General features: G+C 37.1%; 1 protein-coding gene and 2 pseudogenes across 3 annotated transcripts in view; 1 reads left to right on the top strand and 2 right to left on the bottom strand.

Moving 5' to 3' along the window:
- The first annotated feature begins 20,877 nt into the window (after positions 1-20,877).
- On the top strand, positions 20,878-21,819 carry LOC309957781 (olfactory receptor 10R2-like; annotated as a pseudogene). Its single transcript has one exon. The product of its transcript is annotated as an olfactory receptor 10R2-like (transcript).
- Positions 21,820-33,377: 11,558 nt separating this feature from the next.
- Positions 33,378-38,007, bottom strand: LOC309958083 (olfactory receptor 10K2-like; the record flags this gene model as incomplete). Its single annotated transcript, XM_082833720.1, is given in 3 exon segments — positions 33,378-33,904; positions 33,907-34,311; positions 37,980-38,007. Coding segments are annotated over 3 exon segments (960 nt in total).
- A 20,500-nt stretch (positions 38,008-58,507) lies between these two features.
- Positions 58,508-59,147, bottom strand: part of LOC309958082 (olfactory receptor 10T2-like) — a 970-nt pseudogene continuing 330 nt past the window's right edge. The window contains exon 1 of the transcript in view: positions 58,508-59,147. This exon is cut by the window's right edge and continues 330 nt beyond it. The product of the transcript in view is annotated as an olfactory receptor 10T2-like (transcript).

The following is a 59,147-nucleotide window of genomic DNA, read 5'->3' as shown; positions in this document are numbered from 1 at the left end:
TTGAGGAGACTATAGTTGAAAATTTACATAATATGGGAAAGGAAATAGTCAATTAAGCACAGGAAATGCAGAGAGTCCCATACAGGATAAATCCAAGGAGAAACACGCTGAGACACATATTAATCAAACTATCAAAAATTAAATACAAAGAAAAAATATTAAAAGCAGCAAGGGAAAAGCAACAAATAACATAGAAGGGAATACCTATAAGGTATTCTGCAACCCAGAAGAGACTGGCAGGACATATTTAAAGGGATGAAAGGAAAAAACCTACAACCAAGATTACTCTACCCAGCAAGGATTTCAGTCAGACTCGACAGAGAAATCAAAACCTTTACAGACAAGCAAAAGCTAAGAGAATTGGGCTTCCCTGGTGGCACAGCGGTTGGGAGTCCTCCTGCTGATGCGGGGACACGGGTTCATGCCCTGGTCTGGGAAGATCCCACATGCTGTGGTGCGGCTAGGCCTGTAAGCCATGGCCACTGAGCCTGTGCATCCAGAGCCTGTGCTCTGCAACGGGAGAGGCAACAACAGTGAGAGGCCCACGTACAGCAAAAAAAAAAAAAAAAAGCTAAGAGAATTCAGCACTACAAAATCAGCTTTACAACAAACGCTAAAGGAACTTCTCTAGGCAGGAAACACAAGAGAAGTAAAAAACCTACAATAACAAACCCCAAACAATTAAGAAAATGGCCAAAGGAACATACATATCAATAATTACCTTAAATGTAAATGGATTAAATGCTTCAACCAAAAGGCATAGACTGGCTGAATGGATAAAAAGCAAGATCCATATATATGCTGTCTACAAGAGACTCACTTCTGACCTAGGGACTCATACTGACTGAAAGTGAGGGGATGGAAAAATATATTCCATGCAAATGGAAATCAAAAGAAAACTGAAGTAGCAATTCTCATACCAGACAAAATAGACTTTAAAATAAAGACTATTAGAAGAGACAAAGAAGGAAACTACATAATAATGAAGGGATCAATCCAAGAAGAAGATATAACAATTGTATATATTTATGCACCCAACATAGGAGCACCTCAATACATAAGGCAAAAGCTAACAGCCATAAAAGGGAAAGTGACAGTGACACAATCATAGTAGGGTACTTTAACACCCTACTGCCACCAATGGACATATCTTCCAAAATGAAAATACATATGGAAACACAAGCTTTAAATGATACATTAAACAAGATAGATTAATTGATAATTATAGAACATTCCATCCAAAAAACAATGAAATAAACTTTCTTCTCAAGTGCTCATGTAACATTCTCCAGGATAGATCACATCTTGGTCACAAATCAAGCCTTGGTAAATTTAAGAAAATTGAAATCGTATGAAGTAACTGTTCTGACCATAATGCTATGAGACTAGATATCAATTGAAGGAAAAAAACTGTAAAAAATATAAACACATGGTGGGTAAACAGTACACTACTAAATAACCAAGAGATCACTGAAGAAATCAAAGAGGAATTCAAAAATTCCCTAGAAACAATTGACAATGAAAACACGATGACCCAAAACCTACAGGATGCAGCAATGGCAGTTCTAGGTGGGAAGTTTATAACAATACAATCTTACCTAAAGAAACAAGAAACATCTCAAATAAACAACCTAACCTTACACCTAAAGCAATTAGAGAAAGAAGAGCAAAAAACCCCAAACTTACCAGAAGGAAAGAAATCATAAATATCAGATCAGAAATAAAAGAAAAAGAAATGAAGGAAATGGTAGCAAAGATCAATAAAACTAAAAGCTGTTTCTTTGAGAGGATAAATAAATTGATAACCAGACTCATCAAGATAAAAAGGGAGAAGACTCAAATCAATAGAATTAGAAATGAAAAAGGAGAAGTAACAACTGACACTGCAGAAATACAATGGATTATGAAAGATTACCACAAACAACTATATAGGAATAAAATGGACAACCTGGAAGAAATGGCCAACTTCTTAGAAAGCACAGCCTTTTGAGACTGAACCAGGAAGATATAGAGAATATAAACAGACTAATCACAGCACTGAAATTGAGACTGAGATAAAAAAATCTTCCAAAAAACAAAAGCCCAGGACCACATGCTTCATAGGCAAATTTTATCAAAGATTTAGAGAAGAGGTAACACCTATCCTTCTCAAAATCTTCCAAAATATAGCAGACGGAGGAACACTCCCAAACTCAGTCTACAAGGTCCCCATCACCCTGATACCAAAACCAGACAGATATCACAAGAAAAGAAAACTACAGGCCAATATTACTGATGAACAAAGATGCAAAAATTCTCAACAAAATACTAGCAAACAAACTCCAAGAGCACATAAAAAGGATCATACACCATGATCAAGTGGGGTTTATTCCAGGAATGCAAGGATTCTTCAATATACACAAATCAATCAATGTGATACACCATATTAACAAACTGAAGGATAAAAACCATTTGATCATCTCAATAGATGCAAAAAAGCTTTTGACAAAATTCAACACACATTTATGATAAAAACCCTCCAGAATGTAGTTATAGAGGGAACCTACCTCAACATAATAAAGGCCATATATGGCAAACATGCAGCCAACATCATTCTCAATGGTGAAAAACTGAAACAATTTCCTCTGAGTTCAGGAACATGACATGGTTGCCCATTCTCACCACTATTATTCAACATAGTTTTGGATGTTTTAGCCACAGCAATCAGAGAAGATAAATAAATAAAATGAATCCAATTGTAAAAGAATAAGTAACTCTGTCACTGTTGGCAGATGGCATGACACTATATATAGAGAATCCTAAAGATGCTACCAGAAAACTACTAGAGTTAATCAATGAATTTGGTAACGTAGCAGGTTACAAAAGTAATGCACAGAAATCTCTTCCATTCCTATACACTGATGATGAAAAATTTGAAAGACAAACTAAGGAAACACTCCCATTTACCATTACAACAAAAAGAATAACATACCTAGGAGTAAACCTACCTAAGGAGACAAAACCTGTATGCAGAAAAGTATAAGATACTGATGAAAAAATTAAAGATAATACAAACAGATGGAGAGATATACCGTGTTCTTGGATTGAAAGAATCAGCATTGTGAAAATGATTATACGACCAAAAGCAATCCACAGATTCAGTGCAATCCCTAAGAAACTGCCAATGACATCTTTCACAGAACTAGAACAAAAAATTTCACAACTTGTATGGAAACACAGAAGACCCTGAATAGCCAAAGCAATATTGCCAAAGAAAAACAGAGCTGGAGGAATCAGGCTCCCTGTCTTCAGACTATACTACAAAGCTACAGTAATCAAGACAGTATGGTACTGGCACAAAAGCAGAAATAGAGATCAATGGAACAGGATAGAAAGCCCACAGAAAAAACCCATGCACATATGGGCACCTTACCTTTGATAGAGGAGGCAAGAATATACAATGGAGAAAAGACAACCTCTTCAATAAGTGGTGCTGGGAAAACTGGACAGCTCCATGTAAGAGAATGAAAATAGAACACTCCCTAACACCATACACAAAAATAAACTCAAAATGGATTAAAGACCGAAATGTAAGGCCAGACACTATCAAACTCTTAGAGGAAAACATAGGCAGAACACTCTATGACATAAATCACAGCAAGATCCCTTTTGACCCACCTCCTAGAGAAATAGAAATAAAAACCAAAATAAACAAATGGGACCTAATGGAAGGTAAAAGCTTCTGCACAGCAAAGGAAACCATAAACAAGACAAAAAGACAATCCACAGAATGGGAGAAAATATTTGCAAATGAAGCAACTGACAAAGGATTAATTTCCAAATTTTACAAGCAGCTCATGCAGCTCAATATCAAAAAAACCAACAACCCAATCCAACAATGGACAGAAGATTTAAATAGACATTTCTCCAAAGAAGATATACAGATTTCCAACAAACACAAGAAAGAATGCTCAATGTCATTAATCATTAGAGAAATGCAAATTAAAACTACAATGCAATATCATCTCACACCAGTAAGAATGGCCATCATGAAAAAATCTGCAAACAATAAATGCTGGAGAGAGTGTGGATAAAAGGAAACCCTCATACACTGTTGGTGGGAATGTAAATTGATACAGCCACTATGGAGGTTCCTTATAAAACTGAAAATAGAACTAACATACGACCCAGGAATCCCACTACTGGGCATATACACTGAGAAAATGATAATTCAAAAAAAGTCATGTACCACAATGTTCATTCCAGCTCTATTTATAATAACCAGGACGTTGAAGCAACCTAAGTGTCTATCAACAGATGAATACATAAAGAATATGTGGCACATATATACAATGGAATATTACTCAACCATAGAAAGAAACGAAATTGAGTTATTTGTAGTGAGGTGGATGGACCTAGAGTCTGTCATACAGAGTGAAGTAAGTCAGAAGGAGAAAACCAAATACTGTATGCTAACACATATATATGGAATCTAAAAAAAAAAAAGGTTCTGAAGAACCTAGGGGCAGGACAGGAACAAAGACACAGATGTATAGAATGGACTTGAGGACACAGGGAGGGGGAAGGGTAAGCTGTGACGAAGTGAGAGAGTGGCATGGACATTTATACACTATCAAATGCAAAATATATAGCTTGTGAGAAGCAGCCGCATAGCACAGGAGTATCATCAGCTTTTTTGTCCAGCTAGAGTGGTGGGATAGGGTGGATGGGAGGGAGATGCAAGAGGGAGGAGATACGGGGATATATGTATACATATAGCTGATTCACTTTGTTACACAGCAGAAAATAACACAACGTTGTAAAGCAGTTATACTCCAATAAAGATATTAAAAAACAAATAAATAAGTAAATAAAAAATTTAAAGAAAAAAAGATTTTTCTTGGAGTGCAGAATCTTGAGACCAGGTACAGCATCGCAGCACGCACTGCTACGCTCAGGGGCTATCTGACAGCAGCAGCCCTAGAAGGCGCAGCAGAGAGGAGGGAGAAGGGTCTTCCTCGGGGCCCGTCAGGCCACAATGGCTGCTCTCTGCTGCCTCCTTCTGGTGAAATATTTTAAAGCGGAGACCTAACTACCTAAAATGTTCATATCCTGAGTCGTATTTTTTAGACGTCTCTCCTAATTGTATTAAATACTAAGGTCTTTTGTGTAATAACTGTAATAAATGCCGTAGTATATAAATTTTACTAATGCTTACCTACTAAGTAATTACATCACAATGATAGTATAATAGCTTAGGTAATGCCAGCTCCTCACAGGTTAAAAATGTGGTAATTTCCAGAAAAAACATGACGTTTAAAAAATTTAAAAGATATGGAAGATATAGACCTGAAAATTCTGTGGTAAAATAATCAGAATTTTATTCTTAAATATTCCCAGCTGGATCTTCATTATTTTAATCCTTATTCTTATTCATATTTTTATTCTTAGTCATTTTCTACCTCTATTTGTATTATAGAAGGAAATACAAATAAAAATTTAAAATGCTCATGCCACGGAGCAACTACACCCGTGAGCCACAACTACTGAGCCTGCAAGCCACACCTACTGAGCCCACGTGCCACAACTACTGAAGCCCACAAGCCTAGAGCCCGTGCTCTGCAACAAGAGAAGCCACTGCAATGAAAAGCCCGCTCACTGCAACGAAAAGTAGCCCCCGCTCGCCGCAACTAGAGAAAGCCTACATGCAGAAATGAAGTCCTAATGCAGCCAAAACTAAATAAATATATTTAAAAAAATAAAAGAAAAAAATAAAAATGCTACCATTTTATTGAAGGAGAAATACACAGATACACACACATATAATTCATATAAATTCCCATTAAGTTTTCTTCTAGGATTTGCCTTCCCAGTGTTTCATTGATTTTTACCAACTTCATACATTCTAGGCTTTATAATTAGTTGTGTATTTAATGCCTACATATATAGAAGGATTGTGAGGGTTTAATGTTTGAATGTATTTGTGTTATTACTTAAAAGGCTTTAAGCCAGTAAAAATTTAATGAGTTTTCCCAACCACACACAAAAGTCTCACGGGATAATAAAAATATATATCAACAGGTTCATATTCAAATTCAGTCCGAAGAACCAGGCAAGAAACTGATATGAAGCCATCTCTCCACTGTCTTCTTCCCCTTGCAAATCTCTGCCAGTGGAAATCGTCAGAAACAAGGTCTCAGAGGAATGAGCCTCCAGATAATTTGTGGTCTTGTAGGTCACTCTGAGACTATGGAAGAAACAGATTTGGAGGGCAAAGTGAGTATTCAGTTTTAGATGTTTAATTTGAAATGCCTGTTAAGATTCAGAATGGAAGCTCAAACAGTCCATTGGGTTTAGGTCTAGATCTGAGATGAATCCGTGCTAAAGACACTTATTTGAGAACAATAACAAAAAGTGTGAGAACTTCTTTCCAGTGGTGGAGATAGTCATATGAAGGGATAGTTGGAGTACAGTGCTGTGATTGCTGGTCAGAAGCAAGTGTTTTGTGTTGTGGATTAGGCTGAGGGCATAAGAGGAGTGGCCAGTTCTACCTGAGGATTACAAGAAAGACTTCAGATGTTCCACTTAAACTGAGACTTGAAAGGTGGGCATATACCAGGCCAACTCTGGGGGGCACTCCAACCTGAGAGAGTGAAAGCATGGAGATAAACAATATTTCGGTTTTGAATGTTGTAGGGATTCTATGTATTTGGAAATATCTGGAGCACAAAGCAACGCCAAAGAACAGAAGGAGACTAGGGAATATTTGCTACTTGTCCATAACAAGATAAATATAAAAACTGAAAGTAAATGTTTAGAAACTTTTATACCAGTTCAACAGAGCGATTCCATGTATGTTAATCTAATAATAAAACAAGAAAATGCCTTGTATTCCCTTTTCATTTTGTGTTTGAAATCACTCTCATTTTCATTATATTTTACAAAATCTTTGGTGTATAATAAATTTGGGGAAAAATTGGTCTTTCACCTCAGAAATATTGAGAAGGACAGACATAGATCATGAAGAAGTAGGCGTGGTCATATAAAAGACTGGAAATAAGGAGTGGGACATAAGGTCTTTGCATGTCATGCTGCATTATTTTTTTATTTTTTTAACATCTTTATTGGGGTATAATTGCTTTACAATGGTGTGTTAGTTTCTGCTTTATAACAAAGTGAATCAGTTATACATATACATATGTTCCCTTATCTCTTGCATCTCCCTCCCTCCCACCCTCCCTATCCCACCATTCCAGGCGGTCACAAAGCACCAAGCTGATCTCCCTGTGCTATGTGGCTGCTTCCCACTAGCTATCTACCTTACGTTTGGTAGTGTATATATGTCCATGCCTCTCTCGCGCTTTGTCACAGCTCACCCTTCCCCCTCCCCATAACCTCAAGTCCGTTCTCCAGTAGGTCTGTGTCTTTATTCATGTCTTATCCCTAGGTTCTTCATGACATTTTTTTCCCTTAAATTCCATATATATATATGTGTTAGCATATGGTATTTGTCTTTCTCTTTCTGACTTACTTCACTCTGTATGACAGACTCTAGGTCTATCCATCTCATTACAAATAGCTCAATTTCGTTTCTTTTTATGGCTGAGTAATATTCCATTGTATATATGTGCCACATCTTCTTTATCCATTCATCCGATGATGGGCACTTAGGTTGTTTCCATCTCCGGGCTATTGTAAATAGAGCTTCAATGAACATTTTGGTACATGACTCTTTTTGAATTATGGTTTTCTCAGGGTATATGCTCAGTAGTGGGATTGCTGGGTCATATGGTAGTTCTATTTGTAGTTTTTTAAGGAACCTCCATACTGTTCTCCATAGCGGCTGTACCAATTCACATTCCCACCAGCAGTGCAGGAGTTTTCCCTTTTCTCCACACCATGCTGCATTATTTAAATGTAATCTCATAAGAAATGAAAGGTTGTGTGTTTAAAAATATGTTAAAAATTGTTAGAAAAAATGATATCAAGCCTGTGTTAGAATTTACTACTGTACTAACAAGTAAATCAGCAAGGTGAAGGTGATGAAATCATTAAAAAGTGAAAGTTTCAGGGATGGTGCAGAAGAGGAGTGATGAATTTGTGAAACAGAACACTCATAAAATGAATGATTATAATTTCATTTCACAGTTTTATAAAAGCATCATGGCCAAGTCTTTATTTACACAAGATGTCTGTACAAGGATGACCTGAGATACCAGGTGTACAGACATTAGGTCAGAATCAAAAAGAAAAAAAAAAGCAGCAAACAATAGAGATACAACTTTGTCTAAAGCTGAAATATCATGTTTTTACTCCCCAACAACTAACATGAAAGCATAAAACTGTGTCAAACAGAGATCTGAAAGGACACAAGTTCTGATTTTCAGCATTGCCAGGGGATTTCCCCCCTGCCAAGCTGAAAACAAAGCTGATGACCCAGTTCACCCATTTCTTATACTGGGGATGTTTTATTTTATTTTGTTTCGACACTAAGGAGAGTTTTTGGTAAGGATGAAATATGATGTTTTCATTTTGGAAAGTTAACTGGGTCTGATGTAGAGAATGGATTTAAGGGGTTAATAAAGAGGTATTTTCAGTGATTACTGTGTACGTTGAGAAAGGACTGAACTAAAGCAAGGAAAGAAGATTAATCCTGGCTGCACAGTCTAACCTAAATGAGAAATTAAACAACACATCACTGGAAAACAAAAAACAAACAAACAAAAAACCACCACCAACAACAAAAACAAGCCAGTAACAAAGAAGAGTTACTTTCTATGGACTTTACCTTCACACTTCCTTGAAACTTGCCAGAAGTTTTGTCAATAGTAGCAACATAGTCCCAGCAGTCTCTGTGATGGAATTCAGAGGAGGCTCAGAGCCTGTACTTGGGTCCACAGTAAAGTGTGCCTCAGGACTATCTTTATGGGATGAGCACTATTTTTTTTTTAACATCTTTATTGGAGTATAATTGCTTTACAATGGTATGTTAGTTTCAGCTTCACAACAAAATGAATCAGTTATATATATACATATATTCCCATATCTCTTCCCGCTTGCGTCTCCCTCCCTCCCACCCTCCCTATCCCACCCCTCCAGGTGGTCACAAAGCACCGAGCTGATCTCCCTGTGCTATGCGGCTGCTTCCCACTAGCTATCTACCTTACGTTTGGTAGTGTATATATGTCCATGCCTCTTTATCGCTTTGTCACCGTTTACCCTTCCCCCTCCCCATAGCCTCAAGTCCATTCTCTAGTAAGTCTGTGTCTTTATTCCTGTTTCACCCCTAGGTTTTTCATGACATTTTTTTTTAATTCCATATATATGTGTTAGCATACGGTATTTGTCTCTCTCTTTCTGACTTACTTAACTCTGTATGACAGACTCTAGGTCTATCCACCTCATTACAAATAGCTCAATTTCGTCTCTTTTTATGGCTGAGTAATATTCCATTGTATATATGTGCCACATCTTCTTTATCCATTCATCCGATGATGGACACTTAGGTTGTTTCCATCTCTGGGCTATTGTAAATAGAGCTGCAATGAACATTTTGGTACATGACTCTTTTTGAATTATGGTTTTCTCAGGGTATATGCCCAGTAGTGGGATTGCTGGGTCATATGGTAGTTCTATTTGTAGCTTTTTAAAGAACCTCCATACTGTTCTCCACAGTGGCTGTATCAATTTACATTCCCACCAACAGTGTAAGAGGGTTCCCTTTTCTCCACACCCTCTCCAGCATTTATTGATTCTAGATTTTTTGATGATGGCCATTCTGACTGGTGTGAGATGATATCTCATTGTAGTTTTGATTTGCATTTCTCTCATGATTAGTGATGTTGAGCATTCTTTCATGTGTTTGTTGGCAGTCTGTATATCTTCTTTGGAGAAATGTCTATTTAGGTCTTCTGCCCATTTTTGGATTGGGTTGTTTGTTTTTTTGTTATTAAGCTGCATGAGCTGCTTATAAATTTTGGAGATCAATCCTTTGTCAGTTGCTTCATTTGCAAATATTTTCTCCCATTCTGAGGGTTGTCTTTTGGTCTTCTTTATGGTTTCCTTTGCTGCACAAAAGCTTTTAAGTTTCATTAGGTCCCATTTGTTTACTCTTGTTTTTATTTCCATTTCTCTAGGAGGTGGGTCAAAAAGGATCTTGCTGTGATTTATGTCATAGAGTGTTCTGCCTATGTTTTCCTCTAAGAGTTTGATAGTTTCTGGCCTTACATTTAGGTCTTTAATCCATTTTGAACTTATTTTTGTGTATGGTGTTAGGGAGTGATCTAATTTCATACTTTGACATGTAGCTGTCCAGTTTTCCCAGCACCACTTATTGAAGAGGCTGTCCTTTCTCCACTGTACATTTCTGCCTCCTTTGTCAAAGATAAGGTGACCATATGTGCGTGGGTTTATCTCTGGGCTTTCTATCCTGTTCCATTGATCTATCTTTCTGTTTTTGTGTCAGTACCATACCGTCTTGATAACTGTAGCTTTGTAGTATAGTCTGAAGTCTGGGAGCCTGATTCCTCCAGTTCCTTCTTTCGTTCTCAAGATTACTTTGGCTATTCGGGGTCTTTTGTGTTTCCATACAAATTGCAAAATTTTTTGTTCTAGTTCTGTGAAAAATGCCAGTGGTAGTTTGATAGGGATTGCATTGAATCTATAGATTGCTTTTGGTAGTAGAGTCATTTTCACAATGTTGATTCTTCCAATCCAAGAACATGGTATATCTCTCCATCTATTTGTATCATCTTTAATTTCTTTCATCAGTGTCTTATAATTTTCTGCATACAGATCTTTTGTCTCCTTAGGTAGGTTTATTCCTAGATATTTTATTCTTTTTGTTGCAATGGTAAATGGGAGTGTTTTCTTGATTTCACTTTCAGATTTTTCATCATTAGTATATAGGAATGCCAGAGATTTCTGTGCATTAATTTTGTATCCTGCCACTTTACCAAATTCATTGATTAGCTCTAGTAGTTTTCTGGTAGCATCTTTAGGGTTCTCTATGTATAGGATCATGTCATCTGCAAACAGTGACAGCTTTACTTCTTCTTTTCCGATTTGGATTCCTTTTATTTCCTTTTCTTCTCTGATTGCTGTGGCTAAAACTTCCAAAACTATGTTGAATAAGAGTGGTGAGAGTGGGCAACCTTGTCTTGTTCCTGATCTTAGTGGAAATGCTTTCAGTTTTTCACCATTGAGGATGATGTTTGCTGTGGGCTTGTCATATATGGCCTTTATTATGTTGAGGAAAGTTCCCTCTATGCCTACTTTCTGCAGGGTTTTTATCATAAATGGGTGTTGAATTTTGTCAAAAGCTTTCTCTGCATCTATTGAGATGATCATATGGTTTTTCTCCTTCAGTTTGTTAATATGGTTTATCACATTGATAGATTTGCGTATATTGAAGAATCCTTGCATTCCTGGAATAAACCCCACTTGATCATGGTGTATGATCCTTTTAATGTGCTGTTGGATTCTGTTTGCTAGTATTTTGTTGAGGATTTTTGCATCTATGTTCATCAGTGATATTGGCCTGTAGTTTTCTTTCTTTGTGACATCCTTGTCTGGTTTTGGTATCAAGGTGATGGTGGCCTCGTAGAAGGAGTTTGGGAGTGTTCCTCCCTCTGCTATATTTTGGAAGAGTTTGAGAAGGATAGGTGTTAGCTCTTCTCTAAATGTTTGATAGAATTCGCCTGTGAAGCCATCTGGTCCTGGGCTTTTCTTTGTTGGAAGATTTTTAATCACAGTTTCAATTTCAGTGCTTGTGATTGGTCTGTTCATATTTTCTATTTCTTCCTGATTCAGTCTTGGCAGGTTGTGCATTTCTAAGAATTTGTCCATTTCTTCCAGATTGTCCATTTTATTGGCATAGAGTTGCTTGTAGTAATCTCTCATGATCTCTTTTATTTCTGCAGTGTCAGTTGTTACCTCTCCTTTTTCATTTCTAATTTTATTGATTTGAGTCTTCTCCCTTTTTTTCTTGATGAGTCTGGCTAGTGGTTTATCTATTTTGTTTATCTTCTCAAAGAACCAGCTTTTAGTTTTATTGATCTTTGCTATTGTTTCCTTCATTTCTTTTTCATTTATTTCTGATCTGATTTTTATGATTTCTTTCCTTCTGCTAGCTTTGGGGTTTTTTTGTTCTTCTTTCTCCAATTGCTTGAGGTGCAAGGTTAGGTTGTTTATTCGAGATGTTTCCTGCTTCTTAAGGTGGGCTTGTATTGCTATAAACTTCCCCCTTAGAACTGCTTTTGCTGCGTCCCACAGGTTTTGGGTCGTTGTGTCTCCATTGTCATTTGTTTCTAGGTATTTTTTGATTTCCTCTTTGATTTCTTCAGTGATCACTTCGTTATTAAGTAGTGTATTGTTTAGCCTCCATGTGTTTGTATTTTTTACAGATCTTTTCCTGTAATTGATATCTAGTCTCATGGCGTTGTGGTCAGAAAAGATACTTGATACAATTTCAATTTTCTTAAATTTACCAAGGCTTGATTTGTGACCCAAGATATGATCTATCCTGGAGAATGTTCCATGAGCACTTGAGAAAAATGTGTATTCTGTTGTTTTTGGATGGAATGTCCTATAAATATCAATTAATTCCATCTCGTTTAATGTATCATTTAAAGCTTGTGTTTCCTTATTTATTTTCATTTTGGATGATCAGTCCATTGGTGAAAGTGGGGTGTTAAAGTCCCCTACTATGAATGTGTTACTGTCGATTTCCCCTTTTATGGTTGTCAGTATTTGCCTTATGTACTGAGGTGCACCTATGTTGGGTGCATAAATATTTACAATTGTTATATCTTCCTCTTGGATTGATCCCTTGATCATTATGTAGTGTCCTTCTTTGTCTCTTCTAATAGTCTTTGTTTTAAAGTCTATTTTGTCTGATATGAGAATTGCTACTCCAGCTTTCTTTTGGTTTCCACTTGCATGAAATACCTTTTTCCATCCCCTTACTTTCAGTCTGTATGTGTCTCTAGGTCTGAAGTGGGTCTCTTGTAGACAGCAAATATATGGGTCTTGTTTTTGTATCCATTCAGCCAATGTGTGTCTTTTGGTGGGAGCATTTAGTCCATTTACATTTAAGGTAATTATCGATATGTGTGTTCCCATTCCCATTTTCTTAATTGTTTTGGGTTCGTTATTGTAGGTCCTTTCCTTCTTTTGTGTTTCTTGCCTAGAGAAGTTCCTTTAGCAGTTGTTGTAGAGCTGGTTTGGTGGTGCTGAACTCTCTCAGCTTTTGCTTGTCTGTAAAGGTTTTAATTTCTCCATCAAATCTGAATGAGATCCTTGCTGGGTAGAGTAATCTTGGTTGCAGGTTTTTCTCCTTCAACACTTTCAATATGTCCTGCCACTCCCTTCTGGCTTGCAGAGTTTCTGCTGAAAGATCAGCTGTTAACCTTATGGGGATTCCCTTGTGTGTTATTTGTTGTTTTTCCCTTGCTGCTTTTAATATGTTTTCTTTGTATTTAATTTTTGACAGTTTGATTAATATGTGTCTTGGCGTATTTCTCCTTGGATTTATCCTCTATGGGACTCTCTGTGCTTCCTGGACTTGATTAACTATTTCCTTTCCCATATTAGGGAAGTTTTCAACTATAATCTCTTCAAATATTTTCTCAGTCCCTTTCTTTTTCTCTTCTTCTTCTGGAACCCCTATAATTCGAATGTTGGTGTGTTTAATGTTGTCCCAGAGGTCTCTGAGACTGTCCTCAGTTCTTTTGATTCTTTTTTCTTTATTCTGCTCTGCAGTAGTTATTTCCACTATTTTATCTTCCAGGTCACTTATCCGTTCTTCTGCCTCAGTTATTCTGCTATTGATCCCATCTAGAGTACTTTTAATTTCATTTATTGTGTTGTTCATCGTTGCTTGTTTCATCTTTAGTTCTTCTAGGTCCTTGTTAACTGATTCTTGCAATTTGTCCATTCTATTGTCCATTCTATCTCCAAGATTTCGGATCAACCTTACTATCATTATTCTGAATTCTTTTTCAGGTAGACTGCCTATTTCCTCTGCATTTGTTAGGTCTGGTGGGTTTTTATCTTGCTCCTTCATCTGCTGTGTGTTTTTCTGTCTTTTCATTTTGCTTATCTTACTGTGTTTGGGGTCTCCTTTTTTTTTTTTGCAGGCTGAAGGTTCGTAGTTCCTGTTGTTTTTTGTGTCTGTCCCCAGTGGCTAAGGTTGGTTCAGTGGATTGTGTAGGCTTCCTGGTGGAGGGTACTAGTGCCTGTGTTCTGGTGTATGAGGCTGGATCTTGTCTTTCTGGTGGGCAGGTCCACGTCTGGTGGTGTGTTTTGGGGTGTCTGTAGACTTATTATGATTTTGGGCAGCCTCTCTGCTAATGGGTGGGGTTGTGTTCCTGTCTTGCTAGTTGTTTGGCATAGGATGTCCAGCACTGTAGCTTGCTGGTCGTTGAGTGAAGCTGGGTGCTGGCGTGGAGATGGAGATCTCTCGGAGATTTTTGCCGTTTGATATTATGTGCAGCTGGGAGGCCTCTTGTGGACCAGTGTCCTGAAGTTGGCTCTCCCACCTCAGAGGCACAGCACTGACTCCTGGCTGCAGCACCAAGAGCCTTTCATCCACAGGGCTCCTTAATTTGGGATGATTCCTTGTCTATTCAGGTATTCCACAGATGCAGGGTATATCAAGTTGATTGTGGAGCTTTAATCCGCTGCTTCTGAGGCTGCTGGGAGAGATTTCCCTTTCTCTTCTTTGTTCTCACAGTTCCCAGGGGCTCAGCTTTGGATTTGGCCCCGCCTGTGCGTGTAGGTCGCTGGAGGGCGTCTGTTCTTTGCTCAGACAGGACGGGGTTAAAGGAGCCGCTGATTCGGAGGCTCTGGCTCACCCAGGCCGGGGGGTAGGGAGGGTCACGGAGTGCACGGCGGGCCTGCAGCGGCAGAGGCCGGCGTGACGCTGCAGCCTGAGGCGCGCCGTGCGCTCTCCCGGGGGAGCCGTCCCCGGATCCCGGGACCCCAGCAGCAGCGGGCTGCACAGGCTCCCCGGAAGGGCGTGTGGCTAGTGACCTGCGCTCACACACAGGCCTCCTGGCGGCGGCAGCAGCGGCCTTAGCGTCCCATGTCCGTCTCTGGGCTCCGCACTCTTAGCCGCGGCTCGCGCCCGTCCCCGGAGCTCTCCCAAGCAGCGTTCCCAATCCCCCCTCCTCGTGTACCAGGAAACAAAGAGGGACGTAAAAGTCTCTTGCCTCTTCGGCAGGTCCAGACCCCTCCCCAGACTCTCTCCCGGCCAGCCGCGGCGCACCAACGCCCTGCAGGCTGTGTTCACGCCGCCAACCTCAGTCCTCTCTCGGCGCTCCGACAAAAGCCGGAACCTCAGCTCCCCGTCCCGCCCGCCCCGGCGGGCGAGCAGACAAGCCTCTCGGCTGGTGAGTGCCGGTCGGCCCGATCCTCTGCGCTGGAATCTGTCCGCTTTGCCCTCCACACCCCTGTTGCTGTGCTCTCCTCCGCGGCTCCCAAGCTCCCCCACTCCGCCTCCCGAAGTCTCCACCCGCGAAGGGGCTTCCTAGTGTGTGGACACTTTTCCTCCTTCACAGCTCTCTCCCGCTGGTACAGGACCCGTCCCTATCCTTTTGTCTCTGTTTAGTTTTTTCTTTTGCCCTAACCAGGTACGTGGGGGGTTCCTTGCCTTTTGGGAGGTCTGAGGTCTTCTGCCAGCGTTCAGTAGGTGCTCCGTAGGAGTTGTTCCACGCGTAGATGTATTTCTGGTGTATCTGTGGAGAGGAAGGTGATCTCCGCGTCTTACTCTTCCGCCATCTTCCCGGAAGTCCCTGGGATGAGCACTATTGAAAAAAATTGTCTTAAGGGCCCCTGCAAGAACAGGCTTCAAAGTATCAATAGAAGCAAGAGAAAGTTAAAGATAACTTGCAGTTTTGTTCTCGTTAAAGAAAGAGGCTAATTGATGTTTAGGAATGTGGTAAAAGTAATTTTTCAATTACTTCAATTTAAGCATTGCCTATGATAAACATTATGGCCCCTATTCTTAAGGAAAGCAAGAACAGTGTCACTCAAAAGTGATAACATGGGCTTCCCTGGTGGCGCAGTGGTTGAGAGTCCACCTGCCGATGCAGGGGACACGGGTTCGTGCCCCGGTCCAGGAAGATCCCACATGCCGCAGAGCGGCTAGGCCCATAAGCCATGGCCGCTGAGTCAGCACGTCCGGAGCCTGTGCTCCGCAACGAGAGAGGCCACGACAGTGAGAGGCCCACATAACGCAAAAAAAAAAAAAAAAAAAAAAAAAGTGAGAACATTTAATAAATAACCTGTTGGTACTGTGTCTGCGGAAAATGGAAAAAAATTAAAGATATTTTAAGTATTAATATTTCAGCTAGAAATTAAGGAAATATAAAACATTAAAAGAGAATTGGTTACAGTAACTGATATCATTGTAAATGTCTACATTTGTCAAACATATGACAAAATTTTAGTTTTTCTCCAAGAAAAAATCTGTATCCACAATTTAAAAATGATCAGCCCCCCCCAGTAAGTGGGTCCCAGGGAAAGGACTTTTAGTGTCTGAATTAACCTTTCAATTACAAGGAGCATTCTTCCAAATTAATTTCAGTTCATGAGAAGTTTCTTATCAACTTCAAGCTGAATACATAATTGCTACCTCTCTTAATTAATCTGCCTGAAATTACCAAGTGTCTTAAGTGACTTATGCCAGAAATGTGGACCTAGATATAGGATGTGTCTACTTTGAAAACATTATGGGGTGATGTTTAATGTGGAATTTTGGAGGTGAAATTTTCCACCTTCCATTTAAAGGTGAACATCTGCAATAAAAGAAAAAAATTTGTCCTCACCTTGCTTTTGTTTTAGAAAATATAACTCTCTGACACTCTTCACTTACTTATTTAAAAAATAAAGCCACCTCATACACTACGTTTATATTACCACAACAAACAAACAAAAATCAAAAGCCCTTCACTTTTCTGAGAGTAGATACCTAGGACCTATAAGCATGTGGTACTTTTGTGGTCATGAAGAAGCCATATACTTACCTGTAGTGACAAGATATTGGGTTAAGCTCAGATAATTCAGCTGTTACTTGTGTGGCTGGGTGCCAAATGTTTTCACAAGATGCAAAGGGATTACAGGGAGGAGATAAGAAGAGACTCATGAGGTCTGAGAGACTTGACCACATTATCAACCAACTTGACCTTGTTAACGTGAACATTCCGTCTAACAATAGCAGAAAACATATTCTTTTCAAGAGCACAAGGAGCATTCACCAAGAAAAACCAAATTCTGGACCATTAAGCAAATTTTCATATATTTAAAATGATTGAAAATCATATGAATAATGTTCTGTGATCACAATGCAATTAAACAAGAAAAAAATAATGAAACATTTCTGGAAACTCTCCATATATTTGGCAATAAGCAATACTTCTGAATAATCCATGGTTCAAAGAAAATTTAAAATAAAGATTGGACAATATTTTGAATTAAACAAAATGAAAAGGCTACATATGCAAATTTGTAGGATGCAGCCTAATAGTGTATAAAGGAAAATTTATAGCTTTAAATACTTAAATTAGAAAGGAACAGCATCTAAATTCAATGATTTAAATTGCCACCTTAAGAAACTAGAAAAAAAAGAAGACTATATTAAATACAATGAAGTTGAAGGAAGGAAATTTTAGAGAAAAGAATGAAAATGAATGGATGCAAATGTGAAGAATTATAGAAATCAATTAAATCAAAAGATAGTTCAAAAGATAAATGAAGCAGATAAACCTCCAGCCAGACTGACAAAAGAGAGAATATGAAAATTACTAATATCTGGAATGAAAGAGCAGGTATTTCTATTATTCATGGAGATTTTATAAAGAGGATAAGGGAATAATATGAATAACTTTATGCTAATAAATATGACAGTTGAGGTTAAATAAATAAAATCCTTGAAAGAAAGATCGGGGTGGCTATTCTTATTTCAGACAAAATAGACTTTTAGTCAGAAAAACAGGAAGGAGAGATAAAGAATGTCTTTATATAATGATAAAATGGAAAAGTCATCAAGAAAATATAACAGTTGTAGATATTTATGTACCCAACATTGAAGCACCTAAATATATCAAGCAATTATTAACATATGAAGGCAGAATCACACAGCAACCCATAATGGTAAACTTCATTACCCCACTTTCAACAATAAATAGACCATTTAGAATGCAAAAACACTGATGAACTTGGAGGGCATAGTGCTAAGTGAAATAAGTCAGTGAAAGAAGGACAAATACTGCATGATTCCACTAATATGAGGTATCTAAAGTAGTCAAACTCATAGAAACAGAAAGTAGGATGTTGGTTGTCAGGGGTTGGAGGGTGGTGGAAATGGGGAGATTCTGTTCAATGAGTACTAAGTTTCAGTTCTGCAATATCAAAAATTTCTAAGGATCTTCTGTACAACATTGGGCTTATAGTTAACAAAACTGTACGGTACATTTAAAAATTTGTCACAAGTTTAGATCTCATGGTATGTGTTTTGTTTTTTCTTTTTAATTTTTTTAACATCTTTATTGGAGTATAAATTGCTTTACAACGGTGTGTTAGTTTCTGCTTTATAACAAGGTGAATCAGCTATACATTTACATATATCCCCATATCTCCTCCCTCTTGCGTCTCCCTCCCATCACAATTAAAAAAAGACACATGCATTAGAGGTGTTTCTAAAAGTGTTTATTTTCTGTTGCATGAGTAGTGTTACTGCAGTGAATGCATGTGTTCACCACACTACAGTGCATATAATACACTATGTAGACACAAGTATAATAGATGTTTCTAAGAGTGATAGCTGTGCATATGAATCAGGACTGTGCTGTTTTGGTGAAAGAGTATGTTCATCATACTGTGATGCATATAATAAATTACATAAAGAAACATGTTTTAAGAAAGGGTATACATGATTGTGGATCAGGAGTTAAGATGCTCTTTCTTTTCTTTTCTGTTTGAGGGTTAATTTGGCCCTAAACTTTTTCAAGGAGTATGAAGTCTGTTTTGTCTGATATGAGTGTTGCTACCCCTACTTTCTTGTTGTTTCCATTTTTGTGAAATATCATTTTCCAACCCCTCCCTTTCAGTCTCTGAGTGTCTTTAGTTCTGAAGTGAATCTTTTGTAAGTAGCATACAGATGGGTCTTGTTTTTTAATCTAATCAGTCACTCTTGTCTCTTGATTGGATCTTTTAGTCCATTGACATTTAAAGTAAATATTGATAGGTATTATTTGTACTTTACTAAGTTCTCTAACATAATAGGTGGATAAAGTCATATCAGAATTAAACACTGGAGTCATAGTCATGGAGTGCTTAATTGATTCCATAGTTGAGACCTATATACTCACACCATAATGGAAATTAATGACAGAATCCTTACTAATAGTAGAATAAACAGGCTATTTGATTGTCTGAGTTTATGTGACATCTAATTATAGGAAAGCCAGCTTCCCAATATATGGGCCCATGGGAATTTGAGTTTTCTACCCTTTCCTGCACTGGTAGAAAACCAGTGGTCTAGAGTTATAAGATTTAACAAATATGAACAGAGGATACCCAGTTATATTTGAATTCCAGATAAGCAACAAATATAATTTTTTAGTCTAAGTATGTCTCATGCAATATTTAGGGCATTCTTATAGTAAATCTTTCATTTTTGTTTGCCCGAATTTAAAATTAACTGGGCATCTTGTATTTTATATGGAAACCCCATACTGATCCCACAAGAAATAGAATTTGAATGCAGTCATTTTTGCTGGAAAAAAGAAGAACACTGGGGGCTTCCCTGGGGCGCAGTGGTTGAGAGTCCATATATTTACATTTTATATGTAAATATAACCTCTCAACCACTACACCACCAGGGAAACCCCTAGTCTGCCCATTTTTAAACTGCATGCTTCTTTTATTTCAATTGTAAGAGTTATATGTATATTCTGGATACAAATCGCTTATCAGATTATGTTTTGCAAATATATTATTCTCTGTGTGGTGTTCTCTTCATTTTCACAGTTGTACTTTTTGAAGTGTATATTTCTGGACTCTAAATTCTAACCATTGTCTATATGTATAATTATATGCCAGTGTCATACTTTCTTGATTACTGCATCATTAAGGTAAGTTTTGCAATCAGAAAGTATAAATCCTACATCTTTGCCCTCCTTTTTCACAATTATTTTGGCTATTCTAATTCCTTTTCATAGTCATTTTGTGATCACTTTGTCAATTTTTACAAAAAAAGTTTATGATGAATATATAGATCAGTTTGCTCATAATTGCCCGTAGTAATGTTGAGTCTTATAACCCATGAACATGGATGTCTCTTTGTTTATTTAGATTTTCTTTAATTTCTCTCAACAACATTTGGTGGTTTTCTGTGAATATGTCTTGCTCCTCATTTGTTAAGTTTAATCCTAGTTTTTCATTCCATTAAATAAGGAATTATTTTCTTTGGTTCATTTTTGCATTGTGTGTTCCTACTTGTAGAAGGCAGAATAATGTCCTTCCAAAGATGTCCATGTATCAATCCCAGAAACATGTAAATTGGTTAGGTTACATGAAAAACGGGAATTAAGGCTGGAGATAAAATTAAGTTTGCTAACCCTGTGCCCTTCAGATAGAGATTATTTTACATTATTTGGGTGTGACTATGTAATCACAGTATTCTTAAAAGTGGAAGACAGAATCAGAGTTGGGGAAAGATATGCAACTTTCCTGGCTTTGAAGAAGGCAGAGGGGGACCATGAACCAGAAGCTGCTAGAAACTGGTAAAGGCAAGATCTTTCCAACACCTGAAGAAAGTCATATGAGCCTACATACCCTGCATATAGATTCCTGTATCCATGTACCTGAATGCATTTACTTCCCTTTTCTTTACAGGTCTTGGCAGAAAACCTCACCATGGTCACTGAGTTCCTGTTGCTGTGTTCTTCAAGCCTTGGTGAAATTCAGCTTGTCCTCTTTGCGGTTTTCCTTTTTCTGTACCTAGTCATTCTCAGTGGCAATGTCACTATTGTTAGTGTCATCCTCCTGGAAAAAAGCCTCCACACACCAATGTACTTCTTCTTCAGCATTCTCTCAACATCAGAGAGATGTTATACACCTTTGTCATCTTACCCAAGATGTTCATCAATCTCCTTTCTGTGGCCAAGACAACCTCCTTCACCTGTTGTGCCATCCAAATGTTCTTCTTCCTTGGTTTTGCTATTACCTACTGCCTGTTATTGGGGGTGATGGGCTATGATCATTATGCTGCCATTTGTCAACCTCTGCATTACCCTATCCTTATGAGTTGACAGGTGTGTGGAAAATTGGGAGCCACCTGTGGGATTGGTGGGTTCTTGGCCTCACTAACAGTAGTGTATTTAGTTTTCAGCCTTCCTTTCTGTAGTGCCAACAAAGTCAACCATTATTTCTGTGACAGTCATTCATCTGGCTTGCACAAATACAGATGTTCATGAGTTTGCCATATTCATCTGTGGGGTTCTTGTACTTGTGGTCCCATTTTTATTCATCTGTGTTTCTTATATCTGCATTCTGAGGACTATCCTGAAGAGTCCCTCTGCTGAAGGCAGACAGAAAGCCTTTTCCACCCATGCCTCTCACCTCACTGTTGTTATTATTCACTGTGGTTTCGCTTCCTACATCTACCTGAGACCAACAGCAAACTATGTGTCCAAAAAGGACAGGCTGGTAATGGTGACATACTCTTTTATCACTCCATTATTAAACCCCATGGTATACAGTCTCAGAAACAAGGATGTCCAAGTTGCTATTAGAAAAGTGTTGGGAAAGAAATGATCCCTAAAATTATTTAATTGAAATATTATATTTCAGATTCTGTAAAAAACATAGTTCTTCTATTATAAAGAATGTACTTCCACATCTTTTTAACTGAACATTTTTATTTTTTGAGAGTAGTTGGCACATTTTCATCTCTCAGCTTTTGTACCTCAATTGCAATACAGAAAAGTTCACATTAGTGTCACTTATGTGACACTAATGTCTGCTTTTCCTCTAGAATAAGATGTTATTATGAGGTTTATTGGTAAATATTGAGTTTGGAATGTTATTGTTTGTAAAAATAGTCAAATAGTTGGCCTGACCAGTGTTATGACCATAGTTAATCATCTTAATCACTCTAGTCCACATATTACAACAGAGAGTATTTTGAAAGCAATATCCAAACATGAAATTATCCTCATGAACATGAGTGGGAGAAGACTTGCTTACAATTTAAGGAGTTTACAGAATATCTAAACCCATTCATAGACCCAATTCATGATAGTCCTTGCCTCATGGCCAATCTTATCTAAATCGCTTCACTCTATTTTTACCATTTAATCTTTTCTTTTCTACTTTTGACATTTTGTTATAATGTTCCTTTTTACCTGTTTGAGAAATTATTTATATCATCCTGTCACAGATTTTATGTTTTATAATTTGAAAATAATGACAGGATACATTAATTGGCATTTTGCATCTACCCACTAGATTTTCTTCCTGGATGTAAATGTCCCTTCAATGGTGAATTTCACAAAAACTCACCATGGGGTAAAAAGATATTCTATTCTGGTTAGGACAGCACATACAATTAACTAGAGTAGTGCTGTTTTATTACATCACCTGCATTAAAAAAATTAAGAGGTGCAATCTAAAGTTTCTGAATATAGAGTATGTAGACATTAGGAAATTAAATTCTATACTGCAGGAAGTTGTAGTAGTTAAATAGAAAGCTCCAGAAACAGACTTTACACTTAATGCCTTGATCAACTTTCATAAAAAGTGGCTGAGTTTTGTGTCCAGCACTAGTGCTTGGACTATTTTCTACAGCAGCCTGATGCTAAAGTGCTTTTTAAAATTTTTTGTGTATCCTACTTTGTAGGTCTAATTTTCTATTATCCTCTTCATGTGTGGGCCCACTGAATGACTTTTTAATTTAGCTCTTATCGTTTTTTTAGTGTTTCTATAGTGAACAGCCTTAGAAGAGAGTGATATTGTTATTCTTTGGAGACAAGTGTGCTTATTGCCTATTCCCTATGTCAAAGCAAAGATGGTGCCAGACTGTGTTAAACAGGCAAGGAAAGCTTTCTTCAAGGTTATTTTAGTAAAGGAGAAAGACTATAACTAAGTCTGAACTTGGCAACTCTGACATCATTAGATGCATGGATAAAGAAGATATGATACATATGTACAATGGAATATTACTCAGCCATGAAAAAGAACAAAATAAGGCCATTTGCAGCAATATGGATGAACCTAGAGATTGTCATACTGAGTGAAGTATGTCAGACACAGAAAGACAAATATCATACATATATGTATAACTGATTCACTTTGCTGTACAGCAGAAACTAACACAACATTGTAAATCAACTATACTCCAATAAAAATCAATTTAAAAAAGTTAGGCTTTCAAGAATGTACACATTTGTTTGCATACACAGAAACATCTTTTTCTTTCTATAATTCTAAAACTATCCATGTTTAAAACAATAAATTACTGTTTACTGAAACTTGCTAAGTGTTAGGCACTATTTTAGTTACAGGATACATTAGTAAACAAAAATAAAAAATCCTGCCTTCATGGAGCTTCTATTCTACTACAGAGACATAAAACCTAAACGATAAGCAGGATATATTAGTAAATTATATGTTAGAAGATTATGTGTGCTATGGGAAAAAAGTGGAGCAAGGTAAAAAGCAGAGGTGTTGGGGGTGATGATTTTAAATAGAGTGTCCAAGAAGACCTCTTTAAGAAGGGGCCATTCAAGCAAATACATGAAAGAGGTGAGGAAGAACATTATGGACGCATAAATTGTCCCTCCTTTTTGTCACCTTTTATGAGTTAAAATTCAGTATCCATCCGTGAACAAGAGTACCTCTCAGGGAGTTGGGGGATCCAGTATCATACACCAAAGTATCCAGGAGGAGTTTTTCCCACCTGTGCATTGGATAACGGGTAGATAAACCTTTTTATGTGTTATGGAAATGGCAGATGTCTGTGAACTGGCTTCAGCCCCTCTTCATTGCAGTAGGGGAGCATCTGTAAAGTGTTGACTTGGACATACACCCATGGGTAAAATAGCCTTTGTAGAAGTCCTGGTTTACAGAGGAGAGATATCAGCGAGCAAAAAACAAAAACAAAAACAAACACAAAACAGGTGCATTGGACAGTGTAAGAAGAAATTTGTCAGTGCCACCTGTCCCCCAAGGTTGTACAGCTTGGGAATGAACTAGCTGACAACAACCTCTCCTGAGGGAAAAGGGAGAGAAATGACTGAGTGTCCAGGTTCCCCAGCTGTGAGGGATGCTGCTGGAGAAAACTTTCTCTGTCCCAGAGCACCCAGGGTACAGGCAAGACTTTCATGACTGGATAGGGAGAGGAGATCAGGAAAATACAAGAGAGCATTTAAGGGATGTGATTTCTGTTGACTGTGTTCAAGGCTGTAGCAGCAAGTCCACCCACAAGCTGCTGGGGAAACCTCACTTGAGAATCCCCACAACTGGCCCATGGACACCCCAATACCCCAAGTGCCAAGCCCACATCTCCCCCAACTCTTCAGCCAGCTCCTTGTGAATGTTCCTGAAGTGTCTGTGAGAGTAACCTAAGGTAGACAGGGAGGGCAAACAGAAAACAGAAGAGCGTCTATGAACAAGGGAGAAAGCACAAAGTTGAGCTACAGTACCACCTTCAGGAAAATAAAAGAGAAGTTTCCAATATCTGATCTGACGTGTTGTAAGATCAAGAGAAGACATACAAACTTAAGAATTCTGCTACATAAAAAGAAATGAAATATTCATACAAGCTGTAACATTGGACGAACCTTGAAAGCATACTAAGTGAAAAAAGCCAGTCATGTAGGACCACATCATATATGATTCCATTTATATGACATGTCCAGAACAGGCAAATCTATATAGATGGAAAGTAGGTTAGTAATTGCCTAAGAATGAGGGTGGGGTGGGAAGATTGGGCATGTTGGCTAAAGGTGTGGATTAACTTCTTAGGCCAATAAAATGTTCTAAAATTGATTGTAGTGATGGATGTGTAACTATGTGCGTATTCTAAAAGCCATTTAATTGGACTCTTTACATGGTTGGCATATATGGTACATGAATTATGTCTCAATAAAGCTGTTAAAAGAAGAATTCTGCTACAAGAGGGAGCATGGAGCAGGTGTATCCATGCAACATCAGGAAAGCCCAGGGTATAAGTAGGACCAACAAAAAGTATCTTCCACCTGAAGGTGGTTAGTAAGGAATGGGGAAGATGACAGCTACTTCAAATGTGAAAGTAGTGATGTAAATCTCCAAGATATGTAATGAACCAAGGAAACATGACATGATCAAATGATCACAATAATCCTCTACTAAGTGAACCTAAAGACACAGAGATATGTGATTTGCCCAATAAATAATTCAAAGTAACTTATTTGAAGAAACTTAATGAGCTAAAAGAAAACACACAAAGACAACTCAACAAAATCAAGAGAACAATACAGAAACTAAATGAGAAATTTAACGAAGAGATATGTCATTAAAAAAAGAGAGTCGTACAACTCAGAGAACAAAGGAAAATGTATGAAAATAGCAAAGAAAGCCTATGTGATCTAATGGACATCATCAAAAGAACAAACCTCAGAATCATTGGATTTCTAGAAAGAGAAGACAGGGGAAGAGGACAGAAAGTTCATCTGAAGAAATAATAGTTGAGACCTTCTCAAACCTTGGGAGAGACTTGGACACCCAAGTTCAGGAAGCTAATACATTACCCCATTATTTCAATTCAGAATGATCTTCTCCAAGACACATTATAGTAAACTTTCAAAATCAAAAACAAAGAGAGAATACTAAAAACCACAAAAAAAATAAAGATTGCAACCTACAAAATAACCCCCATTAGGCTATCAGCAGATTCCTCAGCAGAAAAGTTACAGGCCAGGAGACAGCAGAATGATATATTCAAAGTGTTGAATTAAGAAAAAAAGCCAGCCAAGAGTACTCTATCTGGCAAAGTTATTCTTCAGAAACAAAGGAGAAATAAAGATTTTTCTAAATAAACAAAAGGTGGGGGAGTTCATCAATCACCACTAGACCTGCCTTACAAAAAAATGTTGAAATGCTGAAAGGAGTTCTTTAAGCTGAAATGAAAGGGTGATGATTAGTAATATGAAAATACATGAAAATATACAACACACTGGAAAAAGTAAATATCTAGTCAGATTTAGAAATTTTGAATTTTGTAATATGATATTGTGTTAACTATTCAACTGTAGTATAAAAGTTAAAGAAGAGAATTAGAATGAGCATAACTACTATAATTTCTTCATGAATGCAAAATATAAAAAGGGTTAATTTTGTCATTAAAAACTTAAAAGAGAGGGACTAAAAGAATAGAGGTTTTTATACAATCAAAGGTATGTTGCTATCAGTGTAAGAAAGAAAACACAGTTTTAAAAATGGGTAAAGGATTTAAATAGTCTCTAAAGAATACATGCAAATCTCTAATAAGCACAGGAAAAAATGGTCAACAGTATTAGTCGCTGGGGAAATACTAATCAAAACCATTACATACAACTTCACATCTACTAGGATGGCAATACTACTACTACTACTAATAATAATAATGCAGAAAATACCAAGTGTTGGCAAGGAAATGGAGAAATTGGGACTCATACATTTCTGGTGGGAATGTAAATTAGTGCAGCTGCTGTGAACAACAATTTGATAGTTCCTCAAAAAGTTACAAATAGAATTACAATATGATCTAGTATTTCCACTCCTATGTGCATGCTCAAGAGAATTAAATACATATGTTTACCCAAAAACTTGTACATGATTCTTCACAGAAGCATCACACATAATAACTAAAAAGTGGGAACTACCCAAATGTCAACTGTTGATGGATGGATAAATAAATCTGGTATACCTATGCAATGAAATATTATTCAGCCATTAAAAGGCATGAAGCCCTGATACATGTTACAACATAGATGACCCTTATGCTAGATAAAAAGAGCCATATGCAAAAGACCACATATAATATGATTCCATTTGTATAAAATGTTTAGGATAGGCAAATCTATAGAGACAGAAAGTAGAGTAGAGGTTGCTGGGGGAAGAGGAGATGACTGCTAAAGCATATGGGGTTTCTTTTCAGGCTAATGAAATGTTCTGGAATTAGACAGTGGTGATGGCTGCCCAATTCTGTAAATATACTAAAATCCATTGAATCAACATTTTAAAATAGTAAATATTGTAGTATGAGAATTATCTCTTAACTAAAAAAATCAGATCCAACCATGAATATAGACTTGAAAGAGGTTCATAACATACTCTTGCAGAAAAAGTAAGTTGCAGAATAATTTAAAGATAGATATCAGATATCTATCTATTTTTCTGTCTACGTATCTATCTATCATGTCTCTCTCTCTAAGTGATATGTGTTTGTGTGTGCATGTGTATATATTTATAATCAGTCTAACCATAAATAGTGGAAATTCAAGGATAAGAAAGTTGAGGAAGAGAGGACATTTCAGAATCTATTTTATATATTGGTACTTTTTATTATTCTGAGGATCATATGTTATTTAGATAGTTTTACATTTATTTTGAAATAACAATATATTTTAAAAAAATGCTAAGTAAACCACTAAGAATCCTGCTGTTGGAACAGAGAGCAAAGGATATTTTTTCACTGCAACTAAATAATAAAAATTTGTTTAATAGAAATGGGGGCTCAGATTCCCCATCCCCCTCCTGCTGACAACCTGCCTTCGCTTCCTGCCCTCAGGCGTGTGAGAGGAGCATGTTTCTTTCCAATAAATACCAACACATCAAAAAAAAAAAAGAAATGGGGGATATTTTAAAATGAAGAATTGTGGTACGGGTTGAACTGTGTCCCTCTAAAATTCATATGTTGAAGTCTTAACCACTGGTACCTCAGAATGTGACTGTATTTGAGAATAGGGTTTTTAAAGAGCCAATGAAGTTAAAATTAAGTCATTAGAATGGTCATTAGAGATGACTGACATCTCTACAAGAAGGGGAAATGTTTTTTAAAAGGAGGAAATTTGAACACAGAATTATAGAGAGAAGATGATATGAAGACATAGGCAGAAGATAGCCAAAAACAAGTCAAGGAGAAAGGTCACAGAACAAACCAGCCCTGCTGACATTTTGAATTAGATTTCTAGCTTTCAGACTGTGAAAAAATAAATTTCTGTTGTTTAACTAGCCAGGTCTATGGTACTTTGTTATGGCAGCCTTAGCAAACTAATACAAAACATGTGGTATAAATATGTTTTGCATATTTAGGAACTCTGAGTAGAATGAGATGGCTGGAGAGGCAGATGTGAGGAGAGAGAGATTTGAAGACAGTTCATGGAGGACCTTATGGCCATCCCTAAATGCTTACTTTTGTTGGTTGTAAATTGTGAAGTTTTGAGGAAGAGAGGAATTTGATCTGATATTTTCTTAGGTTGAGATCCATGAGTATGGTCAATTTAGTAGTGGAGAGACTAATAGCAACAGAGATTTTAAGAGCAGATTAGTGACCTAGGAAGATCAATTACTATCAAATAATTATTACACTTGACTGTTTATCTTTCTACTATACATAATACTATACAAAATAGTCTCATCTTTATCTCATTTAAATGAAGACATAGACCAATATAGGAGAAGGCACCAATCTCCTTATTTTACAGATGAGTAGTCTGGGGCCCAAAGTAAGAAAGTAATTTACTCTTAGTAATTTTCTAGGTCACAGAGTAACTTCATGACATAAAAAGGGGCCTCCTTCCTTGCAAATTTTTCCTTTGGATGGCCCCAGGCAGTGTGGGAAGTGAGGGAGAGGCAATAGTGCTGGTTGATTTATGAGGTTATCCACAGAATTGACTTCTATGTCACTGCACAGGGAGAGGGTCATGGTGTCCAGGGGTGTGTGTGACAAGGTATGGGAAATAGTTTTCACCATTGTTGGAGCAATGCTAGTGCCTTAGTCATAGCAGGAAGCAGCAGGGACAGTGGCACCGGACATACCCATGGAGTGAAAATTGAAATGAGCTCTAGGAAAGGGGTAAGAGAGTCAATTCTCTGCCATGTACCTGCAGTGTGATAATAAAACTTTATGTAATCTCTGCTATATTCAGTGTTTATAAATGTAGTAGGGGGCTGAAAGTCCTGACTTAGCTTATCTCAAAAATTTTAAAGAAATTGAATACACACAAAGACACACATACAGAAATATATTCCTCTATATATGTATATAAAGGGGGGTTGGGGGATCATGATTAGTATTTTATTTGAAATTTGAGAATATTTATCATATTATCTAGCAATGGATACTTGAGTGGAATTGATTTGGATTTAAAGATGAAATAAGGACAATTGGTATCGCTACAAAATTGAGACACCCTGTCCTTGTATAAAGTATCTCTATGTTTATTCGTTTTATTCTGTATCCCTTGGAAAAGTTTCTTTACAGCTTCATTTTAATAGGTCTCAACTAGAAATTGTTAAATATATTTCTAAATGTTTTCCAAGGAAAATAAGTAAAATTTCCCATTTTTACAAACACCTTCCTTTGATCTTTTCACACAGTTATGTTGAGGTTCCAAAGGAACTCATATATCCCAGACCTAACACTTTCCTCTTGATATCTTCATTTGTAGTCTGTTTAGGGATTTACTTTTAAACTTTTCAGAGTCCTATAGACACATATAGGGTTCCTAGTACATCTTTCTACTACCCTGGATCACTCTCTGTAGAGTTCACTTCTACAAATTCCTTCTGAGCTGTTGAACCACTGATTGTTACCAATGATGTCTTTTTTGGTCTCTTGCCAAGCCCAGATAGATACAACATCTGCTCTGCAGTTGTGTTATCAAGTCCCCTGGAATGATTACTGCATTACACTTTTTTTTTTAATTTATTTTTTGATACAAATTCTTTCCATCTTGCTAATAAAGATTGATCAAGGGAAATGGGCAACTTTCTTGACTGGGACATAAGGAGTGAAAATGCAAAAACTGAAATTAAGTTCCAAAAGATTTTCCATAGGGAAAAGTGCAAGATGAAGTGAAATGGTTGGAAAATCATCTCAGGAAGTATGGAAGGTTTATTTTTTTGGTGGGAGGAAGTATAGGAAGTTACTTCATGAGTATTGAATGAGTTTCAATTAATGCATGAAAGTTGAGTCACTGAAGAAAGGACAAGGGATATTTTGCTAGAAGTTGGGAATTTTTAGAGTCTTATTTTTGCAATGAGCTGATCACCTTCTTCCTATTAGTTATATATGGACTGTATTTCTGGTCACTGGGCTCAATGCCTTATTGAGACAAGTACACTTGTGCCACAGTCACATTTTAATTACAAGGATCATAGAAAGAGGATGGCTCTACACATATAAAAGTGTGCATGTGTGCTTTTCTGAGGAATTGTCTTCTCAAATGAAAGATGTCTAGGAGAAACTTGTGCTAGCAGAACTAAGCTAGAACAAGTAGAATTAATGTTTTATTTTATAATGGCTGGTTTTCTGAAAATGTGTGAAACTATTAGTAGCTCATTAAAATCACCAGGAAAGATAAAAGGACAGTCAGGAATTTAGAAAAAATAATGCATTGAATTTTTTTCTCTGAATGTATCTACCCAATCAACCTATCAACTCAATCTTTGTGAATGTTGTTTTCTTTTATATCACTGATTAGGAAAACAAAAATCTATGTGTTTTTAATAAACTTTCACTGACTTATATGGAATATATATCCTTGAGGCAGGAGAATCTTTGTGTTTGCTACGCACAAACTTATTCATCTTTCTCAATGTAAATGTCTCTGTGGAGTTATTTAACTGTTGTCTCTCAGCTGTAATTCACTATTCTCTACTTTATATATAACTTAGGTTGAGATCCTGAAAAGTACATTTTCTTGAATCATAATTGGTTCATCTGTTCAATGATAAAGAGTGTCTTAGAAAATCAGTCCTAATATCAAGGCCAGCCTGATAGGTTACAAATCCAATTTCAGTGCAACTATATTATATCATGGCCAAGGTCACAGAAATTCCCTAATTCTGCCTTGGTTTAAGCTTTCCTACAGTGTATTCAAAAGATACACACACACACACACACACACACACACACACACACACACATATATATATATAGGAGACAATTATGAATGGGAAATAAACATACCAATTTATTATTATTGGATTTATGCCTGAAACTTAATTTATTTTTGTATTTTTGTGTTTTTTTTTGTTTATTTTATTGAATTTATGCTGAAACTTAAGTGCAGATTTCTCTGTAAGTTCAGTTGGAATACATGGCCTAGTTGAAAGCTGAAGGGGCTTTGTTTTCTCGCTAAAGCCAACCCCAAATCCAAAGATCTTATCTCTTTCCTGCAAGTTATATACGACTAAAGAGGGGAGCTAAAATTAACCAAGGGTGTGTGTGTGTGTGTGTGTGTGAAAAGAGGAAGGAGAGCAAGATGTTTAGTTCTAACCCATGAGCACAGGCCTAAAGCCAAATTAATTCTTTGGTCATGTGAAAAAATAAAAAGAGGCAGAATAAAATTCCAGAAGGAGAATCATTCTAATATACATAACCTTCTAACAAACAGTGATCCTAACCACTTGTGAGTGTTCTGCTGGCTCAAAATGATGGTAGCCACAAGTCTTGGAAAAGAACAAAGCGAAAGTTGGGAGTTTTTCTTGTTCCCCCTCCCTCAACACCATATTACATCAGGGTAGGGATTAACTATACCATATGATATAAAGGCCATTTACCTCATACTTATCAGTATATCTTTTCTACAGATGTCACATGGTTTAGCCTACTGTTGAAGATGAATACTTATGCATTTTGAACTCCATTAATTAAGAAAGTCATAGTCTTCACAAAGTGTCATGTGAGAGCATTGCAGGAGCATTAAAAAAGGAAGTGAGTGTTGTGGAATCAGTATTAATTCTACTCAGTAATAGGAAAGACATTTTAATTTTCTAAGTGTCAGTTTTCTCATCTATAAGAAGTAGGTTATAATATACACTTCTAAGGGATGCTCTAAAGTTTAAATATGGTGACATTTTAAAACAGAAGCCCATAAATGTAAATTTGAACAATTAACACATTAAACTGACTCACATTAAGGGTTATCAGTTTATTTCCTTTTCATGAGATGACTTGATAGGCTAGAAGTCTGGGTGAGCAATGGGCCCAAGGAAAAAGAGAAGTTGGTGGCCAAAGAAATTATATTTGTTTTGGTCTCTGTGACCTTCAGGACCCACCCTCAGGAAGTCTCAAGCTTCAGAGAAATGGAAGAAATTATATTCTTAGCAGACAAGTTCACCATTCCACAATAAAAGAGGGCCCGTGAATAAAACATCCAGTTCCTTCCTTCTTCCTTCAACCCCTGAAAATATATGTCATTGATGAGGAAACTGATGGAAGAAAAGACTAAGAAATGAAATGATTCAGTCAGAAGCTCTTTATTAACAAGTTGATCTTGAAAAAAATATATAAAGCAAGGAAGAAGCTCTCTCCATGGAGCTCCTTGTTTTCTCTCCTTTCTGTAGGAAGGGGAGATAAGTAAAATGTCTAATTCAAATTCTGGCCTGAAATTCACATGACAACTCCGGAGATTCGTGAAACAGAAACTGTTCGCTCTTTACACAGATTTTTCTATTTGGTTACTATTTAATAAAATGGGTTTAAGCTTAACCTGCCTTTCTTGACAACTCTGCATGGTTTTAGGTCTTCTCTTTAACCTATGCCCTTGTGAATATCTTTAAGGAATGCTGACCAAATTAGATTTGTACCAATGTATAAAAAAATCAGAAAAAAACCCAGCTCCCAGTAATAGAAACATAGAGGTGGAAAACTTTTTGCATAATTTTCTTATTTGAACATTAATTAGATATAACTTATGCACCAAAAATTATAACTTTACAAATGTTATCTCATTTAAAAACTGTGATCTGACTGTACTGAAAGACTGAGACTCAGGAAACATCCAGAAAAGGGAGCGATATAGAGACAGGAGAGTTAGGGTTGTACAATATTTTGTAGGATTAGTTTCCATTCTGGCTGAGATGGGTAATGGTATTTGCCAGAGCCTAGAATTCTGAACATGTAATTGTATTCCTACATCCTAATGTTAGCCATCCATCATTTTTCCATCAATTGAAAAAACTTCAATAGGCAATAATTTATGTGATCATGGCAAGAAGCTATTATTTTTTATTTTTATATTTGGAAATAAATGAGAAATGATTTCTGTTCTTGAACACTGTTCTCAGTTGCTTGATCATTTTTGCTCAGGGAATTTTTTCCCACATACTTTATGTTTTATTGCTTGAAAAGAGCAGAATCTAGGTTAATGTCGTGGCAGAGAAATTGTTCTTCCCACAACTGTTTGAAGAGCTGATTTGAACTCTTTATTTCTCAAGCTGTAAATCATAGGATTGAACAATGGAGTTAGGATAGTGTAGGATACTGATATGAGAGCATCCTGGCTTGAGGAGTAGTTGGACTTAGGCCTTAAGTAGATAAAGGAGGCACACTCATAATGGACAATAACAATAATGAGGTGAGAAGTACAGGTGGAAAAAGCTTTGTACCTGCCTAATGTGGAAGGAAACTGGAGTATAGCAGAGATGATGTGAATATAGGATACCAAAATCAATAACAGGGGGATAACCAGGACCAATGCACAGAGCATGATAATGACAAACTGACTAAAGTGGGTATGGTGGGATGCTACCTTGAGAACAGGAGAAATGTCACAGAAGAAGTGGTGTAGTTGGTTGGAGGAGTGAAAGGGCAGGTGAAATACCAAGGATGTGACGATCTCTGCAATAGTGAAACCACAGAGATAGGCAACAGCCACAAGTCCCACACACATCCATGTCCCATGATCACTGTGTACTGCAGAGGGTTACAGATGGCCACATAGCGATCATAACCCATAGCTGCCAGCAGGAAGGAGTGCGAGCAACTTAGGAAGAGGAAGGAAAACATCTGGATAGAACAGCCCAAGAAGGAGATGGTCTTCTTCTGTGCTAGCAGGTCAACCAGCATCTTGGGTACAATGATGAAGGTGTAGCAAGTCTCAGAGCAGGAGAGTCCAGCAAGGAAGAAGTACATAGGGATGTGGAGGGCTCTGTCCAGCACAATGGTGGAAATGATGACAGCATTGGTGCCCAGGGTGAACATGTAGACGAGCAGGAAGACAACGAAGAGCAGCTGCTGCAGCCCAGCCAGAAATGAGAAGCCGAGGAAGACAAATTCTCTCACCAAGGTCTCATTGACTCACTCCATGGAAGGCAGATCATCAGGAGACAATCTGAGAGAGAAGACAGTGCCAAGAAAACCCCCTGAAAACTAGAAGAATCATTAGAATGATCACTATATTGATCATCATATCATGTGATCTCAGGTTTTGAGTTCTACCTCATTCCTCCTCTTTCCAGTTTTTGTAAGACATGAAGAAGTATCTAAAATTATTCAAAGTGTGCATCCAACTTTGAGTCTCCCCAGTATTTTTAATACCATAGGAAAACTTTCTTGACATTTCCCAGATTTAACTATCTCTTCATCTCCATTCCCAGGATGAGGCTGCTATTAAAATTCTCAGCCTCTCACTCTAAGTTTACTCTGCAAAGCTAGCCCATTCAATTTTATGACCTTCAAATTCTCCCACTTTCCTGCAGCTGCAAAATACATCATCTGAATGCACTACATTTATATATTACATTATTTATGACTTTATATATAATCTTCAATAGTTTTTCATTATCCCTCTGCTTATACCTAAATGTCTACTCTTAGTTTAATCTCTCCATATTCTAGACCTACATTCTATCCAACTCTTTTTGCCTCACTGCCTGACGTGGATCAACAACTCCACCTTCTTAAATGCTCATTAAGCTGACTCTTGCTTCTGTATATGTATTCTGTTCCCAAATCTGGAAAAAGTTCTCCAAGATGGAATACTTCTACACATCCTCCAATGCCTATCTCAGATTCTTTCTTCCTGCAGACAGAACCACAATCTTTCTTCAAGCCTCTTGTCCATTTTCATCACCTTTCATTAACGCCTACAAAAATCACCTTATGGTTATCTTTCTCATCACCATTCTCACATCTCTTCAGTCCATCTTTCCCCTGATGTCAGACTGATCTTCTGAAATATAAATTGTATCCTATTGCTCACCTCTGCAAAAATTTTACTCATGGCTATAGCACAAAGTGCAAAGTCTTTATGGTTTTTAAGGTCTCCTTTTGGGAGCTAAACAATGTTTCAGTGTTTACTTATAGACATTATGGAATGCATCACTATTGTGCAACATGTTGTATTCTTCCTTGCCTCTATTTGTTGCTCATGTTAATTTGTTAACCATTTTTTTCTTTACAAATATTTTACCATTATTCTGAAGCCTCAACCAAGTCTATTTTCTTTTTTTGGAAGCTTCCTTGGAATGTCTTCATAAAGGAGTTGTTTCTTCCTCAGAATTCACATAAGACATTGATTGCCAATTTGATTTGTTGTTTATTTAATTTTGAAATAGTGTGTTGTTTTTTTCTTTTCCATTAAATTTTATACTCTTGAGGGTAAGAAGAGAATTGTAAGCATTTTAACCTAAATTCTCCTCAGCATCTAGAACCATTTTAATTGCCTAATAGTTTCTCAATAAAAATTGTCATATAAATAAAAAAAGCTAACTTGGTATGTTGTTACATATCACATTCACATCACCGTGTTCTTCCCAGAACTCACAGAGTAAGAGAATCCTCAGTGTTCTCTGATCCTGGCCATGAAGATTGTACAAGATCATAAATTTCTAAATATTTCTGTACTACATGGAACTAAGTTTTACCCTTTTGAAGCAAAAGGAAAATCTCAGTTTATCAAAGAAAAATAGCACTGAAAAGAGCATCTGGTCACTGGAATTCTATGTGCATAGATTTATTCTCAATTCCTAGTACGTTTGCAACTGTCTAGAACACACCAGAATGCAAATAAATGGGAGGGAAATTGTAAAGTGACCTTGAGTTTATCCCATTTTAAAAAGTATACCTTTCAAAATTATATCTTAGCTGATATTAATAACAAAAATTAATGTCATCATACTCTACCTTAGACAAGAACCACTAAATCAAGAATATCAGGCACTATTCAACAATTATTAATCAGAATGAATACAACCATGTGTCAGGCGCTAGGTGTGTGTTAAAAATACCCATATAAAAGATTTGGTCCAAGGCCTCAAGTTGCTCACATTTCAAAGGTGAGATGTATTCAAAAGAAGAGATTGTTATAAAACGATGTGGTTGAAGTAATAGATATGCATTTGCAATTGTGAGAAAACTGAGGAGACAATTTCTTTTGTGTAGCCTTGGAAAAATTATTTTGTATTTATTTCTGAGTTATTGGCGTCTGTTATAGAAATGTTGAATTAAAGCATTCTTGGAAAAATATCATGAGTCTGAGCACTATTTAATTTCTATGACTTTTATACAGATGTGTAAGAGTTCAGGTAACCACAGTTATATCTCCTGCCTTCTGGAAAGTGCTGCTCTGTCCCTTATATATTCCGATTCTATAGTTATGCCTCCTCATCCCCCGAACCCAAACCTTGTGAAAGGGACAAATCTTCTCTTTCTCCATCTTATCCCCCTGGTTCTTTGTTCAGTACTTAACACAGGATTTTTATTGCCTAAAAGGTATATTTATTAATAAATAATTACTGTTATCTTTCTAATTCCAGGATCCTCAGTTCTCAGGACTACTAATAAACTTCTACATATATAGTCTTGAATTTTACCCTTACAAACACATGTAAAATTGAGTAATATAGGAATAAAATGTAGGAGTTTTGAACTTAGATATAAGCTTTAATCCTGACTCTGGCATTTTCTTTTGGTAAGATCTTAAATTATCTAAGCCCCATTTTCTCATTTGTATGGTGAGAAAAGTGATTCCTACCTTCCAGGTTACAGTGAAAATTAATTGAAATCATGTATACAGAAGTACATAGTCAGTACATAGTGAGTGCTCAATAAATATTTCCCTCTAATCACTTTATTGTGGTTATACAGGGATTAAAATCAGAAATATTTTCATCAGTGACATAATGAGCATTTAACTTACGGCAAGTTGTTGAAACTGCCTTTCTGTACTTTCTCGAGTGTGGGGAGTGGATTTAAGAGAGATTAACATTTTTCTGAATTCTCCAAGCTTGATTAGAAGTAACTTGGTTTTACATGGAGTCCTGTTCTGCACTGGAAGGGAAGCAAGTGTTACTGATCTTGAAGTTCCATGCAAGTTCTTTGGTATCTGGTTGTTCTGTAGTCAGAGTCACCCAGACAGTTATCCATACCTGGTAGAAAGCAAAGGAGGTATCCTAAATATTCTATTTTGGGGGTGGGTTATAGAATAAACATAGAATATAAAACTGTAGTTAAACTTAATCACATACAAATAACAATGTAGAGGTTTCTCATTATGGACACTCTATAATTATCAACGATGCCTATTTTATATATGTTTTAATTTACATATTTAGAAATCAACCTCAACTCTTTATTGAGCTCTTAAATTTGGAGTAGATTGTTTCATAATTTTCATATTTTATGAGTTTATCATTTTGATTATGTTTTAAGCACTGCAGTTATACATGTGAATAAAATAATTTTTCCTTTCTCAGGGGAGAGAGAATCAAATACTTAGCCATATTATAAGACAGACTATCATAAACACCATAAAGGAACAAGCAAAAAGTGTCTGAAAATGTTGAGGAAAAAACAAACAATTCCATGGAAATCTTTGAAGAAAAAATAGTATTTGAATATTATCTGTAAACATTTTGATAAAAATGTAGACTGAGCCTCAGTGGCACTATATATGTAAACATTGGGATAGAGCTGATTAATATTTTCCTTAATGTTGATTGGTCCTTCAGAATTGAACAAGTACCTGCTGTTTTGCTGTCATAGAGATACATCTCTTTTACAAAGGAAATACCTAAATTTACACGGGGCTGTGAAAAGAGAGACACAACTTTCCTTCCTTTTTCTTCCTTTTCTTTCTTTACCAAAACCTTCACAATGGGGTCACAAACTCAAAAACAAACAACTCAATTCAATTAGCTTCTTTAGGGATCATCATCCCAAGTATCAGTACATCAGTATTGCTTTTAATATTTCCAGGAAGAAAAATAGGACATAATTTTGGTATCAATTTATTAACCAAAATTTAGATTCATTGTATAGAAATATAATGTGATTATCATTTATCATACATTTTTCATAGTGCAGACAGGGTGAAAATACTGTTATATATAGTCTCTCATTTGGTCATCATGATCTCATGAAGTAGGTATTACTTTTAATATCTTCACTATAAAGAAGAGTAATTTGAGAGTCAAAGTGTTTGTGGGCTCCACTCAAGTTCACACTGCTGGGAAACTAGCACTAGACTATAGATCTTCTGATTGGCATAGGAGTAAAATGTTTGTGTGTGTGTATATGTGTTGGTGAGAAAGGGAAAACAGTATTCTGTCACCCTCCTTTCATAGGAAGGTATTTAAAGAAAAGGATTCCTGTTACAATTTTGTTACAGGCTCAAATCCCAGCTCCACTGTGTATTAGCTCCAGGACTTTAACATGTCTGAATCACTTTCCTCTTCTTTATAATGGGATTCATTCTGATATCTGCTAACCTAAATTTCAAGGTTTGTTCAAAATGAATGAGAAAATATCATTGCAACGATTAAGTGTTACACAAATGTTAGTTTTGTAATTATAATTTAGAGTTGAAAAGGGGCAGACAGTTTTGAGAATATTACTCTCATACTGCTTGGTGTACTCCATTGATTTCTGGAAGGGTTTAATAGGATAAAGGTGATTTCCCTTCCCCCAAACTAGGGAAGGTATATTGCATTTTTTGTCCTTGTCTCTTACTCGAGGATCTCCAGAAAGCTGGCGTCATAAGTGTTATAGCTGTAAGATACCTTACAGATCTAACCTAGTAGTCTCATTTGACAGAAGAAGAAATTAAGCCTCAGTACTGTGAAGATCCCAAGACCAGAAAGCAACTGGGAGGATGTGTTAGCAATAGAACAGACGACTTTTGTTTTTCAGATGAATGGGATTCCCACAGTATTGTGCTGCCTCCTGAAGATGTTTATTATGTAGATATTGACTTGGGTGTCTTCCTGAGTCTGCTCTCTATGACCTTGTGCTAGTGTTTCTGACTGTCTCTGATTTTATGTTCCCCAAAGGCAGGGTTTCTGTGTCTTTATAACTGCCAAGTAAAATTATTTTCAGAGTACTCCCTAAGTTCTCAAACCTGGATTAGGTATTGTAATTTTTTTTCTAGATGTCACCTAATATAGCCATTTCTGAAAAAAAAAGATTGTGATTTAAGATTTTGTAGTTATATATATATATATATATATACACACACACACATATACATACAATGGAATATTATTTGGCCCTAAAAAAGAAGAAAATCCTGCCATGTGTGGCAGCATGGATGGACCTGGAGGACATTATGCTAAGTGAAATAAGCCAGTCACAGAAGGGCAAATTCCATTTGTATGTGGTATCTAAAATAGTCAGATTCATAGGAGAAGGAAGTAGAATGGTGGTTGCCAGGGCTTGGGGGAAGGGAGAGAGAGGAAGTGGCTGTTCATTGGATATAAAGTTTCAGTTATGTGAGATGAAAACATTCTAGAGATCTGCTGTACAGCATTGTGCCTATAGCTAACATTATGCTACTGTGTACTTAAACACTTACTAAGAGGGTAGATCTCATGTTAGATGTTCTTACTATAAGGAAACAAAAGATTTTGTGAGGAAAATGTTGAGTGCACTGTTGAATTAAATCAGAACCAAGACAGTGTCTGTGTAAATTTAGGAAGAGCAGTGAGTCAGTTAATTCAGGATATGTATAAAATTTATATGCATAGTTTTATAAAAAATCACTTTAAAGCTTCATTAATCCTGGTTAACATTATTTGGAGTCCACATTCTTAGTTGTGGCTATCTCTTTCTTTCACTGGCATTGCACCAGCTTGGGCCCACCTCCCTTCTCTGTCTCTTACCTGAGCAGTGAAAGGACAGGTCCTGCTGGGGGATAGATGTTTACTCTTATTCCCTCTCCACTGTCCAGTTTCTCATTGCTGTAGGTGCTCAGTCCAACATGGTTGTCTGTTATTCATGGATAGGCCCCCATTTGCCACTCCCTCTCCCTAAGAAAAGCCAGAGGCACAGAGGCTACAGGAGACAGAATGCAAGTTGAAGGGAAAATATCAAAATGGGGCAGAAGCTACTGATCTCTACTCAGGGGTAGAGATATGATGATGGTCTGGGGACTTAGACCCCGACCAAAATAAAATGTAAACACTTTCTTCTCAACTTTTTGTGCCAATTGACCAAAGACCACAAGTCATATCTAATAGTGATCATAGAGCAGTTGGCACTTTCATTGAATTTATTGGTAACGGGTGGTTCTGTGGGTCTCCTGATGCCAGAGTCATTGTCATGGAGACGTTGCACTGGGTTTAATTAAACAGCTGAGTTGATTGTGGAAAATAGAGGTAAGTCATCAAATGCCAAACTGCTCCAAATTGAGCCCGGGCATTAGGGCTTGGGGAGTAGAAGGCTCTAAGCCATGCTCAGATGCAGCAATTTTTGAAAATTTGATGAATTTTAAGTTGGTTTCTCAATTTTATGTTACCAAAGGGATGCAAAGGTAATTACACACAAAATTCATGATGATAGATACATTATAAAATATGTTTGTTTAGCTTAAAATGTCCTTTTGCACTTACAATTAGGAATGTAGCTTTCTGTCGGGCTGAGAGGGCCAACTGAGCAAAGTTGCTTTCTGTAGTGAAGGTCCTGGTCAGAATAAGCTGAAAGGAGACTCATTTCACCATTAACCACTGAATTCATTTTTCTTTCTACCTCTCTATTCCATTATCCAGAAACTAATGCAGTGTATTGTTATACATAGGAGTCACTAAATAAATATGGGCTGAATGTTGGGTGAATGAACGGTCAGAGACAGCGATACCCTGATAATATAAATGACCTTTTGGTTTAAACAAAAATACCATTATTACTTTTCTAATCTCCAAAGTTTCTAGTTTCCACTTGCCTTGTGGCTAAGTCAGGAATTAATGATTTAAACATCACTCATGTCAATGAATGTTAAAGACACCTACCAATGGCTTGGTGCCTAATAAGAGCTCGTAAGTATCTGACAGATGAAGAAATAATGATATTAAGAACAAAGGTGAGAACAAAGTGAGCACAAAAGATACTTTAGAATAAGAAATAATGCCCATAAAGAAGTAAGAATTAAGAAGAGTGGACTTTAATATATCTGAATCTGAATGCTGAACATTGTTTTGATATTGATGTCCATCATTCAATCCAAGCTCACAGTAGTTTTTCAAAAAAACTACTTCATTAAGGTATTAGTGACATGGAAAAAGCTGTCCATATTTAGTGTATATAACTTGATGAGTTTGATGTAAGTATACACCCATGAAACAATCACCGCCATAAAAGCCATAGACATATGCATCACCTCCCAAAGTTTTCTCTCACCAACGTTATTATTACTATTATTATTAATTGGGATAAGAAAACTTAACATAAGATCTATCTTCTTAGCAAATTTTAAGTATACAATACAGTACTATTACCTGTAAGTACTATGCTGTATAGTATATCTCCAGAACTTATCTTATATAGCTGAAATTTGGTACACTTTAATTAACATTTCTACATTTTCCCCCTCTTCCCCAAATCCTGGCAACCACCCTTGTACTATCTACTTCTATGTGTTTGACTATTTTAGGTTCCAGACACAAGGAGATCATGCAGTATTTATCTTTCTGTATCTAGCTTATTTCACTTAGAATTACATCCTTGAGGTTCAATCATATTGTGGCAAATGGAAGATCTCACTTCTTTTTTAAGGCTGAATAGCACTGTGTTCTATGTTTTTAATCTACATTTTTTTGTATCCACATTTTTTAATCCATTTTCTTTGATGTGTACCATTAAGCTGTCCATATCTTGGTCATTGTGAATGGTGCTGTAATGAACATGAGAATGCAGATATTTCTTTGTGATTCTGATTTCAATTCTTTATAAATGCGAGTAAATGGGATATCTGGATCACATGGTAGTTTTATTTTTAGTTTTTTGAGGAACTTCCATACTATTTTCCCTAATGGCTGTACTAATTTATATTACCACCAACAGTGTACCAGAGTTCCCCTTTCTCCACATCCTTACCAACACTTGTTATCTTGTCTTTTTGTTGATAGTCATTCTAACAGATATAAGGTGAATCTCACTACGGTTTTAATTTTCACATCCCTGATGACTAGCGATGTGAATAGGTTTCATATACCTCTTGGTTATTTGTATGTCCTCGAAATGGGGAAACCATAACCTCTTCTATAAATGACTGTGGGAAAAACTGGATAGCAACGTGCCAAAGAATAAAATTAGACCCTTATGCTACACCATACACAAAGATCATTTCAAAATGGATTAAGATTTAAACATGAGACCTGAAACCATAAAATTCTTAGAAGAAAACATTGGGGGAAAGCTTCTTGACATTTGTCTTGGCAACAAGTATTTAGAAATGCCACCATAAGCACAAGTAACAAAAACAAAAATCAACAAGTGAGATTTCATCAAACTAAAAAGCTTCTGCACAGCAAAGAAACAATCAACAAAATGAAAAGGCAATCTGTGAAATAGGAAACAGATTGGCAAACAATGTATCTGATAAGGAGTTAATATCCAAAATGTATAAGAAACTCATACAACTCAATAGCAAAAACAATAACTTGATTTAAAAATTGGTAAAGAAACTGAGTAGAGATTTTTTTCAAAAAAGAAATACAAATGGCTACTCCCACTACTTATAGTACCTAAATTTTATTTTATTTTTAAAACATTTTTTCTCATTCTCATCCAACTAATTCATCCTGAAATTTCAGGGGGAGCAGATGATCTGTACTAAGTCAGTCAAGACATTGAGTTCTCTCTGTAGTGTTTGGCTATAATGTTTGGTTCACGATGGGCATATGATCCAAGTCTGTTCAATCAGGAACAAGATTCAGTCTCCCATCTTTTGTTTTCACATCCAAAGAAGTGAATTATTTCTTCCTCTGGACTAGATTTTGTGAGCTGATGTTGTCAGAGACAGCCGAGTTTAGGCTAAAAATGAAGCCAAGATTGAATAAGAAGAGCTATGAGATGCATCCAGATGACCGAGGATGACTGAGTTCTACCAAATATGGTGCTAGAACGATTGTACCACTGGACTTTTCAGCTTTCTTAAACCAAGAGATTTATTTTTTGCTAGTTTGCCAGTTTAAGTTAGATTATCTTTTATTTGCAACCCAGAGAATCTTAAATTATAAGATTCTATTGCATTCCATGTTGGATTTGAGATGACTTAAAATATGTACTATTAAGGCAAGCATAAATGTATTATGTAAAAATATAAGAAATTAGAACCATAGTAAAGATATATTAATGTGAATTTGGGAAGGATCTTTATACAGAAATGTACATAGTGAACAAATACATGTATTAAATTTACTCTCAAAATTAAACATCAAAGTTCATACTAGCTAATTCAAGAGACAACATAATCAAGTCATATTGTTCTCAAATATAAAACATCTGAAGGACGTGATTTCCAGCAGTACTTCCAGTAGAAGTACTGATCATATTAGTTAAACCATAAATCATCATTGGATATCCAAGCAGAATAAAAGAAGATCTATCAAACAATGTGACCATATCACACATCAGTCTTATAGCCTAAGTGGAAAGTGTAGGCTTATTTATCTACTCTCAGTCCACCCAGGTCTCCAGTTTACATGAATCATTCCTCTGGATTAAGATGGACCAGACCTTCCCCAGGTGCAATTCCCACTATACAACCTCTTCAAGGCCTCAGGAGTTAGGGATGACAAAACAAAACATCCCAGTCCAATTGCTCATGTCTCTTCTCCCTTCCACACCACCAACATGAGTGTGACTCTGAGGCCCTGTCATGTTTACTTCAATTTTTGTTATCTTGCTCCAATGTGCACTTCAAAATCATCTGATATCCCACATCACCCATCTTTCCTTTCCCTCCTCTTCCCAATAGTTTCTTCTTTTAAAGTTATTCTCAGTATTCTTCCACATTTTCACTTTGTCTTCTCTCTGGCAGTCTGAATTTGAGGAGTTTATCTTACTTCTTTGCTCTACAGGCATCTCCCAAGAGAAGCCAATAGGATGAGAGTCAAACATGTTTTCCTTTACTCAGTTGTTCTGCTTCAAAATCCACTAGATTCCTCCTCCTGTGCAGTTAGGAGGATAAGCCACAGCCTGAAAGGGGAATAGTTGTGAAGGAGGGGAGAGGAGGAAACAGGTAGTTCATTCTAAGTGTCAAATCTCTTAAGTTCTGTGCTGTCTCTGGGCCAAGATGGCCCACAGACAACCAGTGTGTTATTAGGTGGAGGGCAGGTCACAAAAGATAACAGGAAGGAATGTCTAAAACAGCATACAAGTGGATATTGGTATAAACTAATTTCTTATTAGGAATAATAGGAAGTAACTCACATTGAAACAGATTACAGAGGGAAATCAAAATTATTGTAGAAATTTATTTATTCACTCATATTTATTGTACCTAATTTTACTATAAGTGGAACATTAAAAAAATTTAAATTAAATATATAATTGGTGACACTCTATGACTTACATTATTCTGAACATTCAGGGAATGTAAGGATGAATGAGGTATAGTTCTTGTCCTCATGGTGTTGTAATGTATTCATGGAGTAGGAAACAATTAGGAAATAATAATACTCTGTATATTAAAATACATAATTTATATCCATGTACCTTACATTGTCCACTAATCCTTTTCTGTTGTCTTTTCAATTTAGCCTTTTCAAGTTGATTCTTTCCTAAATTTTAAGCACATTTTATTAAAGGGTAGCATACATCACAGAAATACACATCAAAGTGTATATGTGAATTCACAGAATGGTGTACCCATGTATCCACAACCAGATTTAGAAGTAGATTATTGCCCACCCCCTTGCCTGAGGAATCATTATTCTAACTCCTACCAGCATATATTGACTTCACCATTTAAAAAAATATATGCATGCAATTATATAGTGTGTATTGTTTTTATTTTGGCTTTTTTCATGCAAATTATGTTTGTGAGATTTAGCCATGATATTAATAACAGTGGTAAATTTTTACTGCTGTATAACATTAGATTACATGAATGCACTTCAATTTATTTGTTAGTTGTACTAGTGATGAATATTTAGGTTATTTCCAGGTTAAGCCTATAGTGAAAAGTGCTGTTCAGAACGTAGTTATACTTATCTTTTAGTAACATATGACTCAATCTGGTCTATACTAGCAGTGGAATTGCTGGGTAGTAGATTACTGCTGTAGATTGAATTTTTAGCCACAGCTCTTTATCTCTTTCTATGTCTTCTGGTCTGTGACATTGTAATCACACTAATTAGATACAGAACATCATTCCCGACCCAAGAATTTTGATTTGGTATTGATATTTACTTTAGCCAATGAAATGTGGGCAGAAGGGATAAATCACTAGTTCCAAGTCTTGGCCAAAAGAAGCATTGTTGGTTTTCTGCTATCACCATAAGATAGCTCCCCTTGTCCTTTTAAACGTGGGATGTAGAATAGAAATGCTCGTGCAAATCTAATCCCAACCTATCAAAAGGGGCCAAACGCAAGAGACATGCGGCTTGAAGCAGAGTATTGTACTGAGCTCAGCTTAGATCAGCCAATCCTAAGGCAACCTGCCCACACAGCAAGAAATATTTTTTTTGAGTGAAGTCAAGGAAGTTGTGTCATGTTACAAAGCTAGTAAGAGAGGCAGAGCTGTGACTCAAACACAGGGATGCCTGTGTCTAGGGTCAGTGTTTTTAAACTCTATCTTTAAAGATAAAATTATATAACTAGAAGGACCTTCAAGATGGTGGAGGATTAAGACATGAAGATCACCTTCCTCCCCACAAAGACATCAAAAATACATCTACCTGTGGAACAACTCCTGCAGAACACCTACCGAACTCTGGCAGAAGACCTCAGACTTGCCAAGAGGAAAGAAAGTCTCCACATACATGGGTAGGACAAAAGTAAAAAGATAAAACAGAGACAAAAGAATAGGAATGGGACCTGCACTTCTGGGAGGTAGCTGTGAAGGAGGAAAAGTTTCCACACACTAGGAGGCCCCTTCACTGGTTGAGGCAAGGGGATGGGCAGGGCAGAAGCATCGGAACCATGGAGGAGAACACAGCAAAAGGCATTTAGAGGGCAAAGTGGAGAGATTCCCACACAGGGGATCGGTGCCTACCAGCACTCACCAGCCTGAAAGGCTTGTCTGCTCACCCGCAGGTTGGGTGGGTGTTGGGTCCTGAGGTTTGGGCTTCGGAGGTCAGATGCCAGGGAGAGGATTAGGGTTGCCTGCATGAACACAGTCTGAAGGTGGCTAGTGTGCCAAAGCTAATGGGGAGGGAGCCGGAGGAAAAGTCTGGAATGACCTAAGAGGCAACAGACCATTGTTTTGGGGTGCACGAGGAGAGGGGATTCAGAGCACCACCTAAATGAGCTCCACAGACAGACACAAGCTGCGGCTATCAGTGTGGACACCAGAGACCAGCATGAAACACTAAGGCTGCTGCAGTCACCAAGAATCCTGTGTGCAAGCACAGGTCACTAACCACATCTCCTCTCCCTGGAGCCTGTGCAGCCCACCACTGCTAGGGTCCTGTGATTCAGGGACAACTTCCCTGGGAGAACAAACAGGGTGCCTCAGGCTGTTGCAGTGTCAGGACGGCCTCTGCCATTGCAAACTTGCCCTGCATTCCATAACCCCCCTCACCCCAGCCTGAGTGAGCCAGAGCCCCCTAATAAGCTGATACTTTAAACCCATCCTGTCTAGGTGGGGAACAGATGCCCTCAGGTGACCTACATGCAGAGGTGGGGCCAAATCCAGAGCTGAACCCCAGGAGCTGTGAGAACAAAGAAGGGAAAAGGAAATTTCTCCCAGCAGCCTCAGGAGTAGTGGATTAAATCTCCACAATCAACTTGATGTACACTGCATCTGTGGAATACCTGAATAGACAACGAATCATCCCAAAATTGAGGTGGTGGACTTTGGGAGCAACTGTAGACTTGGGGTTTGCTTTCTGCATCTAATTTGTTTCTTTTTTTTTTTCTTTTTTTTTTTTTTTTTGCAGTACGCAAGCCTCTCACTGCTGTGGCCTCTCCCATTGTGGAGCACAGGCTCCGGACACATAGGCTCAGCAGCCATGGCTCACAGGCCCAGCTGCTCCGCGGCACGTGGGATCTTCCTGGACTGGGGCACGAACCTGTGTCCCCTGCTTCGGCAGGCGGACTCTCAACCACTGCTCCACCAGGGAGGCCCCTGTTTCTGGTTTTATGTTTATCTTAGTTTAGTATTTAGAGCTTATTATCATTGGTAGATTTGTTTATTGATTTGGTTGCTCTTTTCCTTTAAATTTATATATATATATATTTTTTTCTTTTTTTCCTTTTGCTGAGTGTGTATGTGTATGCTACTCTGTGTGATTTTGACTTTATAGCTTTGTTTTTACCATTTGTCCTAGGCTTCTGTCTGTCCATTTCTTTCTTTTTTTTTTTTTAAGTATAATTTTTAGCACTTATTATCATTGGTGGAATTTTTTTTTTTTTTTTGCGGTACGCAGGCCTCTCACTGTTGTGGCCTCTCCCATTGTGGAGCCCAGGCTCCGGACGCGCAGGCTCAGAGGCCATGGCTCACGGGCGCAGCCGCTCCGTGGCATGTGGGATCTTCCTGGACTGGGGCACGAACCTGTGTCCCCTGCATCGGCAGGCGGACTCTCAACCACTGCGCCACCAGGGAAGTCCTGGTGGAATTCTTTATTGGTTAGGTTGCTAGCTTATTTCTGTCTTTCTTTTATAAATTTTTTGATTAATATTAAATTTTTAATAATTTTATTTTTAATTTTAGTAATTTTATTTTATTTATTTTCATTTTTTTCTCCCTTTTCTTCTGAGCCACATGGCTGATGGGGTCTTGGGGTTCTGTCTGGGTGTCAAGCCTGAGCCTCCTGGTTGGAAGAGCTGAGCTCAGGACATTGGACCACCACAGACCTCCCAGGTCGATGTCATATCAGATTGCAAAAGCTCTCCAAGAGATCTCTATCTCAATGCAAAGACCCAGTTCCACTAAATGACCAGCAAGCTACAGTGCTGGACACCCTATACCAAACAACTAGCAAGACAGAAACACATCACCACTGATTAGCAGAGAGGCTGCCTAAAATCATACTAAGTTCACAGACACCCCAAAACACGCCACCGGACAAGATCCTGCCCACCAGAGAGACAAGATGCAGCTTCATCCACCAGAACACAGGCACCAGCTCCCTCGATGAGGAAACCTACACAACCCACTGAAGTAACCTTATGACTGGGGGCAGATGCCAAAAATAATGGGAACTACGAACCTGCAACCTGCAAAAAGGAGACCCCAAACATAGTAAGTTAAGCAAAATGGGAAGACTGAGAAATACACAGCAGATGAACGAGCAAGGTAAAAATGCACCAGAACAAACAAATGACAAGGAAATAGGCAGCCTACATAAAAAAGAATTCAGAATAGTGATAGTAAAGGTGATCCAAATTCTTGAATATATAATGGAGAAAATAGAAGAAACGTTTAACAAGTAGAAAAACTAAAGAGCAAACAAACAATGATGAAGAACATAATAAATGAAATTAAAAATTATCTAGAAGGAAACAATAGCAGAATAATTGAAGCAGAAGAACGGATAAGTGACTTGGAAGGTAAAATAGTGAAAATAACTATCGCACAGTAGAATAAAGAAAAAAATGAAAAGAATTGAACACAGTCTCAGAGACCTCTGGAAAAACATTAAACTCACCAACATTCAAAATATAGGGGGCCCAGAAGAAGAAGAGAAAAAGAAAGGGACAGAAAATATTTGAGGAGATTATAGTTGAAAACTTCCCTAATATGGAAAAGGAAATAGTCAATCAAGTCCAGGAGGTGCAGACAGTCCCATACAGGGTAAATCCAAGGAGAAAAACAGCAAGACATGTATTAATCAAACTATCAAAAATTAAATACAAAGAAAAAATATTAAAAGCAGCAAGGGAAAAGCAGCAAATAACATACAAGTGAATTCCCATAAGGTTAGAACCCATAAGGTTCTTTCAGCAGAAACTCTGCAAGACAGAAGGGAGTGTCAGGATATATTTAAAGTGATGAAAGAGAAAAACCTACAACCAAGATTACTCTAACCAGCAAGGATCTCATTCAGATTTGATGGAGAAATTAAAACCATACAGAGAAGCAAAAGATTAGAAAATTCAGCACCACCAAACCAGCTTTACAGCAAATGCTAAAGGAAATTTTCTAGGCAGAAAACACAAGAGAAGGAAAAAACCTACAATAACAAACCCAAAACAATTAAGAAAATGGTAACAGGAACATACATATCAAAAATTACCTTAAATGTAAATGGATTAAATTCTCCAACCAAAAGATATAGACTGGCTGAATGGACACAGACACAAGACCCATATATATGCTGTCTACAAGAGGCCAACTTCAGACGTTGGGACACATACAGACTGAAAGTGAGGAGATGGAAAAAGATATTGCATGCAAATGGAAATCTAAAGAAGCTGGAGTAGCAATTCTCATATCAGACAAAATAGACTTTAAAATAAAGACTACTACAAGAGACAAAGAAGGAAACTACATAATGATCAAGCGATCAATCCAAGAAGAAGATATAACAATTGTAAATATTTGTGCACCGAACATAGGAGTGCCTCAACATATAAGGCAAATGCTAACAGCCATAAAATGGGAAACTGACAGTAACACAGTAATAGTAAGGGACTTTAACACCCCACTTTCACCAATGGACAGATGATCCAAAGTGAAAATGAAAAAGGAAACACAAGCTTTAAATGACACATTAAACAAGATGGACTTAATTGATATTTATAGGAAATTTCATGCAAAAACAAGAGAATACACTTTCTTCGCAAGAGCTCATGGAACATTCTCCAGGATACATCATATACTGGGTCACAAATCAAGCCTTGGTAAATTTAAGATAACTGAAATCATATCAAGTATCTCTTCTGAGCACAACACTATGAGACTAGACATCCATTACAGGAAAAAATCTGTTAAGAACACAAGGAAATGGAGGCTAAACAATACACTACTAAATAACCAAGAGATCACTGAAGAAATCAAAGAGGAAATCGAAAATTACCTAGAAACAAATGACAATGAAAACATGACAACACAAACCCTGTGGGATGCAGCAAAAGTAGTTCTAAGAGGGAAGTTTATAGCAAGAAAATCCTTCCTCAAGAAACAAGAAACATCTCAAATAAACAACCTAACGTGACACCTAAAGCAATTAGAGAAAGAGGAACAAAAAACCCCCAAAGTTAGCAGAAGGAAAGAAATCATAAAGATCAGATCAGAAATAAATGAAAAAGAAATCAAGGAAACAATAGTAAAGATCAATAAAACTAAAAGCTGGTTCTTTAAGAAGATAAAATTGATAAACCATTAGCCAGACTCATCAAGAAAAGAAGGGAGAATATTAAAATCAATAGAATTAGAAATGAAAAAGGAGAAGTAACAACTGACACTGCAGAAATACAAAGAATCATGAGAGATTACTACAAGCAACTATATGCCAGTAAAATGGACAACCTGGAAGAAATGGACAAATTCTTAGAAAAACACAACCTACAAGATTGAAGCAGGAAGAAATAGAAAATATAAACTGACCAATCACAAACACTGAAACTGAGACTGTGATTAAATATCTTCCAACAAACAAAAGTCTAGGACCAGATGGCTTCATAGGCAAATTCTACCAAACATTTAGAGAAGAGTTAACACCTATCATTCTCAAACTCTTCCAAAATATAGCAGAGGGAGGAACTCTCCAAAACTCATTCTACGAGGCCACTCTTACCCTGATATCAAAACCAGACAAAGATGTTACCAAACAAGACACCTACCGGCTAATACCACTGATGAACATAGATACAAAAATCCTCAGCAAAGTACTAGCAAACAGAATCCAACAGCACATTCAAAGAATCATACACCATGCTCAAATGGGGTTTATCCCAGGAATGCAAGGATTCTTCAATATATACAAATCAATCAATGTAATAAAACATATTAACAAATTGAAGGAGAAATAACATATGATCATCTCAATAGATGCAGAAAAAGCTTTTGACAAAATTTAATACCCATTTATGAAAAAAACCCTCCAGAAAACAGGCATAGAGGGAACTTATCTCAACATAATAAAGGCCATATATGACAAACCCACAGCCAACATTGTTCTCAATCATGAAAACCTGAAAGCATTTCCTCTAACATCAGCAACAGACAAGGGTGTCCACGCTCACCATTATTATTCAACATAGTTTTGGAAGTTTCAGCCACTGCAATCAGAGAAGAAAAAGAAATAAAAGGAATCCAAATGAGAAAAGAAGTAAAGCTGTCACTGTTTGCAGAAGATGACATGATACTATACATAGAGAATCCTAAAGATGCTACCAGAAAACTACTAGACCTAATCAGTGAATTTGGTAAAGTATCAGGGTACAAAATTAATGCACAGAAATCTCTAGCATTCCTATACACTAATGATGAAAAATCTGAAAGAGAAATTAAGGAAACTCTCCCATTTACCATTGCAACAAATAGAATAAAATACCTAGGAATAAACCTACCTATGGAGGCAAAAGACCTGTATGCAGAAAACTATAAGACACTGACGAAAGAAATTAAAGATGATACAAACAGGTGGAGAGATATACTATGTTCTTGGACTGGAAGAATAAACATTGTGAAAATGACTATACTACCCAAAGTAATCTATAGATTCAGTGCAATCCCTATCAAGCTACCAATGACATTTTTCTCAGAACTAGAATAAGAAATTTCAGAATTTGTAGAGAAACACAAAAGACCCTGAATCACCAAAGCAATATTTAGAAAGAAATACAGAGGTGGAAGAATCAGGCTCCCTGACTTCAGACTATACTACAAAGGTACAGTAATCAAGATAGTATTGTACTGGCACAAAAGCAGAAATATAGATCAGTAGAACAGAATAGAAAGCCCAGAGATAAACCCATGCACATATGTTCACCTTACCTTTGATAAAGAAGGCAAGAATATAAAATGGAGAAAAGACAACCTGTGCAATAAATGATGCTGGGAAAACCAGACAGCTACATGTAAAAGAATGTAATTAGAACACTCCCTAACACCATACACAAAAATAAACTCAAAATGGATTAAAGACCTAAATATAAGGCCAGACACTATAAAACTCTTAGAGGAAAACATAGGAAGAACACTCTATGACATACATCACAGCAAGATCCCTTTTGACCCACCTCCTAGAGAAATGGAAATAAAAACAAAAATAAACAAATGGGACCTAATGAAACTTAACCCCTTTTGCACTGCAAAGGAAACCATAAAGAAGGCGAAAAGACAACCCTAAGAATGGGAGAATATCTTTGCAAACGAAGCAGCTGACAAACGAGTAATCTCCAAAATATACAGGCAGCTCATGCAGCTCAATATCAAAAAAACAAACAACCCAATCCAAAAGTGGGCAGAAGACCCAAATAGACATTTTTTCCAAAGAAGATATACAGACTGCCAACAAACACATGAATGAATTCTCAATATCATTAATCATTAGAGAAATGCAAATCAAAACTACAATCATATATCATCTCACACCAGTCAGAATGGCCGTCATCAAAAAATCTACAAACAATAAATGCTGAAGAGGGTGTGGAGAAAAGGGAACACTCTTGCACTGCTGGTGGGAATGTGAACTGGTACAGCCACTATGGAAAACAGTGTGGAGGTTCCTTAAAAAGCTAAAAATAGAACTACCGTATAACCCAGCAGTCCCACTACTGGGCATATACCCTGAGAATACCATAATTCAAAAAGAGCCATGTACCACAATGTTCATTGCAGCTCTATTTATAATAACCAGGACATGGAATCAACCTAAGTGTCCATCGACAGATGAATGGATAAAGAAGGTGTGACACATGTATACAATGGAATATTACTCAGCCATATAAAGAAATGAAATTGAGTTACTCGTAATGAGGTAGATGGACCTAGAGAGTGTCATACAGAGTGAATTAATCAGAAAGAGAAAAACAAATACTGTTTGCTAACACATATATATGGAATAAAAAAAAATGGTTCTGAAGAACCTAGGGGCAGGACAGAAATAAAAAGATGCAGACGTAGAGAATGCACTTGAGGATACGGGGAATGGGAAGTGTAAGCTTGGATGAAGTGAGAGAGTTGCATGAACATATATACACTACCAAATGTAAAATGGATAGCTAGGGCTTCCCTGGTGGTTCAGTGGTTGAGAGTCTGCCTGCCGATGCAGGGGACACGGGTTCGTGCCCCAGTCCAGGAAGATCCCACATGCCGTGGAGCGGCTAGTCCCGTGAGCCATGGCTGCTGAGCCTGCGCGTCCGGAGCCTGTGCTCTGCATCAAGAGAGGCCACAATAGTGAGAGGCCCGCGTACTGCAAAAAAAAAAGGAAAACAATAAAATAAAATAAAATAGATAGCTAGTGGGGAGCAGCTGCATAGAGCAGGAAGATCAGCTTGGTGCTTTGTGTCGACTTCGATGGGTGGGATAGGGAGGGTGGGAGGGACACGTGCCAGGGTGGAGATATGCGGATATATGTACATTTATAGCTGATTCACTTTGTTATACAGCAGCAACTAAGACAACATTGTAAATCAATTATACTCCAATAAGGATGTTAAAATATATATATATATATATATTTTATTGTGGTTAAACAAAACAAAATAAAACAAAACACTTTATATAAAATTTACATTTCACCACTTAAGTGTACAGTTCAGTAGTGTTGAGTATATTCATAATGGTATAAACAGATATCCAGAACTGTTTCATCTTGCAAATCTGAAACTCCATAAACAACAATATCCCTTTTCCTAAGTGAAATAAGCCAGTCACAAAAAGACAAGCAAGACTCCTACCTACTGTGCTTTGAAGTGTTTCATTACACAGCAAATATCAAATGAGAATATGCATATATTCCATATGCTAGACTCTGCCAAACAGGTTTTCAAAGTGGTTGGACCAGTTTATACTCCGGCCAGTATTGTATGCGACTTCCGGTTGCTCCACATTTGCAACATTGGGTGAGAGTAAAATATGCTCTCCTTTCCTCAGTTATTCTTCCTCCACATCCTCTAGATTTTTCCTCTTGGTCAGTTAGGAAGATAAACCTCAGCCTGAAATAATATTGCAACTCATTTTCATTTGCGACATCCTGGTATGTGTGGGTAATCACACTTGCATTTTCATGATACTAATGAAATTGAACAACTTTTCACAAGTTTATCATCCAATTGGATTTCCTCCTTTTTGAGAGTTGTGTTCAATATTTTGCACCCTAAAAATGGGGGAATATCTCTGTTCCTTATTGATTAACAGAAAATTACAAACATTCTATAAATTGTTATTTAATTAGTCATGTGCATTTCAAATATCCTGGCTCTGAAAATTGCATTTTACTCTCTTAAGGTGTCATTTGATAAACAAGTATTCTTAATTTTAATGAAGTATAATTTATCAATCTTATGTTTTCTGAGTAATGCTTTGGTATGCTGTTTAAATAATTTTTGCTTCCACAAGATCATAATTTTTAAAACTATTCTAAAAAGTTTATTGCTTACCCTTAAACATTTAGTTCTAATATCCACGTAGAATTGATTTTTGTATATGGTATGAGATAAAGGTAAAGATTAATTGTTTTGTCTTGTGGATATCCATTTGTCCTTGTACTATTTTTTATAAAGATCATGTTTTATACCAGATGTAGGAGGATGCACTTGAACTTCAGTGTCACTTTTGTCATGATCAGATGAATATATATGTATTGGTTTATTTCTGAATTATCTTTTTTGTTGCATTGCTCAAGGTATGTATACTTGCACCGATACTGTACTCTCTTTTTCATATGAATTTCTTATATATTTTATATTGGGAACTATAATTCATCTAGGTTTGTGCTTCTTCAAGATTACTTGGCCTTTCTTGTTCTTTTGTATTTCCATACTTCATATTCCTAGACATAGAGATTTTCTTTTCTGCTGAAACTCAGAAATATAATTTATTTTTATATTATTGACTTTATCAGGTGATTTAATAAATGCATTTCATTTATTAATTCTTACTTATCTTTATATTTTTATGAAATTTCTATGTTCCTAATAATATTTTCTTTTTTATTAAAGCATAGTTTATATACAATATTATATTAGTTTCAGGTATACAACATTTATATACCTTATGATTCAACATTTATATGCTTTATGAATTACTAGACCACATTAGGTCTAGTAACCAACTGTCATCATACAAAATTATTATAATACTATTGACTATATTCCCTCTGCTGTGCATTACATCCTCATGACTTATTTATTTTATATTTGGAAGTTTGTACGTCTAAATCCCATTCACCTATTTTGCCCAACCCCTCACTTCATCCCTTCTAGTAACTACCAGTTTGTTCTCTATATATGACTGTTTCTATTTGGTTATGTTTGTTCATTTTTTTTTTATATTCTACAAATAAGTGAAATCAGACCATATTTGTCTTTCTCTAGCTGACTTATTTCACTTACCGTAACACCCTGTAGGTCCACCCATGTGGTTGCAAATAGCAAGATTTCATTCTTTTTTATGGCTGAGTAATATTCAGTTGTATATATATGCATATACATTAAGTCTTCTTTACCCATTCGTCTATCAATGGACATTTAGGTTGCTTCCATATCCCAGATATTATAAACAAAGCTTCAATGAACATAGGGGTGCATATATCCATTGAAAGTAGTGTTTTTATTTTCTTCAGTTAAATACCCAGGAGTGGAATTGATGGATCATATGGTAGTTTTATTTTTAATTTTTTGAGGAATCTCTGTACTGTTTTCCATAGGGGTTGTGTCAATTTACATTCCCACCAGTAGTGTATTAGGGCTTCTTTTCTTCTTCACACACTCACCAACACTTGTTATTTCTTTTTTGTCTTTCTTTCTTTTCTTTTCTTTTTTTTTAAATAATAGCAATGCTGACAGGCATGAAGTGGTATGTTATTTTGGTCTTAATTTGCATTTCCCTGTTGACTAGTAATGTTGAACATCTTGTCATGCACCTGTTAGCCATCTGTTTGTCTTCTTTGGGAAAATGTCTATTCAGATCCTCTGTTCACTTTTTAATGGGTTGCTTTGCTTTTTGATGTTGAGTTGCATGAATTCTTTTTTTAAATTTTAGATACTAAGCCCTTTTTGGATATATCATTTCCACATATCTTCTCCCATTTCGTTGATGCTCTTTTCATTTTGTTGATAACTTGTTTGTTTGTTTTTGTTTTATGCTGTGCAAAACTTTTTAGTTTGATGTAGTTCCATTTGTTTATAATCACTTTTGTTGCCCTTTGCTTGATGAGACATGTCCAAAAAATATTAATAGACCAATGCCAAAGAGAGTAATGCCTATAATTTCTTCTAGAAGTTTCATGGTTTCAGGTCATACATCTAAGACTTTGTTCCATTTTGAGTTTATTTTTGTGTACAGTGTGAGAAGGTAGTCATTTGATTCTTTTGCATGTAGCAGTCCAGTGTTTCTAACACTATTTACTGAAGAGGCTGTCTTTTTCCCACTACATATTCTTACCTCATTTTTCATAGATTAATTGCCCATATAAATATGTGTTCATTTCTGGGACCTCTATTATGTTCCATTGATCTATGAGTCTGTTTCTGTTCCAATGCCATAATATTTTGACTACTGTAGCTTTGTAGTATAGTTTGAAATCAGGAAGTGTGATACATTCTGCTTTGTTCTCCTTCCTCAAGATTGTTTTGGCTATTCAGGGTCTTTTGTGTTTCCATAAAATTTTTACAGTTATTTGTTCTAGTTCTGTGAAAAATGCCATTGGTTCTGTGAAAAATGCCATTGATAGGGATTGCATTAATCTGTAGATTGTGTGGAGAAGTATGGTCATTTTAACAATATTAATTCTTCCAATTCATGAGTATGGTGTAACTTTCTATCTATTTGTGTGATCTTCAATTTCTTTCAACATTGTCTTATAGATTGCTGAGTACAGGTCTTTTACCCCCTTAGTTAGATTTATTCCTGGATATTTTATTCTTTTAGATATAATTGTAAACATGATGTCTCTGGCTGCAGGGCCTAGGAACCAGAGCTGGTGCCCCTTACAGGTGGGTGAGGCTGATCCTGGGGCTAGTAATTGCCCACTGGTGGGAGGATCTGTGTTTCAGGGTCTCTGTCTGAGGGCCCTGGGCATCCTTAAGTTGATGTCAGACTCACTGGTAGGTGAGACTGGGTCCTGGGTCCTCTGGTGGTTAGGACAGGGTCCCTTAGGACCCAGCATGTTGGTGCATGGACCTGTGTCCCTTCCTGGCTAGCTGATTGGCCTGTGACTTCACAGTACAGTCTTGTGGGTGACCAAGTCCTGGTGCTGATAAGCTAGAGGGAGGATTCTAAAATGGCACTTGCCAGCATGAGTGTCCTCATGGTACAATGAGCTCCCATAAATGGCTTCTGCTAGTTACTCTGTCCCCAGGGTGAGCACTAGCTGCCTCCTCCCTCTCCAGGAGACTCTCCAAGATCAGCAGGTGGGTCTGACCCAGGGTCATTTCAAATTACTGCCTCCTCCTGGGTCCTGGAATATGTGGGATTTTGTGTGTGCTCTTTAAGAGTGAAATCTCTCCTTTGTATAGCCCTCTGGCTCTCCCAAAAGTAAGCCCTTCTGGTTTTCAAAGCCAAACCTTCTTGGGTGTCATTTTTTCCAGGTGCAGAGATTCTCCATAAGAATTGCAATTATCCTCTGTTTGTGGATTGTCCACTCAGGGCTATGGGTTGTTACTATACTCCATCTCTGCCCCTCCTATCCTTCTTGTTACGGGTCGTTCTTTATATCTTTAGTTGTAGAAGATCTTTTCTGCTAGCCTTCCAGTATTTCTAATCAATAGTTTGTCTGTAAATAGTTGTAATTTTGGTGTGTCTGTGGGAGGAGTTGAGCTCAGAGTCTCCTTAATCCACTATCTTGGCACTCCAGTCAGAAGGACTTTACAATAAAAAAAGATTAAGGTGACTTGAAGGCTTTACTTCTATTTTTTGATTAAAAAATCAATTTGTTTATAGAATTGAAGTTTTATCTAGGACACTTTCCTGAATATAACCTCCCTGACATATTGACTCACTCATATAGTTTTGGTAAATAAATATCTACTGAGAACCTTTCTCAGAGCCGTCTTCACTTCTTTATTCCTCAGTGTGCAGACAAGGGGGTTGAATAGTGAGGTGATCACTGTATAGGTCACTGCCACAAGTTGGTCCTTATAGGAGGAGAAAAGGGATGTAGGCCTCAAGTACAAAAAGGAAGCAAAGCCATAATGGAAAATAACCGCAGTGATGTGGGAGACACAGGTGGCAAAGACCTTATGCTGTCCCTCCACTGAAGAGATCTTGAGGATGGTGGAAAAAATGAAGACATAGGAGATGAAGATCAACACTAAGGGAACCAGCAATACCAGAATGTTGAGGAAGAAGATAACCATCTCCTTCTGGTTGGTGTCTGTGCAGCCCAGTTTTATGACAGGGGAAATGTCACAGAAAAAGTGGTTGATTCAGTTGGAGGCAGAGAAGGGTACACTAAACACCAGGATGTTGGCAACCACAGAGATCAGGAAACCACAGAAGCCTGAGGCTAAAGCCAACTGTATGCAGGTGGCTCAGCTGACAATGAGTGTATAGTTGAAAGGGTTGCAGATGGCAACATAGCAATCATAGCTCATCACAGCAATTAGGAAACAGTTGGTTCAAGCCAAGCCCACAGAGAAA

The sequence above is a fragment of the Leucopleurus acutus genome (genome assembly GCF_964270905.1).
Source record: "Leucopleurus acutus genome assembly, chromosome: 2".
NCBI classification, from domain to species: Eukaryota; Metazoa; Chordata; class Mammalia; order Artiodactyla; family Delphinidae; genus Leucopleurus; species Leucopleurus acutus.
This window is presented reverse-complemented; position numbering and strand designations above follow the sequence as displayed.